General features: G+C 50.5%; 1 protein-coding gene across 3 annotated transcripts; it reads left to right on the top strand.

Annotated features, from left to right (window-relative positions):
* The first annotated feature begins 239 nt into the window (after positions 1 to 239).
* Positions 240 to 52,708, top strand: FERMT2 (FERM domain containing kindlin 2). 3 transcript variants are annotated; one of them, XM_086613109.1, is made up of 17 exons: positions 240 to 317; positions 1,056 to 1,224; positions 20,492 to 20,725; positions 31,943 to 32,077; positions 35,789 to 35,821; positions 36,270 to 36,495; positions 36,643 to 36,745; positions 37,061 to 37,168; positions 39,491 to 39,625; positions 41,559 to 41,608; positions 44,297 to 44,421; positions 46,376 to 46,482; positions 46,847 to 47,068; positions 49,077 to 49,097; positions 49,611 to 49,735; positions 50,801 to 50,942; positions 52,535 to 52,708. In XM_086613109.1, the coding sequence occupies exons 1-17, from the start codon at positions 240 to 242 to the stop codon at positions 52,706 to 52,708; spliced, it is 2,187 nt and encodes a 728-aa protein (XP_086469235.1). The 3 variants fall into 3 exon arrangements, with proteins under 3 accessions (XP_086469235.1, XP_086469237.1, XP_086469236.1); XM_086613111.1 differs by lacking the exons at positions 240 to 317; positions 35,789 to 35,821 and having other exon boundaries at positions 1,068 to 1,224; XM_086613110.1 differs by lacking the exons at positions 240 to 317; positions 35,789 to 35,821; positions 49,077 to 49,097 and having other exon boundaries at positions 1,068 to 1,224.
* Positions 52,709 to 65,336: the final 12,628 nt, after the last annotated feature.

Consider the following 65,336-nt stretch of genomic DNA (forward strand, 5'->3'; position numbering starts at 1 on the left):
CCATCGCCTGGCACAGTACGGGACACATCCTGCCCACTGCCACCAACCACCACGCCGGACCCCGAAACTCAGCTCTTTCCGCGTGACGGTTTTTCAGGAAGCTGGGTTGCCTTGGCGGGATGTATGTATCATTGGGTGGAGAGCTACAGGAAGCGGATAATATTATTTTTTTTTTTTTTCTCCATTTGTGCCGGTTCAGACTCTTATTTAAAGACAGTTCCTATTTCCCAGCTTCGCAGATGCTAAGGATGGAGGGAACCAGCACATGGCCGAGCCTGAGCGCGGGCACGGAGCGGGCTGCCGGCTGCAATGCTCAGGTAAGGGGTTTGCGTGACGGGAAATATTTCGCTTATGAATTAGGGGCTTTCAGATGACCAGCGTGTTAAAAAAAAACCAACAAAACAAACAAAAAAAAACAGACTAAAGGCAGCGGAGTGCACAGGGCTGCCACGGAACGGCGCGTTTGGGACACGGAGGCCGGTTCCCGAGCTCCCCTCTCCGCACGCCCCGGGACCGCCGCACCAGGGGGGGGGGTGGGGGGGTGGCGGGGGGTTCCCGACTCCGCCGGCTGCGCCCCGCGGTGATCCCCGCTCCGCTCCACCGGCAGCGGCCCCGCAGCGGGCCGGGCCGGGCCGAGCCGCCCCCCGGCGAGTCCCGGATGTTGGAGCGGCCCCGCTTGCTCCGTCCGTCGCTTCCATAAAAGGCCAAGGGGCCCGGCGGCGCGGGGCGCGTTTTTCCTTTAATTATTATCCCCCTCCTCCTCCTCCTCCCCCCTCTCCTCCCTCCTCCTCCTCCTCCTCCTCCTCCTCCTCCCCCTCCTCCCCCCCCTCCCCCCCCCTCCTCCCGCTTCTCCCCGCCCGCCCCTTCTTTTCCCGCGGCGGCCCCGCAGGCAGCGGCTGGGGGGCGGCGGGGCAGCGCTGCACCCCCCGATCCCGCCCCACCGCGCCCCCATCCCACCCCCCCCCCCGACCCCGGAGCGCGGAGGCGGGCTGTGCCGAGCCGAGCCGAGCCGTGCCGGCGGGCGGGCGGGCGGTGAGGCGCGGCTGGCGGTGCAGGAGGCCGGGGCCATGGCGCTGGACGGGATCCGCATGCCGGACGGCTGCTACGCCGATGGGACTTGGGAGCTGAGCGTTCATGTCACCGACCTGGGCCGCGACGTCACCCTGCGGGTCACCGGAGAGATCCACATCGGCGGCGTCATGCTGCGCCTCGTCGAGAAGCTCGGTGAGTCCCCCGGCAACCCCCACACCCAGCCCAGCGCCCTGCCCCGGCGTCCTCCCAGCGCCCAGGACGCTGCCCCGGTACTATGCTTTAGCTCCCAGCACCCAGCATCCTGCCCCAGCACTGTGCTTTAGCTCCCAGCACCCAGCATCCTGCCCCAATACGGTGCTTGAGGTCCCAGCACCCTGCTTCAGCATCCTGCCCCAGCGCTGTGCTTTAGCTCCCAGCACCCAGCATCCTGCCCCAATACGGTGCTTGAGGTCCCAGCACCCTGCTTCAGCATCCTGCCCCAGCGCTGTGCTTTAGCTCCCAGCACCCAGCATCCTGCCCCAGTACTGTGTTTGAGCTCCTAGCACCCTGCCCCAGCATCCAGCACCCTGCCCCAGCACTATGCTTTAGCTCCCAGCACCCAGCATCCTACCCCAGTACTGTGCTTGAGCTTCCAGCACCCTGCCCCAGCACTGTGCTTTAGCTCCCAGCACCCTGCATCCTGCCCCAGTACTGTGCTTGAGCTTCCAGCACCCTGCCCCAGCACTGTGCTTTAGCTCCCAGCACCCTGCATCCTGCCCCAGTACTGTGCTTGAGCTTCCAGCACCCTGCCTCAGCACTGTGCTTGAGGTCCCAGCACCCTGCACCCTACCCCAGTACTGTGCTTGAGCTCCCAGCACCCAGCATCCTACCCCAGTACTGTGCTTGAGCTCCCAGCACCCTGCCTCAGCATCCAGCACCCTGCCCCAGCACTGTGCTTTAGCTCCCAGCACCCAGCATCCTGGCTCAGAATTGTGCTTGAGCCCCCAGCGCCCTGCCCCAGCACTCTGCTTAGCAACGTGCCTGTCCCAGCACCCTGCCCTGGCACCCAGCACCCTGCCCACCCTTGCACTTCACCCCAGCACCCTGCCCATTTCAGATTCCAGCACCCAGCCTACCCAGGACCCCATCCTAGCACCCTGCCGTAGCACCCCATCCCCAGCCCGGGCTGCCTCTCTGTTCTGCACCCTTCTGCGCTGCACCCAGGAGCTCCCGCAGCCCCCCATGCTCCCAGCCTGCTGCCCTGCACTGCCGCCTCGTCACCACCTCGGGCCAAAACCAGCCAAAACTTTACACCCTGAGGGCCACAGCCACCACCCGCCGGCTACTTTGCACACAGAATTTTACACGGAGTGGGGAAACATCTTCATTTTGGGGGGACACACACACTTTTATGGGTGCTCCTCAGTTTGCAGAAAAATTTAATTCTGAAATTGTAGCTGGTTCCGCGCTGCTTCGGATGAGGAAAGCGTCTTCGAGGGCCCTTTGCGAGCGTGGGGTGATTAATGGGGTGGCATTGGGGGTGGGGTTGGATTTGGGAGCGGGGCCACCATGGTGTCCGGTGGCTTTGGGTGCGCACCTGGACAAAGAACCCGTTTGTCTGGGACGCGTGGGAACGCGCGGCCGAAGCCGCCGGGATGGCTTTGTGCCGGAGGAGCCAGCTTGGACGAGCCCCCCGAGCCACCAGGCGTGGGGAGCCCTGTCCTGCCACCCCCCCACCCCCCGCCACCACCTCGTCTTTTTATCAGCTCTCGACGGCTCGCGTGTGTTTGCTCAACGGCGCAGTCCGGCCCCGTGACCGTATTTGCTCCAATAAAATATTAATTGCGAGGTGCCCGCGCGTGCCTGCGGCGGTGGGAGTAGCGGAGCTGTCAGCCGCAGGTCCCGTTTCGACGCGGAGCCTTCGCGCGGCTTCGTCTTCCTCCGCGCTTAGCTTGTGATTTATTAATTATCTGAAGTTAAAGGAAGGAAGAGACGGATATAAATACGCTTGTTTCGAAAGGAAGCGAGCGCTCGCATCAAAGGGTCTCGTGCTGGAGATAGCCTTGACTGTCCGAAAACTTGATTTCTTTTTTTTTTTTTTTGTTGTTATTTTTATGCTGAAAGATTTGCTGAAGTTGAGCGCTCAGCAGCTGCGGGGCGGGGGGGGGCGGAAATCAAAACCAGCTTTCTAGAAATGTTAAAAACTCATCCCGTTGATGAAGAACAAACACACGGTGCTCCCTTCGGTTCTGAGCTGCGCCGGGTGTCGCGGCCGGGAGACGCCGAAGCAGAGCAAGCCCGGCGCGTGCACGGGGACGAAGCCCAGCGAGGACCTAAATTAGCGCCTGACGTAATGCATCCCCCCCCAAATGCGTTTGCCCGGATCCTCTCCACTTGTTAAGTTAGGAATTGTATTAGAGGGAAGGAATGCAGCGGCCGCAGCGCCGGCCCCGGCAGGGGGAGCAGGGATGGTGCTCCCCGGGGGGCTCAGCCCCAATGCCCCCCTCCCCGGGATGGGTGAGACCCGTGGATATCTCCGGCTGTTGCCTTCCCTTTCCCCTTGGCTTTTGTCGCCGAGCCAAGCTATACGTATTTAGTTCCTCTTAATCTTCCTGCGTGTCAGCTCTTCCAACCCTCTCATTATTTTTATGGCTCTTCTTTGAGCTCCTGCCAGTTTATCGGGGTCGGGTTTAGCAGAGCGGGGTGGGACAGGGCTTGCTCCTGGTGTGCCTCCTCAATGCCCTCCTTCTTCCAGCCTCTGCCGCTGCTTCGTCTCCCGAAATATTAATTTTACAGTTTTTCCATGTTGAAACTCTTTCCCCGCGTTTTTAACCTGTTGCTCCCTGTCCTGCCGGTGTTTGTTTCCCTTTTTTAACAACTCCCAGCGTTAAAAAAAAAATAAATAATTGCTCCTCTTTCACAAGACAGTATTTTTGCTGTGAGTTTTAAGGAAATGTCTTAGAAATAAAGTTTTCTCGCAGCTCTGGGATCCTCTATGGTCTGCTCTGTGGTGGCGGGGGGAAGGAAAGGAGAAGGGGCTCCATCCTTTGGGATGAATCTCCTGTGGGCTTCGTGCTGCTGGAGGAAAAGCAGATTTCTGTGGCTGCTTGGAGTTTCACTGAAGTTTAGGTCATCGCTGTGAATTTGCAGCAGATCAGCCTGACTCTGGTTGTAGGATGCTGGTAGAAGCTCTTCAACCAGTAGTAAACGGGGCAAAAACGCCTTCCCTCCTCCTAGCAGCAAGAGCATCTTGGAAAAGGGAAAAATCTCGATTTACAGGAGTGTTTTCTGATGTTTGTAGGAGAAAACGATTGCAGTAAATAGCTTTTTGGCTGGGGTGCAGGGGGGATACATGTTGGGGTGCTGTGCTCAGAGCGGGGACGCGGGAAAGTCTCTGCTCCCTAAATCCCGAGGCTGCGGGGTATCAGTAAATCTTGTCGACTCAGTCCTTGCCTGCGCAGAGCGGCTGCGGTCGGTCTGTTTGGGAATAGGCAATTAAAATCTGTCACTAAGGCAGGCAGGGATTTGGAAAAAACCCAAGCAGCAGATAGGGATTCTGGTTACTCCAGCGAATTGCAGTGACCTGTTGGCTCCCCCTGTTATTTATCACCCCGCTGGATTAAGCCGCTTCGTTAATTGAGCCGTGCCGCGTGCTTGGCAGAGCCAGCTTGGAAAAAAAGGCAAAAAAAAAATTAATAAATTGCTGAGGTTTTAAGAGCAGTAGTATTTAGTTGATCTGTGCGGGTTGGGGTCTGTGCTGGAAACTCCTGGTGCTCACCCGGGGGTTTTTTAGGAATTTTGCCACTATTGATTTACAAGGAAAAAAAAAAAAAAAAAAAAGAGGCTTAAAATCCCTGGGAGCAGAGGAAGGAAGGAAGTGAACGCGGGTTATTGTTGTTGTCAACTTAAGGCTGTTTTAAACACATGCAAGAAAAAAAAAAAAACCCACAACTGCTTTTTTGAAATGCACTTGAGTGAGCTTCGTGGGATGTACGTTAAACGCCGGATTGCGTTTGGGGGATGCTCTGTAGGGTAATGGGAATAAGAGAAGAGCTGACGGAAACAGGGCAAGGGGGGAACAAATGGTGGCTGGCAGAGGAATGGCTTAAGACAGATGACCTAAATGTGCGCTGAGCAGATTCGGAAAATCCATGGATAGAAGTTTTCGCATTGGAAACGCGGGTTTCTCTCTTAAATTTCTTTCCTAGGAAGTTTATGCGCGGCAGCCGGCTCCAGCTGCAGGAGGACTGAGCACCTTTAGGGGTTTGTACCTGAAGAAAATACATCAGTGAACATCAAAAAAAAACCCAAAAAACAGCTGGGTTTGGAATTCTGGGCTGAAAGATGTTAACGCTTATGGCATCGCTCGGCCGAGGCGGTGTGGGGCATCCGTGTTTTATCCAGCCAGGATGGGCATGGGAGCTGTGCTGGGGGTAAACGTCGAAGCAAGACCCCTGCCCTCCATGGGGAGCGGCCGATAGCGGCGGGCGGTGATGATGTCATGTAAGGCCTTGGGTTTTTTTGTGAATCGCATCTTTTGATAAGAGTTTGGGCAACTGGTTTAAATTCCATTGTTCCCGTTGGCAGCTCCTCCACTATCTCCTTTCCATCACTTGGGAGAGGGTGGGATGTCACCCGAGGATGGGTACAGGAGTCGTCACGTGCAAAGCATTTTGTTTTCGGTGTCGTAGCACGTCAAGGTCGGTCTTTTCCTGGTTTTAGCCTGTGAATGTGTCTGGGATTCACCTGCGGGGCTCTGCTCGCCATCGCGTGGCCTCTGCCCATGTCGTCTTGCCAACGACTTCAGCCGTACTCGTTACGAGATCGATATAAAATATCAGCGTTCTCCCTGTAAAGTCTCTTTTTCTTAATGGACCCCTTGAAGGGTTATGAATAAAACACCGAGCAAGCACAGCGCCATCGATTTCCCCAGCTTTTGCGTTTGAGGTTTTGCAGCGCTCGGAAACGCTCCGAGCTGGTGTGAGACTTGCTGGGGAAATTCTTTGCCTTGAAACCGGAATGAACACTCGGAATCAGCTTCAGGCTGTGTAAGAGAAAGGCAGAGCCCTTGGCCCAGCCCGTTTCTATTGCGAACACAAGGCAGGATGGGTCCGCAGTGCAGGTGACGTGCTCCTTTTGCTTTGGGACTTCTCCAGGGAGACTTGGGTAGGAGCTCACTAGGTGACCCCACATGTTTTGCCGATAGAAGAGGCGAGAGGAACAGCTGGAGGCTAAAGAGAAATAAAGGAAGGGGTTTATTGTAGCCATGCTTTCCAGAAATACTTGTCTGAGCATCAGTGCTTGGTGCCTGGAATACGGTCGGGGCTTTTCTCCGGTCCGTGCCACCAGGATGACAGCTGAGCATCTTCGTTTGCAAGATCTGCAGATGCTTGTCTGGCCGTCAGCTGTTGGTCCAGACCAGAAGGATGTTTTGCTTTATAATCAGCACTGGGTCACTCCTCAGTATTGCTTTTCGAGTACGTGGCGTTCACGAGGGGACCCCGAGTGCCATTTAATATGATGCGAGAGGCTGTTGGTGTTCCCTTTGAGGGGGGGTGGTGAGTGCTGGTCTCAAATAACGTGATAAATGGTGGTGGTGGTGGCTGCTGAGGGCAGCTGAGGCTGCTGCGGTTCGGGCCGGCTTTTGAACGGCAAAGCTTGCGCAGCTGGTGGGAGGTGGGATGGGGAGCTCAGATACTGGGGGGTCTGGTACGCTGTCAAGCACGAAAGTCCTCCTGCTTTGGAAACAAGTGGTGATTTTTGGGCCGTTTTGAGACGAAAATGGTACCCTGGAAGGTGCCGGATGCCGCCCAGCAGGGATGCTTAAGGCAGAGATGCTCTTGCTTCAGCAGCATCTTCAGGGAGACCAAGGGAGCTGCTGATGCACCCGGTGTCTACATCTCGCCCCTTGATTCATATCTTTGCTAATGACCTGTGCTGAATCCTTGTCCTCTCAATAACACATTTTTAATGACATTTAAGTGAGAATATGCAAGTGCCTGGTGACACAGACACCCTCCGGCCATGCGCATCCATCCCTGCGGGGCTGGTTCTTTACATCCAGCTTTTGCCTTCAGGAAGCTTCTGCGTAGGCCCACCCCAAATTACAGGATTGCGGCTCAAATAATGTCCTCTTTGTTAGCCTAAGTGGAACATTCAGCCAAACTGCCAATGACCAGAGGAATTTGGGGCGGGGGTAGGTAAAAGCCTTATGCAGGCAGCTCCAAGCTGTGGTCACGGCAATTAATATTGACTCTTTAGAAGAAAAAAAACAGGAAAAAAAAATTTTTTAAAATTTTATTTACATTTAATTTATTATTTTTCTTTTATTTTTCATTTTTTCACTACAAGCCATCCGCTTTGGCTCGAAAGAGCCTGGCTGATGACACAGAGCCCGGTCGGAGGGGGAAGAAAGTGGGGCGGGAGGCGGTGGCGGCGACGTTCCCGCGAATACCAGAGCCTGGGTTTGTCCTACCACAGACAGGAAATTGTTGGGTTTGCTGTTCCTACCCAGCCCAAATCACTAGTTTCCTCTTCCAGCTCCCTCAGGTTTCGATTTGACATAAGAGACGCGGGGAAGCCGGCGTGGGGACCTGTGTTTGCCACACTCATGTCACTCTGAAAGAGCTAAAATGATAGAAATCATCACATTCACACACTTCCCTTTTTTTTTTTTTCTTCCTCCTTTCTTTCTTTTTCCCCCCTCTGTAGCCATCCTTTCCTTTTCCCCACCCTTCTCCATCAGGGCTTGCGTTTCACCCAGGCATCTGGCTGAGTCTCTCCCAACCGTATAAAAAACCCAAACAAATTGTACTCTGAATAGTTTAATATTTCGGTAGAGAAGCCAAATGCCTCCGGGTGTTTCCTGGCAGGGGTTTCGGAACCCTTTTGCTGCGCTGTTACGTGTGCCGTGGTTGCATTCATAGCATCTTCCTCTGGCTACCGGGGTAAAATTTACCCCACCTCAGGTTTTTGGTGTAAAGAAATGACATTTGGGGGTTTTCAGGCTGCAGCTTGCGGACCGCTGCGGGTTTGTGAGCAACTTCGTGCAAATTCCACTATGGGACATTATAGAAAGCAAACCAGGAACCTGGATTTTAACCCTTGGTCTTTGATTATGGGGCAAGGGTTGGGGAGGGAGGAAAGGATTGTGGATCACCGCATGAAATTGTGGTTGTGGGGAGTGTTTACCGAGTTGGGAAAGAGAAGAGGGAGTATTTGCACGGCAAACTTCAGTCGTTTCAACATCACCAGTGACACCGCCACTGCGAGCTCCGGTTTTGGGTGTTTGGGGGCTTATTTCTTTCTTTTTTTTTTTTTTTATTGTGGTGGTTTTCCTTACAAGCAATGGGAAGGAAGGAGGTTTGCAGTGCTTGTGGAGCTCGTGGCACACCGACTTCAGCCCAGCGTCCAGCCTTGGGCATGCTTGGGGGGGGAAAAAACGTCTCATACTGTTAAAACATCTTAAAGAAGATGCATTTCTTTGTTTCCTTTCTGAAACGTGGATTAACCGATAGCTTAGGAGCAGAGAAACAAAACTGAACGAAACTTCTCAGCTGGTGGGATTTGGTTTTGAACATTCTCAGTGGCTTTCAGGGTTTTTCAGGTGTTACAGTTTGGAAAAATACTGAGAAATCCAAATTCCTGCTGAATGGAGGAATAACAAGTTTGAGCAGAATTGCAGTAACTTGGTTTTCTTGGCCACGTTTGCTTTTTGCACATTGCTCCGCTTTTGGTTGTCCAAATTGGAGCTTCCGCTGGGTAGAGCTGATGGGGCAGAGGAAGAAAAGAGCCCAGCAAAGCAGAGGAAAGCTTTTTTACTTTCCTTTTTTTCTTTTCGGAGAACTGTGCTGCTCGACTTTTCTTGCACTCGCCCCTTTTCCAGCCAGTTTGTGGCAGCTCTGGGAGCAGCTCCTGCTCCATGGCCATTCAAATACAAACCTCAGTTGGGAGCTATCCGTGTCCATGAGCAATATGTGCCCACGAGCTGACCTTGGTCGTCATAGAATCATGGAATGGTTTGGGTTGGAAGGGACCTCAAAGGTCATCCAGTTCCAACTCCCCTGCCGTGGGCAGGGACACCTTCCACTACACCAGATTGCTCAAAGCCTCATCCAGTCTGGCTTTGAACACCTCCAGGGATGGGGCATCCACAACTTCTCTGGTCTGCAGACCAGATAAGATCTTGGAGACCTCCAATTTTTGGTAAAAGGTGGCTGAATTTGGACAACAGGTTGAGGACAGCGTTGGGAAGGGATATGTGTAGGCAAATGGGCACACCAGCAGTCGCATAGACCTTCCCTGTTACAACCTCAGGTGGTTTTTAGCTTGCAAACCAACCAGACAGCAAACAGAGATTCATCTTGCCGATTATTACATTTTAAATCTCTTTACCAGCCGATTATACATGTTTATTTAGAGGCTATTTTTTCTTTTTTTCCCCCTCCTCCTCCCTGCAGGCATATGTACTTTTGGAAGGGTTAATTGCCGAAACTCCAAACTCAATTAGAAAGTCTGCGTTTTCTGAAATTGCCTGGAAAGAGCTATGTCGCTGTCTTGCTGAGCTTCCCTTCCTCGCTGATAATACACAGAGCTTTGCTCGACACGACCTCCGGCTCGAGAGCAGTCCGCAGCAGAGATTGTCCTCGTTGACCCTGGTGTGTCCTGCCCTACGGCTCTTTTGCCTGAGCTTGGTTGCATGATGGGTGAGGTGGACCCAAGCTCAAGGTTAGAGGTCTTCACGTTCTTTAAAAGCACGTTGCGTGTTTTGCCCAAGCTCACTGATGCAGAATTAAATAAGAAAAATGGTGAGGTTTCCTCCCCTTCCCGTGGCATCTCCCTGTGGCTCTGCAAAGGACCTAGGGCAGAGACCAGCTTCATCCCAAGTCTTGCTCTGCCCCAGGAGCTCATCCCAAAACACGTGCAAGGGGAGGTTGGTGGCATGAGAAACGCTTTTGGCTGCTGTCACTGCCGAGGAGGGATGAGGTTTCTTTCCCTTATGCTCTATCTGAGGGATGCACTTTGGGTGGAACCTGGAAGGTTTGGTGACCCTCTCTTGCAGTCCTGGATCCCATCTGGTTGTCAGGAGAGGGACCAGCGTTGGCTCACAGGTTTGGTGTGGGGTGAGGTGCCCCGAGGCATCGTGACGGTTGCAAACGTCACTTTCCATGGGGGGAATAAGGTTTTATCAGAGAATAACCGTCGTTAAGGTGCACGAGGGGAATTGTCTGTCGAAACTGAAGCTTCAGATGAGAAGTTGGGAATTCAAGTTGCCTCTTCGATTGTCCTTTATCTGCCAAGCGCATCCGTCCCACCAGACGTCCGCTGGCTCCGTTATCGGGGATGATGATGTCTTTTTGGCAGGGACTGGCTCCCTTATGCCTCGCATGTTCGTTGGGGATGAGTCAGGGTTGCAAACTGCTGGCACCATCCCCCTGGAGCACTTTTCCTTTTTGGTGAGGGAAGTGTGATATGCGGCTGGAGGGTGAGGGAGCACTCGGGCTGGTAGTCAAGGCAGTTGAGTGCTCCCTGGAGAAGCAGTTTTCCTTCCTTCCTTCCTCTGCTGCTGTGCTTCTGTCCGATGCTTCCTATTTTGCTCTGGATGAATCATGGAAACCGCATTCCTTAATTGAGTTTTCTACCATTTCTCGTGATTCCGCGGGAGGCAGGGAGCAGGCATGAGAGCCTCCTCTGGAGGGGTGCTTGATCAGTCGGGGGGGGAACGGTGGGCAAAATCAGGTTGTAAAGATCCTGTTTTTAAAAAAGAATATTAAAAAAAAATTATTAATCCAATCCACCCTTGCTTTCCTTTATTCCTTCACGTAGAAAAAGGAACAAGCCAAATTGCTCTGGGGTGCTGGTGCGGGGATTTTAGGCACGTCTGCACGGCGCTTGCAAAGACCTTCCCGAGCTGATCAGAGCTTGGTAGCGTGAGGGTGTCAGGGGATGGAGGTGGCCTCGGCTTTCGGCTCCTCTGGAGGGTTTCCTGATGTTTCAGCTGGGTTCAGTATTGCTGCAAAACTGCTCTCCCTGCTCAGGGGTTTAAACAGGGTTGGGTATGGCTGCATGGAATGGGAGAGAGGGTTGGAGAAACCCATAGACCTCCTGCTGCCATAGATGCTGTGAAATAAAATAGATTTTATTTTGTCATAGAATCATTGAATGGTTTGGGTTGGAAGTGACTTTCGAGATGATCCAGTTCCAACCCCCATGCCATGGGCAGGGACACCTTCCACTACACCAGGTTGCTCAAAGCCTCATCCAGCTTGGCCTTGAACACTTCCAGGGATGGGGCATCCACAACTTCTCTGGGCAACCTGGTCCAATGCCTCACCACCCTCAGTGTAAAAAATTTCTTCCTTATATCTAATCTAAATCTCCCCTCTTTCAGTTTAAAGCCATTGCCCCTTGTCCTATCACTACATACCCTTGTCCAAAGCCCATCTCCAGTTTTCTTGTAGGCCCCCTTTAGGTACTGGAAGGCTGCTGGAAGGTCTCCCTGGAGCCTTCTCTTCTGCAGGCTGAACAGCCCCAACTCTCTCAGCCTGTCTTCATAGCAGAGGTGCTCCAGCCCTTGGATCATCTTTGTGGCCTCCTCTGGACCCGCTCCAGCAGCTCCATGTCCTTCTGATGTTGGGGACCCCAGAGCTGAACACAGCTCTGCAGGGGGGTCTCAGGAGAGCAGAGCAGAGGGACAGAATCCCCTCCCTTGACTTGCTGCCCACGCTGCTTTGGATGCAGCCCAGGACACGGTTGGCTTTCTGGGCTGCCAGCGCACATTGCCGGCCCATGTTGAGCTTCTCCTCAACCAGCACCCCCAAGTCCTTCTTCTCAGAGCTGCTCTCAATCCATTCTCTGCCCAGCCTGTACTTCGGATTGCCCTGACCCATGTGCAGGACCTTGCACTTGGCCTTGTTGAACGAGGGAGTATTTGTGTTTGGGTAACAGCAGTGCAAGTAGTAGATGCTGCTGTGGCATCTTAACGAATTAAGTTTCCAAGTGGTGGTTGACTAATCCTATTAACGCTGAAAAGAGCTTCCTTCCTAGAGTCTGCTTTAGAAAAAAAAGGAACTTCCAGGCTCCTTGGGATTTGCTCTTCTTCCCGAAGCGTGCATGCGGACCTGGCTCCGGCAGAGATGCCTGAAGGCTCAGCATCCTGCGGCTCGAATGTGGGGGAGCAAAGCCCCACGCTGCCGGGAGCAATGTTTTGGGGGGCTTTGGGGTTCAGTGTACCAGCCTCGTGCTGCAGAGATGCTCGGTGGTGGTGCGGGCTCGTAAATCGTTTTTTCGTTGTAAAACGAACCCAGCGAGTTAGAAACCAAGGGGTTTTCCAGTAGGTCCTTCAGAGGACGGCGATGGTCTTGGGCAACAAAAAGATTGACTCCTGTGGTTTTTTTGTCACCTCTTCAGTGCTTCAGTTACCATCCCTGCCCCATCGAGACGTGAGCTCGCCCTTGTAAACCTCACTTACAAACCCGATAAAAGGACTCTTCTTTTTCCAGCAGCACATTCCTTCATTAGCAGAAGACGCTCCATAATTTTTCTGAGCAAGGACACGTTGGACATCGGCATTCAGCGTTGCGTCCTCAGTGTCCTCTGCAGTTTGTTGTTTTTTTTTTTTCCCCTCCTTTGTTTTTTTTCCTTGCTCTTGAATAGCTCTCTGCAACTACACGGTGTCCTTTGACGTCAGGATTTTGTGGCGATGAGCCACACGTGTGCCCCGGCACGCCGGGACCAGGGGGAGGTCTCCTGCGCTCGGTCGCACTCACGGGAATCGCAGCGTTGGGAACAAGGCTGCTCTTGTCTGGCTTTATTTATTTATTTATTTATTTATAACAAGTCAAACTATTTTTCTTGCAAGAAATGTTCTTCTTCATCCTTTGAAGATCTAAGATTCTACTTAGATCTTCTTCTTCTATGAAGATAGGCTGAGAGAGTTGGGGCTGTTCAGTCTGGAGAAAAGAAGGCTCTGGGAGACCTTCCAGCAGCCTTCCAGTACCTAAAGGGTCTACAAGAAAGCTGGAGTGGGGCTTTCTACAAGGGTATATAGTGATAAGACAAGGGGCAATGGCTTGAAACTGAAAGAGGGGAGATTTGGATTAGATAGGAAGAATTTTTTTACAATGAGGATGGTGAGGCACTGGAACAGGTTGCCCAGAGAAGTTGTGGCTGTCCCATCCCTGGAAGTGTTCAAGGCCAGGTTGGATGAGGCTTTGAGCAACTTGGTGTAGTGGAAGGTGTCCCTGCCCATGGCAGAGGGGTTGGAACTGGATGATCTTGAAGGCCCCTTCCAACCCAAACCCTTCTATGATTCTATGATTGAATTCCAGCACAGGACCACCCTGTTTTGGACACCCCCATGTAGATGTTCTCCAGAACGTTTGTTCTCCTGAAAACAAAGTAGGATCAAATAGTGTTGATAGTTGCCCGGGGTGGTAAATAGGGAAGAATTCAAGGTACCACTTTCTGTTTACCTGTGGGTAAAAGCCCTTCTGCAGGTGTACACTATATTTTTCATAGCCTGCATCGAATACATATGGGGCATAGGATGAAAACCCTCTCTTAAATCTCATTAGTACCAAGAGCATCCGTTTGTCCTAGCTACAGCTTTATTACAGTGGGCTGATAATGATTTTGTAGGATATTTATCTCTGTGTTTCAAAGGATAATTTTTCAAGCGTCGTGACCAGAAGCTGGAAGGATTTTTGTTGCGTTTTGAACTTTGCTCTGTAATTAAATCCCCCTTGGGAGGTGGAAGGGAGTCTGCTCCAGTGCACACCATACCCTAAAAGACTCAAAACTCCACTAAAAAAATAGATTGTGCCCCAAGGCAGCGACTGTGTCACCCTGCAAAACACATCAGCATTTCTGCTGGATGTGAAAACATCTTTGGTTTTAATTTTTTTTCTTCCCATAATTGTCCTGGAAGGAGTGGCTTTGGCATGTTTGAAGGAATCTGGGTTTAAAGAGGTCAGTATGAGCAGCGAGGAGGTGATGGCCCTCCCTGTAGGGAGCGGTGGGTTCAGCTATATAGATATATGTGTGTATATATGCACCCATAAAATATGGATGCAGCTCTGTGTACACCCATATTTTTATATATAGGAACATACATTGTATAGAGAGTTTCTGAAAAGTAAATATTGATGATGACGAGAGCAGGCACTGGCTGGAGCAAGACCTTCGGCAGAGCTCTCAGCTGTAGAACGCTGCTTTATTCTTGCACCTCTGTCCCGCTCCGTGTGCTGGATTAGCCATTTTTTTAGTACTTCTGAAGGTTTTAGGAGCTTTTGCAATATTCTCTGTGTTTTGGGTTTGTTTTTTTTTTTTTTCGTAACATGCTGAATACGCCTTCAGACCTCATAGACACACACCGCTTGATAGCACGCAGAAAACCTGTCAAAGCAACAGCCTGAGCTTACGTGCAGTGATTTTTGGGTGGTTTGTTGGTTTTTTTCCCTCCTTTCTTTTTTCATATTGAGTCTTAAATTACTCTCCTTTTCCAGTTTTTCAGTGTTTCTCCATTGCTCACTGTGCACGGTGCCCACACAATGGGACAGGAGGGACGAGGGAAGGGTACAGCTCATCCCGGGAGCTCGCCCGGGGCACACGAGCTGCTCGCTAGCTCGTTATTGCTAGGGAAAAAACTCCTTTATTTTTCCCTTTGAAGGAGTTTTTTCCTTCCCCGCCGGGTTCCCGAGAGGGGTGTGTAACCAGCCAACACCCACCCCCTGGCTCCGAGCCCCTGCCCACTCCTTGGCGCTGGCGAGCGCCGGATTCGAGCGTTATCAGCAGGTATTGGAGCTTAAAGGTACTTTAATGTCCCAGCTGCCTCTCAAGTTGTCTGCTCACTGCAGGTGGGGCTTCAAATGTCCTGGCCACATCTGTATTTTTTTCAATAAAATGTGTATTGCCTATTAATTTAAAAAAAAAAAAAAATGCAACCCACATTTTTTTTTTATTCCATCCTTACAAAAACTCTCGACTTCATCTGAACCAAACTCACTGAAAAGCTAGAAAATTGTTGGGGTTTGTGTTTTTTTTTTCTCTCGTTAGATTACCAAGTTTAAAAAAAAAAAAATCACTTTTTGCTGGAGGAAATGCTTGGCTTGGGAGTTGGTTTCAGTCCTTGCACTGTATCTTATCTATATAGCATTTTTATATACGTGTGTATCTATATAGAAATGTGTGTGTGTGTGAAACATATCTATGGATATATATATTTTATATGTGCATGCATTTTATGTGTGTATATGTATTATATATGCATATATAACACGTATCTATGTATATAGATTTTATATATACATATATTTTATGTGTGTATATGTATTATACATGCATATGAGACATCTACATGTATGCACATTTTATATATGCATATATTTTATGGGCATATCATATATGCATATATGACATATCTACATGTGTATATGTTTTATATATGCATATGTTTTGTGTGTATGTATATTAAATACTCATGTATGACACTTATCTGTGTATGTTATATATGTGCATATATTTTATGTGTATATATTATATATGCATATGACACGTATCTATGTGTATGTATATTTTGTATATGCATATATTTTATGTGTGTATTTATATTATATACACATATATGACACGTATCTATGTGTATGTTTTATATATGCCTATCTTTTATGCCTGTATATATTATATATGCATATATTTTATATGTGTATATATGATGTAAATGTGTATGTATGTACATTTATATACATAATATCTATATACCTATATATACCTCTATATGTCTATATATCCCTATATATTTGTGGGTCAAATTGAGGTATTGTGTGGCTAACAGAAAGGCATTTTGCTACCTCGAGGCTCTTTGCTGTCCTGTGGATTTAATTTGGGATGTGTGCGTGATCTGTGCTACCCCATGGAAGCCTTTCCAGAGGTGGAGACCACCACTGCTGGATTCCCCTGCTCTCCAAACACCAATCCAGTGGGGTTTAATGGTTTTCTTTAAAAAAGAAAAGATTTATTTGGTCGTATCAGGGCTCTGTTTTCCTGAGCACGGAAGGAGAACCCATCTGCACCAGGGGATATCCCGAAATAACAAGGCAAGCGCAGTGTTTATGTAACGCCGGAGACTTGTATACTACTGCTAGTAGGTCCTAAGCCCGCGCAGAGCGCCTGCCAAGTGACGGCAGCGCTCCTCAAGATGGGAGGTTCCATAGCTGCCGCGGAAGCGGAGCAGGAAAGGGACTTCTAAAATCCGCCGCTCGGCAGACGGAGAGCATTTGGAGCAGCCGGCTCCTGGGATAAATGGGATAAACGGGATAAACGGGCCATCAGGCAGAGCGGATGGGGCTGCCTCCGTCTTCTTGGCACTTCACTGAAATTTGACTTTTTTTTGCTTAAATCGTAGTCGGGTATGGGTGTATCTGTGCGGTGGCAAGCCCAGAACTGAAATACACTGCGTATCCTTCTCAGTTAAGGCTTATTTTCTGCTACTTGAGTTCTAGATGTGAATTTAGTGGTAGCTGTGGGAATAAAAGTCTCCGACTGTAATTGTGCTGGACAAGCTGGTGTGATGTGGCTGCGGGGAGACACGGGTATGAATTGAAAGCTGAGGGCGTTTAAGATTTAAAACACTTTATGGAGCAGCCTGTCACCTCTTCCCGTAATGTTCTGTCCTTGCAGAGGTCTCTGCAGCCGTCTGGGCCATTTCAGATGCTTCTTGCGTTTGCAGGACTGTCTGAACAGCTTTTCAAGGTGGATGCAAGCGTGTTCCCTGGTGTTCCCTGTACAAAACGTCCTCGGCGTCACCCGTACCGTGTCTCTGCCTCTTGGCATGGTTTTGGGAGGAGATTCTGCCCCTCTGCTCTGCTCTCCTGAGACCCCCCCTGCAGTGCTGAGTTCAGCTCTGGGGTCCCCAACACAAGAAGGACATGGAACTGTTGGAGTGGGTCCAGAGGAGGCCACGAAGATGCTCCGAGGGCTGGAGCACCTCTGCTATGGAGACAGGCTGAGAGAGTTGGGGCTGTTCAGCCTGGAGAAGGAGAAGGCTCCAGGGAGAACTTCCAGCAGCCTTCCAGTTCCTAAAGGGGCTACAAGAAAGCTGGAGAGGGGCTTTGGACAAAGGCATGTAGCGACAGGACAAGGGGCAGTGGCTTTAAACGGAAAGAGGGGAGATTCAGATTGGATATAAGGGAGAAATTTTTCACTCTGAGGGCAGTGAGGCACTGGTTGCCTCAGTGGAGCTGTGGATGCCCCATCCCTGGAATTGTTCAAGGCCAGGTTGGATGAGGCTTTGGGCAACCTGGTGTAGTGGAGGGTGTCCCTGCCCATGGCAGGGTTGTTGGAACTAGATGGTCTTGAAGGTCCCTTCCAACCTAAACCATTCTATGATTCTATGAACGTAAAACCAAGTTCTTCCTCAGAAAAAAAAAAAAATCCCAGCTGGGTCCCCCAACCCTCCTGGGCTCCCAGCAGCCACATGTTGCATTCAGGCTGCGTGGGGAGGTGGCGGAAGTGGGGAGCAGGGATTATTTTTGATGCCGGGAAGGAAGCACTGTGCTTCCCTTTCCCGCGGGCGCTGCTGCCAAGGCTGGGCTCCTGGAGCTCCCTGTCCCCAACCCGTGCTGCAGCTGATGCCGACAGCTCCAGCCTCCATGTCTCCACAGCCTCCCCGGAAGGTTCCTTGCCTGGAAGGGCAGTGTTGATGGCAATAGTTTGCTATGACCCCAGCAGACGTGTGCAGCTCATTTCCAGGGATCCCTCTGGGCTCTCCTTTGCCTGAGATGACCGTGATGGGACAATGCTTTTTTATTGCACTGAGGACACCTAAATCCTGGTGGCTCTGGCTTTCCTTTCCCCACGCCACGCCATAGCCTGATTTAGACTAATATGGGTGGATTTTCCCATCCCACCGAACAATTCTGCCTCTTTTGCTTTTTGCTTTGGTTGAGATGCTGACCAACGCTTGCTGGCTCCAACTGTTTCTGGCTTTTTGCCTGACAGCGTTGCCGTAAGGCTGGTTCGCTTCATGGCTGGGAACAGCAGCGCAGGGGTGTGAAAAGAGCATTTAGCAGCTCCGAGGACCTGTAGTAGCCTTTTGTATTCGAGATGTGGGATCCGTAAAATGGGTTCACAGCTCTCGGAGAACTTACCTGGGCTCTGATGAGTAAGAAATGGCCAGTCCTGCCAGCGGTGGTAGTAAATGGGGAAAGACTGAGCTGAAATAATAAGCCTTGTCATGAAGCTGCAACCCTGATGAATGAGTAACTCATGAGTTGGGACCCTGGTGAAGGTTTATAAACCTTTGATCAGATTTAACCAGGCGCTTGGCATTCCCCAGCGTGCAGGGATTGCTCCAAGCCCTGGGCCGTGCCCGCTGCCTTGCGAAGCACCGAAGGTTTCTCGTTGACGCGTTAGTGTTGAACTCGCCCCCACGAGTCAGCTGCTAAACATTTGCCAAGCTCTTTTATCTGTAACTACCCCATGGGGCAGCCGCAGACCTTTCCCTTTCCGGCCATCTCCCTGTTAATTCCAAGCCTTAATTGCTCTCAGGCCGAAAGACGATGCTGTGCATGTTCGTGTGGTGGCCTGAAAGGTTAATCCGCAGCGTAAACTCAAATCTCCTCTGTTAGGCGTAAGTGTTAGTGATTCAAAATGCCTTTTTTTTTTTTTCCCTCCCCCCATTTGTTCAGCTTTCAGTAGGGCAGAAGTTGGCCTTGGTTGCCAAAGTCCATTGTAATGATTTCTCAGATTTTTTTGAGAGTAGCCAAGGCTTGTGCAAGTTTGCATGCTTTTCTATATTTGGTTTTGTTTAATTTGATTGTACAAAGCTGTTGAAAAGTCTAGCTGAACATTTCCACTTTCTGGCTGCATGGTTATGCCATTAGACCAGGAGTTCAAAGAAAAGAACAGCTTCTGCTGGGTTTTCTCAGTAACCCTGAGCTCGAGATCCTGTTTTCAGATAGGGACAGAAAAAGTTCCTTTGCTGAGTTCTCCTCTCGATTAAAGTTCAGACGTGGCTCGTGGGCATAGTCTTTACGACGTCGATCCTGGAGCGTGTTCCTCATACCTTCAGCCTGTTCGGTGGTGTGTCTGCTGGGGCTTTGCCCTGGACTGGGCTGGGTTGGCTCCTGGCTCCATGGCTGGTGGCCTGCGATGGATGAGGATCGCTGCTGGAGGAGGGAAGAAGGAGCTGTTGCAATAAACATCAGCTGACAGTTGTAATTCGGGTTAAACCGAGGTTTTGCATTGGGAATCTGGGATCTGAGGAGGATCTGGAGCTGAAAACTGAATTATTTTATTGGCGGTGCCTTAACCTGGGAAGTGCGATGCTTTCAAGCTTTTTTTATTATGAAAATTAAAATAATCCTTGTACGAAGTCTGTAAGCTCAAAACTTCCTGGTAACTCTTATCATTTGCAACGTCGAGTGCAGAAGTGTCCTTGTGACTTGTTGTGCAGCCTCTTGAGGTTCTCTTATGCTTGCCCAGATGACATCCTGCGGAAATACTTGGTTTTTCCTTTGAAACGAGAGCTTTGGCTGTCCATGCTGCTGTCGCCATCGGTGCTGACACCTGGAGATGGCAGGTTTAGGCTAAGCAGAGCTTTGCAAAATGCGGCTACAGCGCCTGGATTGTTCCCTCCCCATCTCCATCCCTTTCTCCTGCATGGTGGGGGGCCATTGCACCATTAATGCTGTCGGTGGTTGTTGGACTGGAAGAGGTTTCACTGGAATGACTGAGGGCCGCGGGGAGAACAGGGCAGGTGTCAGTAGAGAATATTTCAGGTGTTAGGGAAAATACTGCACAGTGGCTGTTTTTTGGAGTTACCACCATGCTTTAGTTCCCCAAATGCTTCCCAACTTGGATGTGACCTTCAAAGACCCCATGGTTACATCCCTACTGGAAGGAGACCTGGCTGTTGGGTTTTGCACTGTTATTCCTTCGAGAAGTGACTTTCAGTGTCATTTAGGAATTTTTCAGTTTTGTTTGTAGAAGCTGAAAGACCTGGAGAAGACACGGTTTCTCTATTGAGTTCTTCTTGCAGACCTCCTTCTAGTTCTGCTTTCTGGGTGTGCCCAGGTGGCTGGACTCATCTTCAGCTAGCGCAGGTGTCCTACGTGGTGGGCATGGGGAAACCCAAGAATTGATAGTTGACCTAAAAAACTGTGCAAAATCCCTCCTGGGAAAGGTGTCGGGTCGTTCATGACCCCCTTGGCTTCATGCTTGGCATCGCTGCCGGGCTGAGTGATCCACAGGCACGTTTGTGTCTCATCCTTATTCCTCTTGGGTTCTTTCCTACTTTTATCTCCGAGGTGGCTTCTAGATGCTATTGAGTGCAAGCAAATATTTGTAACCAAAAAAAGGCTGTGGCTTTTTTTGTATCGATCGCTGCTTCTTGGTTAAACGCGTTTAAACTCCTGCTTTTGTCTTTTGAAGGCTAATTCTGGTCTTGGTTTTGACCGGTGAAATGGTTTCTTTGTTCTAGATGTCAAGAAAGACTGGTCGGATCACGCGCTGTGGTGGGAAAAGAAGAAAACTTGGCTCCTTAAAACGCACTGGACGTTGGACAAATACGGGATACAGGCTGACGCCAAGCTCCAGTTCACACCTCAGCACAAGCTGCTTCGCCTTCAGCTGCCCAACATGAAGTACGTCAAGGTGAAAGTCAACTTCTCGGACAGGGTCTTCAAGGCAGTTTCTGACATCTGCAAAACGTTCAGTAAGTAGCGAGCGCCGAAAGCCGCCAGCGGGGTGGTTGTCGTTCGCGTTGGCTCCTGCCTCTCCTTCGGCACCCGCGCTCGTCTCATAAACTTAATAATTAATACATTATTTCCCAGCGTCAGGCACCCAGTGGTCACCTGGGCACCAAGCAGCCTGGATGTCCACTCTTTTTCCTTTGCGAATCGTACCTTTTATGTGTAAATACTCAAATCCCGGGACCGATCGTACTGCAAACGTAAGAAGAAATGTGGATTTTGTGCTGAATTCTGTTTCGTAGCAGGGCTGCTCTCAGTTTTGTCTTAGGCGAGGCGGTAGCAGCCCTGCGTTGTGTTAGAGCTGCTGGTGTTGGGTCGTCATATTTTTTCTGCAAATTTATGTGCTAGAGGAAAAACAAACCCTGAAACAGGAAACCTGCCAGCTCCGTGGAAAATCGTGTTAGAGATGAAGTGATGATGCTTTGCTGTAAAACTATCTGGTGGAGGGAAGGAACTGAGTCACCCTTTCTCCTCTCCAGCTCTTCACGCTCCTTTCCCTTGCTGAGAAGAAGCCCCAGAAGAAAGGGTGGGTCGTTTCCCACCAGGTCCCACCAGGCGTGTCCTGTGCATCACTTTGTACCCACCTTCAGAAATTCCTCACCCCAGAAGCTTCTTTCTTCCCCTCAAAAAAAAAAAACCAACCAGGAGATGGTCACTTCACTCCGAGGAACTCAGATAAGCTCTGGGTGTGTGCTCCATACCGGTGTCCTTCCTGGTTCCTCCTCTCCGAAAGGAGCCTGCGACCGGACCTCGGCCGTAGTAAATCTATTCCTGCTCTCAAAAAGCAGCCAGGTTGCTCTTGGCTGACCCAATTTATTTGGCGAGGTCGGAAGAGCTGAGCCATCCACGCGATGTTACGGCGTGGCCCCCGGCTCAGCTGTGGCTAGGTCGGTATATATAGCTGATTACAAATCTTGGCTATTTCTTTCCTGATTTTTTTTTTTTTTGTGTGTTGTTGGGGTTTTTTTTAAATAGAAATATTGGGCAATTTCTCCTTAAAATAGAAAAGGCTTAGGCAGCATTATTTCCCAGTCGATTTGGCTTCCCCTCACTGTCTCCCATTGCCATTTTTAATGTCACGCTAGACAGGGAGGTGACAGGCGTCTGCTGGGTCGCTGGTGAATCTTCCTTAGCAGTGAGTCACGTCAGGAAATTCTGACACAGTTAATCACGTAACGAGAGGTCTTTCGCTGACGCCACCAAGCAGCCAGGACCTTACATGGGCCTGGAGCAGCTATTTATTCAGTTCCAGGGCTCCCAGGGTATTTACGAACGCACCAGCAGAATAATGCTAATATTTAAACATGTGGAAGGGGAAAAAGCCGCTCGGAGAGCTGCAGCCCAGCAGCGGGCAGGGAGGGCACATCTGTCAAGATCTGTCCCATGGCATCCAACCCATATATTGGGGATATGTTCCCCAGTTGGGGAAATAGTCCCAATCATTAGAAGGTTTAAAAGCAGGATTTTTACTGGAAACCTCACTCCACCTTTTAGTGATTCTTACCAGCCTGGGTTGCTTGAGGACAGACGGAAACTACGTGGCTGAATAGAGTGATTAAATCTTGTTTAGCCCTTGTCTTTGTGTTTACTGGGAGCCAGATGTTCAGCAGAGCGTGGGGAAGAGAACTACATCGGCTCGAGGGAGGCAGGGATCGGGATGCGGGGAGCTGCAGGGGCTGGAAAGCTCTTCCCTGGGCCGCAGAGAATAATAGACACCTGTATATTATATGGATGTCCAAATAGCACTGGTTTTATATAATATCATATCTAATATGTTTTAGTTTACATAGATTTACTATATATGGTAAGGTGCATTCTATGATTCCGTGTATAATATACAGGTGTATATCATATATGTGTTATATATAGAAAAAACACACGTCCAAATACTATTTTTTAGATATATATTTATAGGATCATAGAATCAATTAGGTTGGAAAAGACCCTTAAGATCATTGAGTCCAACCATAAACCTAACACTGCCAAGTCCACCACCAAACCATGTCCCTAAGTGCCATGTCTACGTGTCTTTTAAATACCTCAAGGGATGGCGACTCAACCTTTTCCCTGGGCAGCCTGTTTCAATGCTTGATGACCCTTTTGTATATATATTTTATATATATATATATATATATATAAAATATACGTGTTCAAATGCCTCTGTGGTCCAGGGAAGAGCTTCCCAATGGGGAGACATACATCTATATGGTTTGGTGTTTGTCCCAAGGAGGTCTTGTTTCATATATATATACATATACACAACTCTCTCCTGGGGTCTTGCAGACCATGCTGTAACATTTTACCAGCCCACTTGCTTCCCTCTTTTTCTCCCCGCCCCCAGGTTGGTGTCTATGTACCCCATTTTTCTCCATCACCTTTTCCTGCCCTCCACAGCACCTCGGCACGGGTTGGCCGCGGGGAGCACTCGTACGCTGTATTAATTACACTAATTGTCTCCCCGAGGGAAAACTGAGTAGATATTTCAAGGTAGAAGGGGGAAGAAGTAGTCTCTGCTCTAACAGCAGAGCTCTTGTCTCTGGAAATATCTCGATTTCTAAAGTTAGGGTCCGGCGTGGCCTGGACCGGTATCCGGCCAACAGAACCGTGCTTGTGAGTTGCTCGTGTTTTGACTATAACTGTTTGCTGTCTTTGCCCCCAAAGCATTTAATTACATACTTCAGTAATTTTAGCATATGGCATGATTAATGAGTAATGTAAGCAATTCCTCATGTTGCCGGGACTGTAACTGGTTGCATTTATAAAATCCTCTACACGCAAGCAGGAAGGCACTTGGGTGAGTCATTTAGAGTTGTGCCTTTTAGAATCATAGAATGGTTTGGGTTGGAAGGGACCTTCAAGATCATCGAGTTCGAACCCCCCTGCCATGGGCAGGGACACCTTCCACTACACCAGGTTGCTCAAAGCCTCATCCAACCTGGCCTTGAACACGTCCAGGGATGGGGCATCCACAACTTCTCTGGGCAACCTGTTCCAGTGCCTCACCACCCTCAGAGGGAAGAATTTCTCCCTTAGATCTCATGTAAATCTCCCCTCTTTCCGTTTAAAGCCATCACCCCTTGTCCTATCACTACACACCCTTGCCCAAAGCCCCTCTCCACCTTTCTTGTAGCCCCTTTAGGTACTGGAAGGCTGCTGAAAGGTCTCCCTGGAGCCTTCTCTTCTCCAGGCTGCTTGTCTTATATCATCATCAAACAAAAACAACATCAGGTTGCTTTTCTTATATTCCCTTGAAGTTGAACCCATCAGTGTCCCCGTTACAGCACACGGTTGCTTTTTTAAAGCAAAACCTCTTGTTCTCGCGTGGAGCAAAGTTATGGCAAAGGGCAGCTCTGGCTGCCGGCCGGGCTGCGGCTCCCCGGGGGGGGCTGTGGGAAGATGCCGGAGCCACTCGCACATCCCTCACTTCCTTGGAGGTCGTGCGAAGCCGGAAAAACCCCCGATCTCATTCCCAGTTGGATTGCAGCCCTTCGATTCCCACAGCAACCGGTCAGGAGGATTCACGGCATGGATTGACCCTGCCTGCAGCAGGAGGAGCGGAGTGGGGTGGTGGATAGGACGGGCAGCCCATCACCCCAAGGGTGGCCTGGAATCCTGCCCGGGAGCAGCTGCTGGCAGGCGGCGCCGGCTCCAAGGGCCAGCTTTGATCTGCAATTAAAGGCTAGAGAAAGAGAAAGTAAAACTTCACTTATTTTTTATTTTTGTGCTGCCTGTCCGGCAGCAGGGCACGCAGGGTGGGATGGGGTGCTGCTTGCAGGGTTCCTGCGTGCCCCTCTCCTCTCATCGTCCCCCTGGGGTGATGTTTCTACCTGGCAGACAGCCCATCAAACACACAAATACCATTTGATGTGGCTGCAATCGATGTTTTACTGGTGTGGGTGGGAATATCCTCATTGGAAAGCGGGGCTTGGGGTGATAAGGAGATGAGGCTGCTTTGCAAAGCTCCTGCAAACCCACCATCCTACGTGAAAATGAGCAGAAAAATCCTCTTTTCTTCCAAAGCTAAGGAAGAAATTCACTGTGATGGTGGAGAGGCACTGGACCAGGCTGCCCAGAGAAGCTGTGGCCGCCCCATCCCTGGAAGTGTCCAAGGCCAGGTTGGATGAGGCTTTGAGCAACCTGGTGTAGTGGAAGGTGTCCCTGCCCATGGCAGGGGTTTTGGAACTAGATGGTCTTGAAGGTCCCTTCCAGCCCAAACCGTTCTAGGATTATATGATGGGATAAGGGTGTTTCCTAATTCGGGGAGCTTGTGGGGCCGAGGGAGGAAGGATGGGATGCGGAGAGTCCTGTGAGGGTGACAGGCTGTTCCCCCTCACCTCTCCTGCCCCAAAATGCCATGCCTGAGGCAGTGTGACAGGCAGGCAGGACATCACCAGGCTTCCTTGCTTCAGCCTCCGGCCACCAAAGGCAACCCGAGCCGAGGGGACGGTGGTGTGAGCCCAGCCCAAGCAAGGCGACACCGTCCAGGGGTCCAGACGCCAAATATGACCCTACCTTTTTTATTTTATTTTTTTTTTTCTTTTTTCTTTTTCCGTTTTTCTTTTTTCTTTTTTTCCTTATAAATGGTCTCCACTCCAGTACAGAACGTCCTCTGACTTCTGAAGTATTTGTAATATTTCCACGCCCTTGGTTGCCAAAAAAACTTCTATAAAAAGCTGCTGTGTTTTTTTGTTTTGTTTTGTTTTATTTTTTTTTTTTTTCAAAACTGAAACCCTTCGATACTCCAAGATGTGCAGCATTCCCAGAACTCTGCCCGGAGCCGCAGCCCCAGCATGGATGCTTTCGAGGAGACAAAGCTGCCTGGAGTTACTCCTCACCATCGCAAACCTCTTTAAACCCTTTTTTCTTCCTTCGTGCCCTGCTGGAAAAATAAAGTAGCATTTTTCCTAAAATAACGGGGCTGAAATAGACTCCTGGTAGGTGCATTTGAGCATCTTTGGGGGATATTTGGGGGGTGACACCGGCATCTCGTGATGCAGCCTCCGGATGCTCGGTAGCACCGTGAAGATGCTCGGAGACGGCGTTCGGGTACCGGCACGGAGACAGAGGTGGTGAAATACCGAGGAAAAGGGTTTGGTGCTTTTGCTGCCACGGGCAGCGAGGTTTGGCTGGAGCGCAGCTATTTCTAAATATGTCGAGGGGATGGGTGTGGAAGGAAATCTTACCATTTAGAGAGTCGGCCAAATTGCAGTGCACTCAGCTTTTTAAATTGCGTGGCCCAAGCGCGCCGCTGCCAACTTCTTCATTTTGCTGTTTTCCTCTTTTATTGCTCGCCCGTGTTCATCTGCAGCTGCCGCGCCGGGTCCGGACGAACACCAGAAACTGGACCGTTAAGGGAAATAATGAGATTTAATTGCAAAGTGACTGAAATGGAAAAAAAAAAAATTCCCTTTTCTTCCCCCCGCCTCCCACCCCGGTCCCGGTGCTGCCTGTCGAGTAGCATCAGGTTGTATGTCAGCGCGTGAGTCAGGGAATTTTTTCATCCTTACTCTGCTGTTGACAGAGACCCTTTAAATAGACTTTCATGCTGAAGACATTAGGAGATGCTGGCGAACGCAACGCCACCGCCTTCCTTCCCATTATTCCGATTGCTCTTTATGGTCTGATGCAGAGGGCATAAGTGGATTTTTTTTTCCTCTTGTTTGTGGTGCTTAATTTAATTGAGTTGGATTTGACTTCAGCTGCTGTTCTGACACTTCAGGGGCGAGGCTGGAAGTGCTGCCTGCGCTCCGAGAGGCATCCGGATAACTGGAGACTGGGGATTTCGTCCCACTGGCGGAAAAAAACATCCAAACATTCAACGTTTGTTGACTTTGTTTCTCCGATGGCTGTTTTTATTAACCTTGCCATAATGCTTGGCTCCATCCCTGCTGGCTGCCTCCTCCTTCTCCTCCTCCTCCTCCTCTTCCTGGGTCCCTCCTGGCCAATGATGCCCGATTTCAGCTCTGGGTACCACTCGTGCAGACGACATTTGTAGGCAGCAACCGCATTGCTGCAAACCCAACTCCAGTGACCTCTGTTTTCGGGTGGTTTTTGCAGATTGCTACTGTGGTGGCGAGTCCATAAGTCAGGGGACGCTTGGATTTTCCAGGCTGAGTTTGGGAAGGCTCTGACAAAGCCCCTGCCAGGGTCAGCCCCAGTTTGGTCTGTGCCCGTGGCATTCGTTGGGTATCTCAGGAGGCTTTACGGGATGTCCTGACATAGCTGCACGGCCCCAGGGCAGCAAGTGAAGAGCTTGGCTTTTACCCAAATAAATATTTAAGCAACCAGGCAGCTGAAGAACCCATAATAAAATGTTCTGAATGTAGATGGGCGTACAAACCTAGTAAATTGTGCTAAGGGGCTGAGGACCTGCTCTACCATCAGATACTGCCTAGCGTCCAGTACAACCAAGGTCTTATCTCCAGCCACTTCAAAAATTATATAAGTATTTTTTTTCTTTCTTTTCTTTCTTTTTTTTTTTTTCCTCTGGTCTGTTTTGCAAAACTTTATCTCGAGTGAATTTTATGTTGAAGATAAGTTGGATACTTAATTCTGTAAACTTACACTGTGAAACATGATCCTTAGAATTCACTCATTCCAAACAAAAACACATTATTTTTTTTTTAAGTCTGAAATGGGAGAGAAATGGGCTTTGAGGTCTCATTTTTCTAAGAATCGTCATGGCGAATTGTGAGTCATTGCTTCGACACAGCGGTGATCCAGTGCAGAGATATCCCACTTCAGAACACGTTTCCTAACAGAGGGTAACTGGATCAGCATTAAAGAGAGGATTTCCCCTAAATGCTGTCTGTGCTACAAGTAAAATTATGGAGTTTTTGTGCTTCGGGAGCTGACTGAGCGAACCGGCCCTCTGGCCTGTTAAGGGACCCAGAAATTGGGTGGGAAAACGAATGATGAGACAGCCACTTCGGAGCACTAATTTTCCGTATATATCAAAACTGAATATTGAAACTAGTGTGATTTCCCATAATTTTAATTTTAGGGCAAGTCGATACATGCCCAGACAGCCCTTCCAGTCTTAGAATCATAGAATCCTGGAATGGTTTGGGTTGGAAGGGACCTCAAAGATCATCTAGTTCCAACCCCCCTGCTATGGGCAGGGACACCCTCCACTACACCAGGTTGCTCAAAGCCTCGTCCAACCTGGCCTTGAACACTTCCAGGGATGGGACATCTACAACTTCTCTGGGCAACCTGTTCCAGTGCCTCACCACGCTGAGAGGGAAGAATTTCCTCCTTAGCTCTAATCTGACTCTCCCCTCTTTCAGTTTAAAGCCATCGCCCCTTGTCCTGTCACTACATGCCCATGAAATGGGCTCCTCCAGATGCGGTAGGACTTAGTAAAAGGCCCAAACCTATGTGAAGGACTTGATTTTTTTTTTGCAGTACTTGGCTACTTTAAGGATCTTTCTCTTGCTTTTATGGCCAGAAGACAGGAGCTGAGGTTCTGGAACGGTTCCTTGTCCCAGTTTCCAGTTAACTGGAGTCCTGCCATCTGCAAGGCCTTACACCCTGGGATAAGCTCTGCTTTAGCTCTGGTAACTAAACACCAGGTTTGCCAAGCCCGGCTCTATTCAAAACACACTTTAAGACCCTTTGTACACTTATAAGCAGCAGCAAACATTTTTTTCACCGGCAGTTCCCTGAAAGATTGAAAGGTGCAGCCAGAAAACGTGCAAAGTTGCTACTCGCTTTTTTCCTCCAATTCTGGGGTAAGGAATAAAAAAAAAGCGTCGTGCTCTTGCTGCTTTTCTGCTCTCTGCTTGTTAGCGTGAGGGGCTTTATTTTTAATTTCCCCCACAACCCTCGGTTGACTTCAGTAAAGTCTCGGAGGCAATGGTATGGCCAGCAGACCACTGTTCGGGAGGAATTTTTTTACAGTAAGGGTGATGAGGCACTGGAATTGCCCAGAGAAGTTGTGGCTGCCCCATCCCTTGTCGCAGCCGTCTCGGGGACGGAGAGAAGAACGACACAGAATTCAGGTGCAGGAGAAAGAGCCAACGCCAACAGCAGGAGCAGCAGCAGCAGTAGCAGCAGCGGCAGCAGCAGCATCAGCCGTTTATTAATTACAAATCCGTATATATATATAATATGGTTCACAAGGATGGCCAAGGCAATTGGTCGCTTGACCATCCACCTCCCAGAGTGATTGGCTAAATGCTACAACACCCATTTCAAAACAACTTTCCCAGTGTGCCATAAACAAGACTGCATAACAAGCTACAGGTGCAAGATAAAGTCTTAGTTTACAAAAACCTCAAACTGTTTCTCAGCTAGCCTGCATGGGAAAAGGAACTTTCACAGGACGCTGCAGTAGCTGGAAAATTTCTGCTTCTAGCCTTTTTGTATCCACAATCCCTGGCAGTGTTGAAGGCCGGATTGGATGGGGCTTTGAGCAACTTGGTGTAGTGGAAGGTGTCCCTGCTCATGGCAGGGGAGTTAGAAGTAGATGATCTTTGAGGTCCCTTCCAACCCAAACCATTCTAGGATTCCATGAATTTGCAGCTTATCAATGGAAGACCTGCAGGGATGCTCTGGCATCCCAAGGATGCCGCTGCCTTGGCCATCTCAAAGCCATATCCCGTATCCTTTCTCATCCGACGATAGCATCACGAACCGCTGCGGGACTATAAAAAAAAAGTCACTTGGAAATCAGATGGTCAAGCTTTGGACCTTCTCCACCAGCTTGCTTTCCGGAGCCGAGCTTTGGCCCTGAGCCCTTCTCTTGGCCACTCTGAATGGTTTCAGCTGAGCGGCTCCATCAGTTGCTAACGCACCAGAAATAAACACCAGAGTCCAAACCTCGCTACCGAAATACCAGGGGAACTCCTCATTTTGGGCTGTGCTGCGTGTCGTCCCTTACGCGTGACCCCGGTTGTCCTCGTGGATTTTTCCTTCGTGAGATAAGCCGGCGGTGATGAAACAGGAGCGCGGGGGGCTGGCTGGGTCCATAGGTGAGGTGTTTATTGTTGGAAATGGTCAAGAAGTTGTGCGGTGAAACTAGCTGTTGGTTAGTTGGGGAGGGAGTTTGGCAGGAGGATGTGGACGTGGTAATAATAAATCAGTGTGGAATTAAAGCGTAGATAAAGCTTACATATATATAAAAATAAATATAAATATGGTATAAATAAATATATATAAACATATAACTAAAAATAAAGCTGAAATTAAAGCTGTGCCAGATGGCAGTTTGGGACGGGAGACTCATGATATGAGAGATGGTTAAGTTCAGAGGTGCTCAGCTTCTGGATTTTGGAACACCAGCGTCCATCCGTGGAAGTCACCTAAAATCAAATCCCTTAAATGTGACGGGCGTAGCGGAGTCGGTGGTGGTGCATTTGAAAAAGCAGGGGGGAGAAGAAAAGAAAAAGGAAAAGCACAGGTTGTTATTTAAAATAGCATCGCAGGGAGGTGTCGCGGTGTCCTCCCTGGGAGGGGACGGTCCCGTGATTCTCACCGTGTCTGCAAAACAAGCCCAGGGATGTCACCTGTCAGGGAAGCTGTGCTTTAGTAATTTATTTTTTTTAAAAAAAAAAAAAAGGAATTTTTTGCAATGTACTGTTTGTAACAGCAGCCGTGGGGATGTGTCCCACTCCGGTCACGTGCTGGGGACCAAATTCCAGGTGTTAATTACATTAATGATATCCTTGCGGCTGGCAGTGTACAGGGTGAGATGGGAACCCTGTAACCTCTCCTCGTTAGGATAATGACTGATTGTCTCGTTCAGCGTTCCTCTTGGTGGGAAAATACCACCTGGCTGCAACGGAGCTGGCTCCCGCTCCGCCAGATCCCAGCTCCTGCTCCTCTGGCTCCCTTGCAGCTACGGCTGCGGGAGCATTCGTGCTTTCCTTAGGGCATCCCGAAGGCAAAGCTTTGCACGTCTCCTGTGCAACCAAGTGTTTTTGGGTGATACGTGGTAAAAACAGAGCTAGAAACAACACAGGGACTCCAACATGGAAAACCAGAGCTCCGGCACTCTTCCTTCCAGGCTCTGCCATGACCTCTCATCTCCTTTTTTACCAATCCAAGCTGCGTTTCAGAGCTCTCCGACCTTTTTGCAGCCTTTCGTCGTCGCAATAGGATGGCTCCGTGCCCAGGTAGATGCTTTTCCAGGTCAGTTCCCACATTGCCCCATCCCTGGAAGTGTTCAAGGCCAGGTTGGATGAGGCTTTGGGCAACCTGGTGTAGTGGAGGGTGTCCCTGCCCATGGCAGGGGGGTTGGAACTGGATGATCTTTGAGGTCCCTTCCAACCCAAACCATTCTATGATTCTGTAGTGACTGAGGACAATTTCGAGTAAATGGAGGGTTTTTTCTCCCCCTCTTTGTTTTTGTAGCGCCGGCAAGGGGCTCCCGGTTCTCCTCTGTGGTTTTGGTGGTGCAGTGGACGGTGGGCTCCGCTTTCCCAGAAAACTCCTTCCCGCTTGGAAGCGAGTGCAGCAGGAGAACCAAAGTACCGTCTTTGTGGGAGATGGTCCTAAAATTCTCTTTTTCATTGCCCTCCCCCCCTCCCCCCAATCCCATGTCTTAAAACACACAATGATGCTTTTCATTTTAAATAACATGGTTTAAAATTACTCAGGCAGGGAAATAATTTTCCTTATTGTTGTTTCCTTATTCCCTGGGCAGGGAAATGGGAGAGATTTGCTGTGAAAATGAAACACTTTGGCCAACATCTCTTTAAAAAGTGGGTGCCTTAAATATAGGCTCTTAACATTTCCAGTCTGATGCTTAAATAAATGGCTTGACTCTGGGATTGCTCCTATGGAAGTGTTACCCAGGTGCCTAAATAGGGGGTTACATACTGAGCACTATATACAAATTTTTTAATATTTATTTGTATTTAAGATAATGGGTGGGAATGGTACGAGGCTGTCTCAGGGTCTGGCAGTGTTTATATTTGCATTACAGTGACTGTGCCTGGGAAATTCTGCATTTTAGCCAAATGCCCTGTTACCTCTCCAGCCAAGGACGGTGCTTGTTTCCGACAGGCTTGCAGGAAAAATGTTCTCAACTTGATTTTTAACCATTGCAAAGCAGGAAAATCAGCACAGGGAGATATTGCACGTTGCTGGATGTTATTCCTAAAGGAAGGATATTCTTTTTCCCCCCCCCTTTTTTTCCATTCTGCCTTTGTAAAAGTGATCCATTTTCTCCCCAGACATCAGGCATCCGGAAGAGCTCTCCCTTTTGAGGAAACCCAGAGATCCATCCAAGAAAAAAAAGAAGAAGTTGGATGATCAATGTGAAGACGACGCCTTCGAGCTGGAGGGTCCACTGATCACGCCGGGGTCCGGTGAGCCTGGGCTTGTTTCGTGAGGACAGGCTGGCAGGGAAAGGGGTCGGCGAACAGAAAATAAAATGGGGAGGGGGAATGACATTAAGGTCTGTGCAAGAAATGGATGCCAAATAAATTCCACAATTCATCCAGGGCTGCAGCACTCGGTCGCGGTGGCACAGATGCATGCCCAAAGCTGTCACGCTATAGGGGAGCGGAGCACCGCCAGGCTCTATAAAATAAACCAGGAACCAACTGTGACCACTTTAATGCTCAGATTGTGTTACTGAAATGTTTTCTTGCCCTGTTAAAAAAGGAGTTAAATGGAAAATCGTTCCTAATGTTGAATTCCAGGTGTGTTTCAGGCAAGACCGCTGTTCTACTCCGTATTTCTAGCCCAGCAAAATCAGTATTTTATTAATTGTGTTAGTGCTCCCTTATGTTAGGGCGTAGCTATAGATATTAAAGCTAAAAACAAACATCTTTTATTGCTGGGGGGGGGGTGTAGTTTGCCAGTCTGGCTTATAGAACCGGAGCAGCGTTGGGAAGAGAATTGCTAACGGAGTAACGTCGTTAACCCGAGTGACATCGCTGATGGAGTAACAGCTCTTGCCGCCGGCAGCGGATCGATGCAGGGAGGTGTTTGGAAGCGGAGGGGATTTTGGAGCTGCTGGAGGTCTGGTGTTTGGAGGCAAATGGCAGGAGCTTAAATGCTAAAGTGGGTCAAGTGGGAGCACTTTAGCCCAAATGGACTTGAGGAGGAAGCCGCAGAGATGCGGGCGAGACGCGTCTGGCTGCCAAAGCTCTTGGTTTCCAATCCAGCGACGAGAGGGGAGCAGGGCGGCTTTAATTAAAAAAAAAATCATAATCTCGGAATTCAGTAAACTTGTATTAATTTGGTCTTAAATTAACTGAAGTACAAGTGAAGGTCAGGCAGTGTGGTTGACGGCGCTGGGGGCTCCGGGCTTGCCAGCAGAAAGGTTTTGGCTGCGCAGGGCACGGACGAGGGCGACGGTGCCGCGGAGCTGCCGTGCCAAAGCGATGTGCACCGCAGGCTCCGCGGCAAACCGGCAGCACGGGTCTGTAGGGAGGGGAAAATCATCTGTCTTTTGCTCTGGTCTCACTCTTTCTCCTCTCAGTTACTTAAAAATACTGCGGGGCTAGTCTTCTCCTGCTCCTGGCTAGTCCTCTCCCGCTCCTGGCTCCGGGAGTTTGCCCTGCCTCAGGCAAGGCTCCAGGAAATTCTCATTTTCATTTGGCATTTTCATCTTGAATGTCCGTAACGAGCCTTTCTGCAGAGAAGAGCATCTCCATTAGATTAATGGGTAAGACTTGGACTGCTTTGGGGGCAATGTGCGCAAAAGAGAGGGTTTTATTTTAATTATTTATTGGTCTTTCGGCAAGTTGCTTCGAACTGGCTTGCTGGTTTTACTGTCCTTGTGAATGAAATTACTTTGGCTGCGGGTTTAATTACTGCAGCTATCTGCCATGGGTAGGTGCCATTAGTTAAAAGTCATGGTTTTGACCTGAATAAACTGGGTTTAGCGTCGTTCCGACATTAGTTTCTGGGCTGAATTTGTGTGTAAAGCAAGTTAATATTTTGGGATCTGCTTATTTCAGTGCATGTGGATGTACTGAGCGTGTTTTGTCACTGAGCACCCAGTACCTGGCAGTGACACCCTTTTAAGTCAGCGTAGGCAGAGCCGTCGGTACACCCAGAGCAAATGTTGCCCAACACCTTCCATCAGAAGACCTGCATTCACTTGTTTATAAGTTAGCCAAACTTGTAGCTATTTCAACAGGAATTTTGCATGACATCGCTTGCCTCGGGCAAATTTTTTAAGGGAAGCTTCTTCTGAGATGTTTTAGACCTTTGGAGAAGGTGGTGGGGAGAACATCTGAGGGGAAGCTTTGCTCCTCTGGAGCAGGCACTGGAATGGAGGGATGTGGGGGGATGTCTGTGGGAAAACATGCTCAATTTGGGGCAAGAAGGGGTTTTGGTTTTGTTGGTCCAGTTAACGCTCAGCCCTGTCTGCTTGAGCCACGTGAAGGGTGAGGCTGGCACGCTGTGAGAGCAGATGGGGACAGGGCAAGAGCATCTTTATGGATGATGGTGGTGATTTATTGCCAGGTCTTGCTGGGCTGCTGTGCTCCAGCGTTGTAACGGTCCATGGGGAGAGCACATTTCTGCTGCTTTTATAATCGTAGAGTCATAGAATATCTCGAGTTGGAAGGGACCCGTAAGGATCATCAAATCCAGCTTCCAGAGTTTGTGGTGTAAGTACCTGGCGAGTCACTCCTGGCCATCTCCTTGCAAGTGTGAAGCTCGAAGGTGGATATCTCCATCCCTTCACCATCTCTGCTGCTTTTTTGCTCCCACCCAGTTTACTGGGTCTTTCTCGGTGGCAGGTTCCCATGGTGCTTACCGGTTCCCAGGCTTTTTGTCGAAACGTTAATCCAGACCACGATGCTGGCAAAACTAGCAGGAGCATTAAAACCATCCAGTTTTCACTTACATTTTCCATCCTATCGAGCAGTTTAGAGTCACATTTCTGTATTATGGATGAGGCTTTGAGCAACCTGGTGTGGTGGAGGGTGTCCCTGCCCATGGCACAGCGGTTGGAACTAGATGATCTCAAAGGTCTCGTCCAACCCAAACCATTCTACGATTCCATGATTATTTAAGTTTCCTAACCAAGATATTGGGTGTCATTGATATGATGCTGCTGATTCAAACCATTTGTATTGCTCCTTGAGATACCCATCGCAAAAAAATGAGAATTTGGAAAGGCTTTTCTGTTCTTTTGGTCTTAAGACTTTCCCAGATGTCTAGCTTAGCTGTCGTTTCCTGGACATTCAGGGAGGAGGGATTGTTTGGAGCGTGGAGGCGGAGGGTGGCCCGAGGTGGTGGTTCAGGGCAGCAGCAGGAGGTGGCACAGAAGACCGTGCTTCTGGCATCTCAACCCTGCCACGCACCCCTTCAACACCCTTGATAGTGCTTTTGGAGGTGGAGTTCGGGTGCATCGGATTGCACATCTGAACAGGTTCCTTCAGCCAGTTGTTGGTCCTTCTCGGTGCTGGTGTGCAGATTTACACCCAGCAAGTGATGCAGAGCTCCTTGCCCGATGTACATACGCAGTGGAATTGCTGACATTAGGATACGGTCGTTGAGCCTCCCTTATTTTGAAAAACCCATGTTTTGTAGTCTTAATGTAAAAATCAGTGCTCCCATGAAATGAATGGGGACTGTTTAGCTCTTGGCTATTTTAAGGTACCAAGCTGGGTCCACTTTCTTCTCTTCAATTTTGTAATTTTAAAAGGGTTGGGGTTTTTCTGTCCACTTCGAGTCCGTACGAGCTGTAAAGCTCTAAAAGGGCTGGGAGTAACGTGTGCGTCGGGATCGGTTTTGCACCAAACCACACCGCTCGCTCAGCATATTAATACCAAATTTGTTTGGCCGGCTCAGCAAGCTTCTGCACCCGGGAAATGCCACGTTTCCGTGCCCACCTGTTTGTTGTAACGTGAATAAAATAACCGTGGAGTTCCTTTGGTTGCTTTGCCTGCCAAGTCCACTGGTACTGCTGCCAACGCTCCGTTTGAGTGCTTAAATCTCACCTGTGCTGTTCTACCCTCTTCCAAAAATGCCCATTTTTGGCTTCTGTCCTTCCCTACTCTCCCGGTGACTTTCTCTCGCCTTCTCACTTCCCTCCTTTCTTTCCCTCTCTATAGGCACCGATATTCTTTACATCGGCCCCGTCAAAGGTGAGCTCCACCTCAGTAGGACTTTTGCCCTCTGCCTCTGGTCTCTTTGACTGCGCCCTTAGTTTATTTTCCTGCTCCTCTAAAACTTTTGACTTCCAAAATCTTTAAGCAACAGGTAATACCGGTAAGTCGGGGGCCCATCAGGTGCCGCAGAAACGCAGCGGGGCAGGAGTTTCCCAGCATGGGAGACCTGCGCCTTTTTCCCATGGATTTGGGCTGGAATGAGTTTTCCATCAGTTTTGCTCTTGGAGAAGAGCTGAGAGAGAGAGAGAGAGGGGCAACTTTTCATGGGAAAACAAGCAGCGTAGTGTTTTCCCATTGCGGAAAAAAAAAAAAAGGGAAGGTTTTTCATCCGCTGGCTTCGGGTTTGTGTCTGAGTTGGCTTGGTTGGGAGCAGGCAGGGCCTGGCCACCAGCTAACTCCCGGCTTTTATTCCTGTCACCGGTAGGAAATATATACTCGAGCCCAGGACTGTATAGCAAAACCATGACGCCCACCTACGACGCTCACGACGGCAGTCCCCTGTCACCCACCTCAGCCTGGTTCGGCGACAGCGCCTTGTCGGAGGGGAACCCGGGCATCCTGGCCGTCAGCCAGCCCGTCACCTCCCCAGAGTCCTTAGCAAAAATGTACAAGCCGCAGGCGCTGCTGGATAAAGCCAAAATCAACCAAGGGTGAGTCGAGGATTTATTTTTTTCTGCCTTTTTTTTTTTTTTTGCCCACCCCCAATACGTCGTTTTGAATTGAATTCTTGAAAGCGTCATCGCGACTTCGCCAGAGTTTTTTTTGCGTGTGTGTTATCCTGTGTTGACAATTTACAGATGGCTGGATTCCTCCCGGTCACTTATGGAGCAGGAGGTGAAAGAAAACGAGGCTTTGCTGCTCCGGTTCAAGTACTACAGCTTTTTTGACCTGAATCCAAAGGTACAGAACTATTTATTTCACTCATATCTCGCCAGCAAAGGCTTTGAGCAAAGGATGCTTCTGTCTCTAACGTGCTTTTGTGTTGGTGGATCCTCCACCGCTTTGGAAATCGGTCTTGCAGGCTTCCTGTGCTCCCACGTAATGCTTGGGTATCGCTAGAGATGCTCGTAGGGTTGCTTAGAGCCACCTGCTTCGATGGCAGAGGCTTTTCGGCCTCGGGTTGAAGCGCTGCGTTGAAATGAAAGATGAGGTGGTTTGTCTTGAGCCGGGCTCGTAGCTTTTACAGATGGCCTGTGTTTTCGCCCTGTGCCCTAGTACGACGCGATCAGGATCAACCAGCTGTACGAGCAGTCCAAATGGGCCATTCTGCTGGAGGAGATCGAGTGCACGGAGGAAGAAATGATGATGTTTGCGGCGCTGCAGGTAGGAGGCAGCCCGAGGTGCTTACTTTTGTTGTTAAACTTGATTTTATAAGCTTTGCAGGCTTCTCTATTTATGAATATTGATTAACATGGTAATCAAGTTGAGGGAGGGGATTCTGACCCTCTGCTCTGCTCTTGTGAGACCTCCCCTGCAGTGCTGCAGTCAGCTCTGAGGTCCCCAACACAAGAAGGACATGGAGCTGTTGGAGCAGGTCCAGAGGAGGCCACAAAGGTGATCCAAGGGCTGGAGCACCTCTGCTATGGAGACAGGCTGAGAGAGTTGGGGCTGTTCAGCCTGGAGAAGAGAAGGCTCCGGGGAGACCTTCCAGCAGCTTTCCAGTGCCTAAAGTGGCTACAAGAAAGCTGGAGAGGGGCTTTGGACAAGGGCATGTAGTGATAGGACACGGGGTGATGGCTTTAAACTGGAAGAGGGGAGATTTAGATGAGATCTAAGGAAGAAATTCTTCCGTCTGTGGGTGCTCAGGCACTGGACCAGATTGCCCAGAGAAGTTTTGGCTGCCCCATCCCTGGAAGTGTTTAAGGCCAGGTTGGATGAGGCTTTGAGCAACCTGGTGTAGTGGAAGGTGTCCCTGCCCATGGCAGGGGGGTTGGAACTGGATGATCTTTGAGGTCCCTTCCAACCCAAACCATTCTAGGATTCTATGATAGGTGAAAGCTGCTATAACTGGTGGTTTAAACCTCACCTTGTCTTTGGTGGGAGCTTAGACTTCTCATGTTGGTAGAAGTCAGATCGTTTCCTGTCTCCTAATCCTCACTTGAGCTTATTAAGTCATTTAAGTATTGGCTGCTGATTAGTTCTCGTGAAGAGGAACTTGGCCTTCTTTTACCAAACATGTTTATGTCTATCTTAACATTTTAGTCCTGCCCTTCTTAAAAAAAACCCTGGTCAGTGCACTGGGTTACTGAACTGTGCGCTTCTGGCACCCTGCCCCCCAGACAGCTGGTGATAATCGGCGGGTTTCCCAGAACTGTTTATTTATCTCTTTCACGAAATGCTCGGTGTGATTTGGCATCAGTGCTACACCTGCTGTTGACCTCTGCAAGGCAGAGGGCAGGCCATTTGCTACGTGTGGCCTGGTGTGCCTCGTCGCTGTAGGACACAGAAAGAGCATCATAAAGACTCAGTTTACCTCTCCGAGCAGGTCATAGTGGATTGAGCATGGTCCTTCGTCTGAGATTTTATGGATGTCTCGCTTTTCTGGTGTCAAAGCAGATGTAATGCATCTTTCCATTGGAGGGTCCTCACATGGAGCCTTGTGCTGCCATACAGAGGGTCCTCAATGGGCTGGAGAAATGGGCCAACATGAACCTCATGAAGTTCAACAAGGAGAGCTGCAAAGTCGTGCCCCCGGGGAGGAAAAACCCCAGGCCACAGTATATTCTGAGGGCCACCCAGCTGAGAATTAGCTTGGCAGAAAAGGAGCTGGGGGTGCTGAGCCAGCGACGTGTCCTTGGGGTGAAGGATGGGAATGTTATCCTGGGCTGCACTGGGCAGAGCATTGCCAGGAGGTTGAGGGAGGTGGTCCTTCTCCTCTGCTCAGCACTGGTGGGGCAACACCAGGTGTCCAGTTCTGGGCTCCTCAGTGCAGGAGAGACATAGACATGCTGGAGAGAGTCCAACAAAGGGCCACGAGGATGCTGAAGGTCCTGGAGCATCTCTTCTTTGAGGAAAGGCTGAGGGAGCTGGGACTTCAGCCTGGAGAAGAGGAGGCTCAAGGGGATCTTATCAATGTCTATAAATACCTGGTGGGAGGCTGTAAAGGAGATGGAGCCAGGCTCTTCTCAGTGGTGCCCAATGCCAGGACCAGAGGCTATGGGCACAGACTGAAACGCAGGAGGAGACTCTGAACATCAGGAAGCACTTATTGACCGTGAGGGTGACGGAGCACTGGTACAGGTTGCCCAGGGAGGTTGTGGATTCTCCATCCTTGGAGATACTCAAAAGCCAACTGGACATGGTCCTGGGTAACAGCTGTAGGTGGCCCTGCTTGAGCAGGGAGCAGGACCACATGATGTCCAGAGGTCCCTTCCCACCTCTGAAAAGAGCAGCTCTGCCCTGCAAGCTCCAGAGTGGTCCTTCAGGGATCGTACCGCTGACTCCTTGCACTGAAAACAGCCAAGCCAGGTCATTCCAGACTCGATTGCGCTCGGGTCTCGGCATTCGCTGGGCTCTGCTCCCATCCAGTATACAGCTCCGGTTTTCCCCTCCGCTTCCCAAGCATGGCAGCTGTGTCGCAATGAGCCTGCGGCATCCGGCAGCTCGTGGGAGCATCCTGGTGAAACGCTGTGCCTTGCCTTTCAGTACCACATCAATAAACTGTCCATCATGTCCTCGGAAAACCACCTGAACAACAGCGACAAGGAGGTGGATGAGGTGGATGCCGCACTCTCGGATCTGGAAATTACTTTGGAGGGCGGCAAAACGTCGACGATCCTGGTAAGGTTGGGGGCACGCGGTGGCAGGGTGGCTCGCGCGTCCCCTCCCCACCTCGCACGAGGCAGGAATGACCAGTCCAGGCTGGGATTTTTTTCCAGGCATCCAACCTTTGTTGTTTCCTTCCTCTCCCCCCTGTTTTTTGTGGGTTTTTTTGAGCAATCCAGAGCACAGACCCCAATATTATTGTCTTAAAAAGAAGATTTTTTTAAATATCAAGAGGTAGTTGTAGTGGGAGGGGACCCTGGGTAGTGCAGCCGGCGCCGAGCTCCGCTCTGAGCCCAAAGTGGCAGAAAAAAATCTCTTGGAGCACGTATTGAACCGAAGGCTTCATTTAAGTCTTCTATTTTGGGGGTGTTTGCCGTTAATTTAGCAGGGAGAGCTCAGCCCATCCCACGTGCCCAGCTCTGCATTGCCACAACAGTCAAGTACAATATTGCTTTTTTCCTGCTGGGACCATAAGACCCCTGCACTAAGCCGCCTTCCTGGTGAAATAATGGAAAACTAAATTAAAATTAATTTGGTTTCTGTTCTCGCTACCGACTTTCCAAAATACTGAATTCTTCACACTGAGGTTTTTCTTCCACCGTTTCTAATTCATGGCAAAGTTTTACAGCACCTAAAACAGCTGCCGCGATTTTCAGAAATAACTTGACGCTTATGAAACCCTATTTTTATTGGACTGGATTTCAGCCTGGAGTGGGCTATGACTGTATTACGGAGGCTTTCATATTTTTATTTTCTCATATGCTGTTTTAACACTGGTTTTCCACCTTTAAAAACATAAAAACACTAAACTGCAGGAAAAGGACAAGGTCCAGCCAGACCTGGCTCTGTCTGTACAGCACCACTTTTCCAGGCGTTTTGCACGTTTATGCTGTCTCTAAGTTTCATTTGAAGTTCTTTCAAGCCCTAAAAGAAATTTTCCAGTCTTCCACTTCCATGCAAGTTTCTGAAGTGTTTACAAAGGGGCTTTTTGAAGTTCACGTCCCTACTTAGCCTGCTGTACTAGCAGTAGTAGCAGCGGAGATTTACGATATTAACCAGTTGCCGTGGGGAGAGCATCAGAAACGATGACAAAATTTTCTTAGCCAAGGCATCTTTTTATAATTTCTTTGCAAAACCAGATTCCCTGCCAGACAAGAGTGGAGACGACAATGATTCATCAAAAACCCTCCGTCCCTTTCCGTTGCCGTTGCTCGCGGTGGCCATTTCCAGATGCATTCGAGTAATTGAATACGGATAATGGGCAATTACTGGATTGTTTGTTTAGATTCTGCATTTTTTTCCCTCCCTGGTATCTATAAACAGCACTGCTCCTTGCAGACAGAAAGTAAACTGTCTTGCTACTGGAAGCTGCTGGAGCCGGCTTTGCTTTTTCTGTCCTTCCGAACCCCTTTAGTTGGAGCTCGTGAGAATTCCAAGTGCCACCCGGGATGTTTTGCTCATCCAAAACGCGAAGATAAACTCGATATTAAAAAAAAAAAATGGGGGGAAAAAGCTTTCTGGGCTGTTAGAAAGCCCTTCCCCAGGGTTCCATGGAGGTGCAGAGCAGCATCTTTTCCTTTTGTTCGGAGCGTAAGGAAATAACCGAGGGAGGAGAAAAATCCCTGCGCAAAGTCGAGGCGGTGCGACCGCCGGTGACCTCGCGGGTGGGAATTGGCTCCGGCAGCAGCAGGAATTCCTCAAAGGAAAATAAAACCTTGTCCTCTGGTTTCCAAACAGCACTTCCCGTGCCATAGATTTTTCTCCACTTGCTCCTCCCGTGAAGCTGCTGAGGCTTTCTCAGGAGCGTTTTCGTCACCCCCCAAGTCCCCGGCGTTGGCCGGTGAAGCTGCCACCAGCTTCCTGCCCCACACAGCATCCCTTCCCTCCCGGAGCCACCACCTGGCTCTGCTCAGACAGCCAGGTGAACGGGATAATCTTTTCTTTTCAGGGTGACATCACTTCCATCCCGGAGCTCGCCGACTACATTAAAGTCTTCAAGTAAGTGCTGATGGGAAGAGGCGCTTGTGAAACGGGTAACGTCGATGAATAATTAATGGTCCTACCACCTAATATTCCTTTTTTTTTTTTTTTTTTTAAATCTCCTGGCTTAAGATCTTGCTGCACCCCACTGTGTTATCTCGAGTGAAAAGCCGCTGTGTAATACCGCAGCTCGGAGCGTCCGCGCTCTCTTGTTGTTAAAACATTTTAACTTCTTTATCCTGTCAGTCACGAAGCATTTCACACTGTTTGAAATATTCAATACTGAAGTCCATCAGGTCTTAAATACAAAACTCAGGGTGTTTTCCCACTGGCACCACCCCGGCAGATACGCATCCCTCCGGGAGAGCTCGCTGCATCCCGCAGCCAGCAGCTCGTTGCCAGGCTATTCCTTTAATGCAATGAATGCCCGTGAGATAAATCAAGCTGTCCTAAAATTAAGAGTGAAACCTAAGAAATTTTGCTCAGATGCTTCTCCCGGTTTGCAAGAGGCTGGATGAATCATAAACAGCCGGGATCCCGGTCCGTCTGCCCTCGCTTTGCCAGAAGGAGCAGGTTAAGCTGACTGGGCTCCTCTTCCAGCTCACTCAGGGTTTAGGGGTTGTTTTAATTTCACTTTGACTTGGACAGTGGTACGTGGAAACCGGGAACGGCAGCGTCTGGACTTTGAGTAACGTTTTGGCAGCCGCGACCGTCTTTTGCAATTTATTGCCTGCTGCGGCGAGGGTTGTGGTGAAAGTTCTGGAAGCTGGAAATAACAATGAGATGTCACAGCATAGCTGTAAGATGCAGGAGAAAAGCAATAGGTAACGAAATAGCTCTGGAACAAGCCTTTATTTTACTAATTGTTTGGTTCTGGAGCCAGAACCTACCACTTCTGTTCTGAAAAACTCTTTCTCCCTCTCCGAAGGTGAATTAATAAGGTCTCCGCGTCCATCTGGGTTTGCCGTCTGTCTTAACTGGGACAAAGTCTTGGCTGCAGCCTGTGCCCTCCATCCCAGTTTTTTTTCTCTCCCTTGAACAAACAAACAGAAAACTTGCTCTTTCCTTTGATGTGCTTATTTGCCAGTAAAATTAGGCACGAGTCAGGGAGCTAATTGCTTGCAAATTGGAGTGCCAGTCGGTGGGGCTGGAGGTGGAGCTGCAAGAAGCTGCTGGTTCCTTGCCCCCGTGCAAGCCCGAATCCCGAGGCTGGGGTTTGAGGCTGTCCTGGCGTGGTGGGGAAGCACAGAATTGCTGTTTGCTCCTAAAATTGAGGGCCAGGCAGTATTTTAGTGCCAGGAACCCAATATCAATGATGTGGGGTTAGAAACTGGCCCAGCTTTGGACATGCGTCTTGTCACACTTCATAGAAGAGCTACAATATATGTCCCTAGTATGCCTTATATATATATATAAATCCTGTATGTATGTCCCAGTACTTGGTTGGTGTTGCTGCAGAAACTGGGGATGTTACTCTCGCCCCTGCCAGCCAGGTTACTGCCCGTGCCAGCCAAAACACCCTGCCTGCAATTCAAAGAGGGCCACCAAAAAAAGCTCCAGATAGTAAAAACGTATTAAAACATCTTTTGAGGGGGATGCAAAATGAAGGGATGGAAAAACCTGCCCGTGTAGGATGGCTTGGCCGGAGGTCGGTGACCTGTTCTGGAGCGGGAGGCAGCTCTCGATGGGAATTGCGGCTCTAAAGGTTGCACGGGGCAGGGCTGCGTGTGCCAGGCCTTTGGGAGGAGGGAAACCAGCAAAGGTAGAAGGAGGCAGCAGGTGCTCAGGTGTCCATCAGAGCTGTGGGAGCAGCGGGGTTCAAGCAGACACCGTGATTGTCCCCCACCACCCTGATTTCCTCCTGACCCACACACCCCGAGCAGCCCCCAGCACGTTTTTGCTTGGACATGAAAGCTCAGAATCCCGAGGACAAACAATTGGGACCATCACATGTTTGATCAATGCAGATGAGAGTTGAGCAGCTACTTCAGGGCTGGGGATGTGAGAAATGCATCGTGGTGAGAAACTGCAGACGCAGCCTTCAAATGAGGTTTAGAAATTAGGATGGGTTAAGAAAAACCACAAACTCGCAGCTCTGTGAAGGTCCTGGGCTCGTGGTGGGATGCGCAGGCTGAGGGTACCACCATGGTTGATGGTGCTTTGCTTTGCTGCAGGCTCACAGGGCCATCACTGCTTCTGCAGTCGGGCAAAATCCATGTTTTCCATGGGAAGGAAGTGAACCTTTTCTGATATGGAATATTTAAAAAGAAAACAGCGAGTGTACTCATGCATGTGCTTGAGTGACAAGTCTTTTAGAAGTACCATTTTGTTTCAGAGCTCCAGCACAGAGGTTCCAGTTCAACATGGCAGGTGAAGAGGAATATTTTGCAGCAGTTCATGGACACGTCTGCTTTTATAATACAGTTTTCCACCTTGCTCCAAATCAGTGGGACCTCCATGGGACTGAAGAGTCCAAATTCACAATGGCAGCTCAATTTCTTGACCCAACATTGTAGCGGAGGGATGGTGAGCGATGGCTGAGCAACCAGGCAGGGACCATCCCTGGAGTGGCCATAGCCCATGCTGCTGCCACCAGGTTTCCCAGCTGAAACCAGGACAGTTTTCAAGGGTGAAATGAGTTTCCCGGGGCAGCAGTGTGGTTTAGGAGCTTAAACCAAATGTAACATCCCTCAACCTGTCTGACAGGCCCAAGAAGCTGACGTTGAAAGGCTACAAGCCGTACTGGTGCACCTTCAAAGATACCTCTATCTCCTGCTATAAAAGCAAAGAGGAATCCAACGGGACTCCTGCACACCAGATGAACCTGAGAGGTAAGAGAAACGTAAGAGCCGCTGCATTTTCATAGAATCACAGAATGGTTTGGGTTGGAAGGGACGTTCAAGATCATCTAGTTCAACCCCCCCTGCCATGGGCAGGGACATCTTCCACTAGACGAAGTTGCTCAAAGCCTCATGCAACCTGGCCTTGAACACCTCCAGGGATGGGACAGCCACAAATTCTCTGGGCGACCTGTTCAGTGTTTTACTACGCTCATTGTAAGAAATTTCTTCCTTAGATCTCATCGAAATCTCCCCTCTTCCAGCTTAAAGCCATCACCCCATGTCCTATCACTACATGCCCTTGTCCAAAGCCCCTCTCCAGCTTTCTTGTAGCCCTTTTAGGTACTGGAAGCTGCTGGAAGGTCTCCCCGGAGCCTTCTCTTCTCCAGGCTGAACAGCCCCAACTCTCTCAGCCTGTCTCCATAGCAGAGGTGCTCCAGCCCTCGGATCATCTTCATGGCCTCCTCTGGACCCACTCCAACAGCTCCATGTCCCTCTCTAACGTTGGGGACCGCAGAGCTGAACACAGTACAACTTGCCGTTCTCCTTTCTGTCGCGGCTGTCCAAAAGAATTGAACTTACTCCAACGGCAGAGAATAAGTTTGAACTGGAGAGAACAGACCGTTTTCTTCCTCCTGTAATTTTTTTCTCCACCTCTCCCTGGTGCTGGTTGCGAGTGGCCTCGCTCAAGCCCTCCCTGCAAGCCTTGCACATGAGTTCTTAAATTCCTACGGTTGCTGGCTTTTCTTAGGTCAAATTAAACATTCCTGCTCTGGCAGCCTCCAAACTGCAGAGAGCTTGATTTTTTTTTCCCCGTGGAAGCAGGAGCAGATGTGATGCCGAGCGAGCTCGGGCTGCCTTCGCAGCGAAGCCCGGCCCGCAGGACCTTGTTGGGAGCTTCTGACATATCTGCTGTGACGGCACTTTTGAAAAATCTCGGAGGCGGCGTTGAAGCGGCGCCCGGGCTAACTCGGCTGGTTCGGTTCATCACTCCCCGGTGTTTATACAACTGCTTGTAGTTCTCTCCAGCCGCTGCAAGTGGGATGCTCACGCCTCGCCGCTGTCTATGGCAGCCGTGCACCCGTCCAAAATAATGTATAGGGGCTTCAGGGTGAGAGTCAGCACCCGTCCAGCCACCTTTTCCCACCCTTTCATGAAAATTTTGGGGTCACGGAGTATTGGCCAGCCATCAGGTCCATTTGTGAGGCCAGGCAGGACCTATGTGATGAATCCTGCAGGCACGCATTACCTTTGGCTGCATTGCTTTCACATCAGGTCTTACTTTTTCCCCTCTTTTTTCCTGTCCCTTGGAAAAAGAGACATCTGACACGTTTTTTGTCTCTGCTATGTAGAGTGTTTATCCCATTGGAGATGTGCTGTAAGATCTTTGCAGCACTGAGATGATAGAATCCTAGAATCCTAGACTGGTTTGGGCTGGAAGGGACATTCAAGATCTTCTAGTTCCAACCCCGCTGCCATGGGCAGGGACACCCTCCACTACACCAGGTTGCTCAAAGTCTCATCCAACCTGGCCTTGAACACTTGCAAGTATGGGGCAGCCACAACTTCTCTGGGCACCATGTTCCAGTGCCTCACCACCCTCATGGTGAAGAATTTCTTTCTTAGATCTCATCTAAATCTTCCCTCTTTCAGTTTAAAGCCATCGCCCCTTGTCCTGTCGCTACACGCCCTTGCCCAAAGCCCCTCTCCAGCTTTCTTGTAGCCCCTTTGGGTACTGGAAGGCTGCTGGAAGGTCTCCCCAGAGCCTTCTCCTTCTCCAGGCTGAACAACCCCAACTCCCTCAGCCTGTCTCCATAGGCTGTTGGACACCATTTACTTGGAGTGCTTTGCTTTTTCTTTTCCTTTCTTTCTTTGTTTTTTTTTCTCGCCCTTTTTAAAGCATACTTCTTCCCAGCCCTGTTAAACACTGGCTCCCTCATTGCAGGATGTGAAGTTACCCCTGATGTGAACATCTCTGGACAGAAGTTTAACATCAAACTTCTGATTCCCGTGGCGGAGGGAATGAATGAGATCTGGCTTCGCTGCGATAACGTAAGTTCATCGCTTGGACCGACCGTCTCTTCACCCTTTGCCCACCATCAGCTCACGCTCGGATGTGCCGTGTAGCTGGTGTTAATTAAAAAAATAAAATAGAAAGCGCACTCACATGTGTCTGCTCTCCATGTTCAGAGCATTCGTGTGAGTTCAGAGTAGAAGAGCAGCCCCTGCTCTTCCTTGGCGTTGTCCCATGGTTGTAGTCCACACCTTGGCTGGGTTTCTGCCCATCCCTGTGTGTCCTTGAGTCTCCTGGGGCCGGAAGGAAAATAAAGGCTCCCCGGAGTTTTATATGGGAGGGAAGGGGGCAGGTGGCACCCCTATGGCTCTGACGGGCACGGGTCTCTGTTTCGGGGGGCAGGAGACGCAGTACGCCAGCTGGATGGCCGCCTGCCGCCTGGCCTCCAAGGGCAAGACGATGGCCGACAGCTCCTACGGCATGGAAGTGCAGAACATTCTCTCCTTCCTGAAAATGCAGCATTTGAACCCAGACCCGCAGCTAATCCCGGAACAAATCAACACCGACATTAATCCCGAGTGTCTGGTTTCTCCTCGCTACCTGAAAAAGTACAAGAACAAGCAGGTAGGTGCTGGCCCGGCGCGGCGGTGGCGGTGGCGGTGTGGTCCGTGCTGACCTCGCACCCATCCCGGTGTTTAACACGACGTGGTTTGGATGTTGTCACTCGAGCGGATGCACGTGGTTACTAAAACGAAATGCCAACTGAAACGCGTGGTTTGGATCCAGCACCTGGGGATGGCACCCACCACCTTAATTACACCGTATATTATGCGACGGTGCACGTACACAGCCTCGGCAGCAGGGAACCCTTTGTTTTAAGTACATTTTAAATTTATTTACGTTTATTTGAAAGACATTTGGGGAAGGGTTTTTGCCTCTGCTGATACCGAGCGATGGGTCAGCTGCCCCCGCACAGACGTAGCGGCGATGGGACAAAAATCAGTCCCCGGTGCTGGGATTAAAACCCCTTCCCTTGCACAAAAGTCCGTGCAGAAATCCTCAAGATCAGTGGAGTTTGCTTTGCAGCGCTTTTATCCAGACTGGGCTGTTTGCATATTTCTCTCTTTGCTTTTCCACTGCTTCCAAACGCTGATCCTTGAAAACGGTGCTTCGGTTTGAGTTGCTGCGACTTGTGCTTCGGCTCCACGCCGCATTCGGTCCGTGCATGACAGGGCTGAACCGTTCTGCTCTGGAAATAAACGCATGACTTTCTGAAAGATGTTGTATGTCATTCCAGTGGGGGAAAAAATAAGTTAGGACGTTGCTCCGTGGCCTTTCGGTGACTTAAATCGTTCAGCCGTAGCTTCGCAGCCTGCGTGCTTCAGGCTGTCTGTGGCTAGGTGGGATTTCTCCAAACCCAGGAGAAGGCTGCGAGTCAGAGAAGCAGGAAAAATATCGCTTTTTATTGGCACAGCCCGATGATTTCCTGGCAGTGGAGTTACATTTTATATAGCCCTTATTATTCTTCTGAATAAGCCTTTATATCCACTTGGATGGAGGAGAGGCTGCATAAATATACCATTTTAACATATATAATACCTTCTAGGCTTGAACTGGGTAGAATGGAGGCACCTGGAAAAATATTAGCTCGCAGAACTTGCTTACCATGCAGGTATCCTCGACCTCCATCGATCCAGCCCTCACCCTGCTCCGAGCGGAGCCGGCGGCCGTGCCGCAAACGCCGGATCCCCTATAGGCATCGGCTGAACAGCGGATTTAGGCTTTTCCTTCATGGCTGGAGGCAGAGCTTGCAGCGCGTGCCGGCATGGCTGGGAGGAACCGAGGGCTGGAGGCTGTGGGAATGCAAGGAATTCGACCGCGAGGGTCCCTCCGCACCCGGCGCGGGGTGAGGAGGAGGAGGAGGAGGTCACGCAGCCCACAAAGGGTGCTGAAGTGGGAATTGGCAGTGGGCCTTGCTGGAGGATTTATAGAGGCACTTGGTCTCGCACCAGCCCCAGACCCGCTCGGGCGGTGTTTGTTGCAGCAGCGTAGGGTTGGTAGGTTGGGGTTTGGGGAGTGCCACAAAAAAAAAAAAACACAAACACAACAAAAAACAACCCAAAACAAGTCGCTTGTTACCCTGAGCATCATTCCCATCATTTCCCTGCGTATCCCAAATAAAAGGAGCTGTTGAGGGAACAACCCGTAGTGAGCTGCAGAGCTTCCGTCGAGCATCTGGGCTTGATTTTGTGCAGAGGCACAGGGAGGAGTGTCAGGACCCAAATTCTTCCTCTGAGGCGGCAGCTTCACCCTCCCCCTCATCCAGCAGCAGGGCCAAACCCATCCCTGCCCAACGTTGGCCAGCTGGGACCACACCAGTGCTGGGGCAGGGCCGGCATGAGGGGCAGATCTCCGCTCGCTTGTCCCCTCTCCGTCCTTAGGTTCACTTTGGCTGCTTTTCTGCTTAAGAAATTGTGCATGTGTTTGGTTTGGTTTTTTTTTTTTTTTGCTTGAACTTTGGTTTGCAGTTTGATTTACACTTTTCCTTTGCTTTGTTGCCATATTTCTGATTGCTTTTTTTTTCTTTCTGCCTCCTTTTCTTTTTTTTTTTTTTTCGCCTTGCCATCTACAGCCAGGCTATGTAAGAGACTTGGTAAGTGACAGCAACAATCAAATTAAGATCAATGTAAGATAAAACTTAAAATTAGTCTAGAACCCCTTTGGTTTAGAGACGAGCAATGAAAAAACTAACAAAACCCAAACCCACCCCCGGAGAAACCTGGGCCCAGTTTGGTTTTTATAATGGTCCCCAGTGATTTATGCTGCGAAATTAGAAACCCTACACGAGAAATTTTCCCCGCCGTTTGCTCACATCCTGCGTCTTAAACCAAACGAGCCCGAGCGGCTCTTTCTTTGCCTCCAGATCTATATTTCCTTGTATACGTCTGGAGATAGGAAGCAAAAGCAGCTCCGTGTTTCCCAGCCATGGTCGCAGGCTTTGAGCAGTCGTGGCTGAAATAAGACCTCAGGGTAGAAACTAAATCATCTGCATCGTTGTCCGTAACCGCGCTGGCTCCCAAAAAACACCTCCCGAGTTGTCACCCGTTCGCGTGACGGTCGTGACGCTGCGACGGAGCCTAAAGCCGGTGTGTCTCGCCGCCCGCAGATCACGGCACGCATCCTGGAAGCCCACCAGAACGTCGCTCAGATGAGTCTCATCGAGGCGAAGATGCGGTTTATCCAAGCCTGGCAGTCGCTGCCGGAGTTCGGCATCACGCATTTCATCGCAAGGTGGGTGGGTCTGCTGGGTGGAAGAGGAGGAATGTCACGAATAGATGAAGGATGGTGAATCCCCGGCACGTGCTTAGCTGTGGAAGTTGCACTGGAACTGGAATTAAAAGGCTGTGTCGATCTGCTCGAGGGTAGGGAGGCCCTTCAGAGGGATTTGAACAGACTGGATCGTTGGGCTGAGGCCAATGGCATGAGCTTTAATAAGGCCAAGTGCAGAGTCCTTCACTTGGGGTATAAAAACCTCAAGCATCGCTACAGGCTCGGGGAAGAGTGGCTGGAGAGCTGCCTGGCGGAGAAGGACCTGGGGGTGTTGGTTGACTACCAGCTTGATATGAGCCAGCAGTGTGCCCAGGTGGCCAAAAAGGCCAATGGGATACTGGTGTCTATCAAGAATAGTGTGACCAGCAGGAGCAGGGAAGTGATCCTGCCCCTGTACTCGGCACTGGTGAGGCCGCACCTGGAATATTGTGTCCAGTTTTGGGCCCCTCGCTTTAAGAGAGATATTGAGCTCCTGGAGCGAGTCCAAAGAAGGGCGACTAAACTGGTCAAGGGGCTGGAAAATAAAACTTATGGGGAGCGGCTGAGGGAGTTGGGGCTGTTTAGCCTGGAGAAGAGGAGGCTGAGGGGAGACCTGATTACAGCCTACAAATACTTGAGAAGGGATGGTGGGGAGGTGGGGGAAGGGCTCTTTACATTAGTGATGGGCGATAGAACAAGAGGAAATGGGTATAAGCTTAGTCAGGGGAGATTCAGGTTGGATGTTAGGAAGTATTTCTTCTCTGAAAGGGTTGTCAGCCAGTGGAATAGGCTGCCCAGGGAGGTGGTTGAGTCCCCATCCCTGGATGTGTTTAAGAATAGGGTGGATGATCTACTTAGGGATATGGTTTAATGGGGATTAGGGACGGTTGGACTGGATGATCTCTAAGGTCTTTTCCAACCTAGAAATCTATGAAAAGCATTAATTGCAACGACTCAGAAAACCGATTTTATGTTAACTCAGCTGCTGAATTTAACCTGCCTTGCTGCGTATTAATTAATATTTATTAATCCCTCGCCGTGTCTCAGGTTCCAGGGGGGCAAGAAGGAGGAGCTGATCGGCATCGCCTACAACCGGCTGATACGGATGGACGCGAGCACGGGTGACGCCGTCAAAACCTGGCGGTTCAGCAACATGAAGCAGTGGAACGTGAACTGGGAGATTAAAATGGTGAGTTGGTGTTTTACACCTTGGCCACCTCCGTTCCGTGGGATGGACGCTGCTCTCAGGGGGTTTTTTAAGCGGATGTTTTAAGTTGGCTCTTAGCAAGTCAGGTTTTCCCATCGCTGTTTTCTAAAGCATGTCCCATCTGGCTGCGTTAATGTAATAGTTTTTCCTTTCCCCACTTCCACTCTCCTTGAGATCTGGCACAGCTTGTCCCAGCTGCTGGCAGAGTTGAGTATGACCCTTGAAAAGAAGAGGCAAAAAATGGAATTTTTCTTTAATGCAGCCAGTTACACACTTAATTTCTCCGGTCTCTGAACACCCGCTCAAAGGCAGCTAAATAAAATCAAAAAACTTCAGGCCCCATGCTCGGTCTTGATCCTGACCAGTAACATAAATGTACTGGGCCTTATTCGTACTAAAATTCATTTTATTTGCAGTTCAGCTCTGACGTTCGTGTAACTAATGACAAACAACAGCAGACCCTTCCCTGGGCTCCCAGATGGGCTTTTACCCAACCGTTACCTCTGGATGCACAAACTTTTTGTGCTCCTTTTCAGCATCACAACACCCCATGAAAATTGCCAGGGATACCCAAGGGCTCTTCTCCTGCAGTTTGTGGCTCATTAGGAGCTGCTGGAGAAATTATTCAGCTTCCCCTCTGCCTCAGAGTCTTTGTTTTGACACAGTTGCAAGCCCCTGATATCCCAATTATTTGGCTCCGATGCTCTGCTGGGAATCCCCCTCCCTCCAGTGATGGGGGGGGTGAAAAAATAACAGACATCAATAAAGAGACAGTCGATTCAGTCACTCCAAAAGGAGCTCCACCAGCTCCCATAAAGCATTTCCATGGCCAAACTTCGACTCACAAAACCAGAATACGCTCACAGGGAAAACTGGAAAGAAATTCCAGCCCTTGCTAGGTCCGTGCCCGGTCTCTGTTTCTCTTGAAGCAAAAGGGGATGTCGCTGTGTGCTCATGGGCGAGAGCTGCGAACACGCTGGGTAATTATCTCTGAGTCAGGGGAGAATAAAAGGTATAATGATAATTAAGATAAATAATTAAATAGACAGATGGATGGATAGATAGGTAGGTAGATAGATAGGTAGGTAGATAGATAGATAGATAGATAGATAGATAGATAGATAGATAGATAGATAGATAGATAGATAAACAACCTGGTGTTTGAGCAACCTGGTCTAGTGGAGGGTGTCCCTGCCCATGGCAGGGGGGTTGGAACTGGATGATCTTTGAGGTCCCTTCCAACCCAAACCATTCTGTGATTCTATGAAATAGATAAAATGGAAAATTAAATGAGAATAAAATAATAAAAAAGCAATATGAGGTATTTCGGTATCTAAACATTTGAACAGTAACCATTGCATCATAGAATCCCAGAATACCTCAAGTTGGAAGGGACCCATAAGGACCATCGAGTCCAAATCGTTATTTTTGTCGCTTTTTTTTTTTTTTCCTTAGTCAACAGGAAAAGGCATCTGGTTTAACAGAAAAGAAAAATAAGGAAGGACGAGCCTGTGTCGGTGCAGCTCCTTTGGGAAGGCGCCGGCGAGGCTGACCCCTGTGTTTGTGCTCTCTAGGTGACGGTGGAGTTTGCAGACGACGTCCGGGTCTCCTTCATCTGCACGGAGGTGGATTGCAAAGTGGTCCACGAGTTCATCGGCGGCTACATCTTCTTGTCGACGCGAGCGAAAGACCAGAACGAGAGTTTAGATGAAGAGATGTTCTACAAACTGACCAGCGGTTGGGTGTGAGTCCCATGTACTGTACACCGAGAGGAAACCCCCATGGCCATATTAATATTTAACTTCAAAAAGCTGTCCTTTGAAATATGCTGCTTAATAAAGTAAGCTTGAAATGTTATCTTTTTTTTTTTTTTTTTAATCATGAAAATTTTTGCATTGCCAGACCAGTTAATCTGTGTGCACTAATGAGCACTTCTGTTAATTAGCTATAACGAGACCGTATCTGGGCCAGGCGATGCCACTGGCCTTAGATACAGACTCCGATGGGCAGATCAGGATAAGATTTGACTGACATAAAATCGCCAAGTTTCTAAAGAACTCTAAGCCATCTTCTTCTAAAGCCATCCAGGGCTGAACCTATATGAAGTCTATTTATCATGTTTAATGCATGAGTGTTTTCTTTCTTTTTTTTGTGTGTTTTTGTTTTGTTTTTTTATTATTATTCTGTACATTTGAGCTGTTTTGAAGTCGTCCTACCCAGAAGTAGAATTGCCATCTCTCCTTTCACACTACATGCACCAGGGACTGCTCCAGGTGCCTGACATGACTTTGAAGATACGTGCGTGTGGCCTCGAAGAAGATCTTCTGTTAGTCTGTTATAGCTTGGTTTTGTTTGTTAACTTGCCTTTTGATAATCATTTATATTGTCTTTTTTTTTTTTATTTTATTTTATTTTTACACCGTATTGTATTATGACACTTTTAGTATTCACCAGCATAGTCACTGTTCTGCCTACGATATGCAAACTTTTTCATTACGATATGAAGTAAAGGTCTATGAAGTATAGGTTTTTGTGTAACTAATGTAAAAAAACCACAAATTTTATAAAATTGTACAGTTTTTTTAACTAGTCTCACAAGTCAGCTAGAATATTGCATAGATCCGGCGTATCAGCATTAACTATAATATGCCTGTAAGGGGTACGGGGAATAACCAAGAAACAAAAAAACAACCAAAAACCAACGAATTTCAGCCCAGTGAATTTTTATCTAAGTTAAACGGGATTTCAGAGCTGTGCCACAACACCCACAATAACTGATACCGGGGGCCAGGACCCGCCCGTTCGTTAAGCCAGCGCAGCCTTAACGCTAACGGGGAAGCCATCTCCTGCCCCACCTTCCACCGAAGAGTAACCAGTGTTGCGTTCCTGTAGTCTGTGGTTTCAAGACTATGTATAAATGCATTTTATTTTAAATAAAAGTCAAATCTTTTATTTAATATTCAGCTGCCGCTTCTGGTTTTTGTGGCTCAACTGCGCTGCGGCCGTGCCGTAAGCAATTCCCATGATAAAGCCACCCCCATGCCAGCCCCGTGTTCCCTCCCGCTGCTTTATCCCGAGCTCACGGATATGAAATACCACCGAAATGCAAAGTAAAATACGGGGCTGGGGCAGGAGGGTGCAGGGTGGCACCCCACTGTTGCCTCGTTTGAAGGCTGCCGATGGAAGGCTGGGATGTAAAAAAGTCTTGGAACACCGGGCTCAGTGACATTGGAGAGAAGGAAAATCAGATTTGGCTTAAAATGTCTTATTTCAGCCTTTGGGTTGGCGGGGAAATGAAATTGGGTTCGTCACCAGCGAGGCCCCTCAACCCGCTACCCGCGGAGCAGGGACTGGGCAAGCGGCGGAGATGCTGCGGCTGCGTGGGAATAGGGATGCTGCCCTGGCAGAGGTACGGCGAGGGATTCACCCACCCGCTGGGCACCATCCTGCAGCCTACTAGGAGAGCTCTGTGCCCAAAGCCACCCTGAGAGAGGGGCCAGGGATGCTGCTCAGCCAACGTCTGGTCCAGCTCCCAGTTTCAGATTATCCCGAGCCACAGCAGAACCAGAGGGAGGCACGGAGGGATGGGAACGGGGTGCCAGTGGCGGGCGAGGACGGCCGCTCACCTGCACGTCCGGCTCCTGGGGAGAAGCGAGGGGCAGACGGCTGCCACGATGCAACACCTGCAGCATCTTCCCTGGCCACAAGCTGAATTTGCTCCCTTGCAGGCAGGTGCTCGGAGGAAATAAGGCATTTTCCCATCGCTGCTGTGTTTCTGCACCGATCCTCTATTTTTTGCGCCACGTGCTCTTGGGCAGGTTGCACCCTTGCTCTGTAAAAGCAAAAGGGAAAGGGCGGGCGGACGATGCCGGGTGATTCCTCCCGTTCCTTGGTCCCACTGCCAATGGGACCGTGGCCAGGGGTGTGCTCGGGACGTGCCAGGGATGCTCCCAACCCTGCCCCACGCCCGCGGGCTTGTTCTTTTTGGTGCTGGCAGCTCCCGGCTGCCCGACAAGTCCAGGCGGCCGCGGGAAGCACGCGAACGGAGGAACGGCGTGCACGCTCCTGGCAGGCGTGCCGGGATTTTGGCTGGCTGCCGGAACGGGAGAGGCACGGCGATAAAAATGTGCCTGGCCTGGAACAGCACCCGAAGCCGGGTATTGGGATGGGAATGGCTCCGTGAAAAGTATTTACCTCCTATTTCACATCCTGAGGTTATGCGGGACAGGGAGGTAAAATGTGGAGAGGAAACGTGGGGGGAGAAGATGTGTCCTCCCCCACCACCCGTCCATCCCCAGCCGCCTCCGCAGGACTCTGCTACGCTGAATGGGGGCCCGGTTTTGCAGCTGGGGGAGGCGATAAGGCAGGAAATGCGGAGCAGAAAAGCAGAGGAGGTCGGGGTAGGGGCATGGGAAGCCCTTCCCCGCACAGCTGCCCGAGGATGGGAGCTGGGAGAAGCTGGGTGGGAAGTGGGGAGCGGTGCGGGCGCTTGCAGGAGGCTGGGAAGCAGCGAGGGGGTCGCAGGGGGCTTCGAGGTGATCCAAAGGAGGCTGCCGAGTCTTCTCAGACATCCTTCCTTTCTCCCTGGGATGAAAAGATGCAAAGGAAAATGAGCTGTTGGAGTGGAGGGAGCAGGGGGCTAAAAAAAAAAATCAAAATCTGTGGTTTACCTAAATTCTGGAGAAACCCCAGAAAAAACACAGCACGGAGCTGATCTCAAGCACTGGGCTGGCCGGCACGGATGGGAGCTGCCGGACTCTGAGGACGGACAAGGGGATGAGGAGGGAGCATGAGGAGCATGTTGTAACATGGTTTGCGGAGGGAGGTGGTGAGAGCTGGACGGAATGGAGGATCCACCCCAGGGATCAGGTGGCAGCAGCCCCAAGCTGGCGCGAGGAGGACAAGGAGGACCGTAGGTGGCTGCTCTGCTTCTCCTCCCATAGTCATCGGACATCGCCGGTGGGGAGATGCTGAGCCAAAGGGAAACCAGCTGCCGAGGATGTGGTGGGTGCAGAGGGTTTCCAGCGATGTGCTGGGGAGAGGTGTTGGAGGCCGGGTGGGTTTGGGGGTGTTTGGGTATTAAAGCCAACAAGAGAGGATGAGGAGGGTCTTGGCAAGCCAAGGCGATGCAAAGCCCAGCTCCCACAGCACCAGCGCCGAAGGGCGATGAGGAGGTTTCTTCTGCTGATGCAGCGAAATCTGCCTGTGGTTGACTCTTCTGGGTAAAGGAAAAAGTAAACTGAATTGAAAACAAAAACAAAAGCAAAACCAAAGAGAAACCAGCCCGTGGGTGTCCGCAGCCCCCCAGGGTGACTCAGCCCCGGGGAGGAAGAGCAGTAACAGTCTGGCATCTTGGTGGCTGCCCTGGGGAAAAAAATATTTCCAACTATTTTGATAAGCTCATGATGGGGAGGAAGTTTTCAGAGCCAACGGGGCTGCTTAAACCTCAGTTTAACCAAAACAAGCGGCAGAGGTGCCTGAAAATGGGATCACTGCAGCCCTACAACAGCGGGCAGCGCCCCGGGGGACGGATGCTCCTCCTCCGCTGCCCCTCCTGAAGGACCTTGGCTTGGAAAGGGAAAAAAAAAAAATAAAATAAATCACTTCACCGAAAGGTACTGATGCAAACCGGCTGCCAGGGTGAAAAAAAAAACTTAAGGCAGGCGGGGATTCGCATGTCTGGCTGAGCACGGCATGGGCCGGGTGGTTGCCTGGCATTCCGATTCCGACGGCTTTTTAAGCCCCAAGTAATTTAATACCGTGCAGGCGGGTAAGTCACATAGTGGTTTTCCAAGCAGGAACGGCAGAGTTTTGTGCGGGGGAGAGATTCGCAGACCCATGGAGATTTTAAAAACAAAGCCAAAAAAAAATTAAAAAAAACCCCACCAAACTCCAAAACAGGGCTTGTTGCCTGCAGCGAGCGGGGTGGGACTGCACAGCCTGGGTACGGGGGCACGTCCCGCTGCCGGGCATCGACGAAAGAGGACATTTGGGGAAGCCGTTGGGTTTTGGAAGGGCAATAAGACAAAATGAGCCCAAACAGGGTCGTTGCCTGTGGCGGGGACACGCGGGAGCACAGGGCCAGTTTCCGGGGGCGCGGGGGCAAAGCTGGTGCCCATGGGACGGGCACCCCGACTAGCGGGGCTCTGCTGCTGCAGGCAGGGGCTGAAGAAAACTCATCAAATTAATCGGTAGTAAAACCAAGCGGGATGAGTCATTTTGGCGTCGCAGCCCTGTAGGAAGCACGTTGGGGACTTCCCAGCCTTTGGGCTGGGAAGGGACTCCCGGGTGGCCAGCAACAGCTCCCCGGGGCCAGCTGGGCGCAAAGGCATCTCCCAAATTCCTGGTGCTCACATCATGGGGGACCACGAGCACCTTCTCCTGCCTCCAATGCAGGAATCATAGAATCATAGAATGGTTAGGGCTGGAAGGGACCCTCAAAGGTCATCTAGTCCAACCCCCCTGCAAGGAACAGGGACATCTCCAACTAGATCAGGTTGCTCAGGGCCTCGTCCAACCTGGCCTTGAACGTCTCCAGGGATGGAGCATCCACCACCTCTCTGGGCAACCTGTTCCAGTGTTCTACAACTCAACGATGAGTTGAGTTGAGGAGGAAAGGACGATGAAGTGCCAAAGATCTCAGTGACGGCACCAACTCGGACGGCGGGAGCGGTTTCATCAGGCTAATGAAATTCTGACTGATTGGTGACCACGCTCGCACGGCTCAAAACCTTTCTGGAAACCAGCAGGGTTTTTATTTGTTTGCTTTAAGTATCATAAAAGCACTGTACGCTTTTATTTGTGGCACCAAGGCACTAAAGAGATAAAAGATCTATAAATATCTGCTGAACATTATAGATTTAAAAAAAAAAAAGTGCCTCCTCGCTTGCATCTTTTCCCGTAAGCACCAGTGCGATGCCTCCCGCCTGCTCTCATTTCCAGTGGCATCCCAGCCTTCCCTTTGAAATCCCCTGCATCCCTCCAGCTGTTCGACATATTTCAGGCTTGAGTCTCCCCTCAGAAACTGCTCCTTTGGTTTCTCTTAAGCCTCCTTCGTCTGGTTTTCACAACTGCAGGATGCAAACAGGGACTTTTCCCAGGGCATTACAGAGGCCGCGGGTGCACGACGCCCCGGAGATGCCAACCCGGAACTTCGCCATGCGGGGAGCCAAAACCAGCCGTGCCAACGTGCAAGTGTGGGCTGGGGAGGGAGAGGATGGGAAACACCAGTTTAAGAAGAATTAAAAACCTCCTAATGTGCTAAATTCCCCCCAAAAAAGCTGGCAGGGAGGTTATATCCGTCTGATCGGCATTTTATCTGATCCATGTCAGAGGCTGCAGCATTTGCACTTTGGGGGGAAGTTCTTTTTTTAGGTTGACACAGGAGCATCAAAATATTTTCCTAGAGCCCAAGCGTCTCGGAAAGGCCAACCCCATATGTTACAGTGACTCAAATATGCAAGAACCTGTCAGATACCAAAATCATATGGAAAGTTTTCCCTTTGATCCATAGTTAAGACAAAGATCTGGAAACGGAGCTGCCCTTCACTGCCGGCTCCCGGCAAAGCCACGGATCCCCAGCTGGTGGGAAGCCTCCGGCTGGAGGGCTCCCACTCCCCCTCCTCTGAGAAAGCAGCAGTTTGAGCAAATAAAGCATTTGCTCTGGGTTTCTGGTGGGTTTTGGGGTTTTTTCTTGGCTTTTGGTCAGCAGCTGGTCAGCCCCTAATGAGCAAACTGGGCTTTGATTTCCTGCCTGGGAAAGGGGGGTGGAAAAAAAAAATGGGAGAAGATCTGAGTATGAAATTTGACTCACGCCAGCGATTCCGGCTGGGAATTGCTCCCCTTTGTCCCTTGCCTGGGGTCACACCCCAGGGGAAGGAAGTGGCTGGGCTCGGGGGCAAGCGTAAGGGACCACGGAGGAATTGTGGTGGTGCCTGGAGAAAGCAAAGCCCGTTGGCCCCAACCTGGCTGGGGACAGGCACCACGTGCCCCCACACTGCCCTCCAAACTGGGCTCGCACCCTGGGACAAGGGCAGCTCTGTATTCCTCTTGTGTAATTCCCTAATCCCGGGGCACAGCACCGCCGTGAGCTCAGGTGTTGGCTCTAACCCCCTGGCACGCCAGTGGGATGGAGGGGTGCTGGTCCCCCACAGAATAAGCCCCTCTAAGTCCTGCTCCCAGCCTTCACCGCCGCATTCCCAGCTGGCTCTGCCACCTGTTCGCCCACGGCAGGAAGCAGAGGGGTGAGCCCAGCAGTGGGGAGCCCACGGACAGTTCCCAGACATCTACATCTGCCCCCAGCCACCTCCCTACAGGGTCTCTCTCCATGGATGCTCCTCTCAAGGGACTTTCTGGCTGTGTTTAGGGATGGTGAAGCCATTCCCCACAGTAATGGTGTGTATTGTCTCTTCCAGGTGGCAGGGTCGGCCAGACCCCACCTGAGACATTTGGGAAAAACTGGGTTCCTGGTTTCCCTAACAGCTGTCAGAGATTTAGGCAGGAGAGTGAACAAAGAGCTGCTGTTCGCTATTGGTGACCTTGAGGAAAGAGTTTTGGGGGGTTTGCTTTTGCCCTGACAGGGTGGCAAGGGTGAGGACAGCTATTTGGAATGGTAAACCTGGAAAGAAGCAGCTGAGAACATCTTGGAAAGGTTCTAGGTGTTGATGTTGGGAGCCTGGGACGTGCCAGGCTCAAGCAAAGCAGGATGAGGGAGGACACTACAACAGCTCTGAGACCAAACACAAACCAAACACATGTCCCTACCTAGAGCCTGGGTCCTGGCCCAGACCAGCCCATCATCTCCACCTGGCTCCCACCACAATAAGAAACACCCCGAGATGTCCCCCCAGAGCAAACACCCAGTAAAAACACCCTCGGCCAGCCCAGACCCCAAGGTGCCCCCATCCCTGCTGGTCCTGCCAGAGGGACAGAGCTGTCCCCAGGCCACCTCCAGCCCCTCTCCGCACTGTGCACCGTGCTGGGCGGACGTCTGGAGGGACCACATCTGATTCACATCGTCCCACAGCTGAAAATCATGTGTCAGGCGCTTCAAAGGACACAGCTTTATAGCCGAGGGGCTCCCCTTGAACTCGATGGCAAGCCGCCCCGCCGCAGGGTCCCGGTGACGGCTGGTTTATCTGCTGAATGTTTTTCCCCTTCCCATAAACAGAGGGAGCAGATGGGAACATGTCTGAGGCCGATGGGGAACTGACGGCGGGAGGGACAGGGGTGTTAAATCTTCAAAAGCCCCGAAGTGCTGGATCCTGGAAGAGATGCTGAGAGCAGGGAACGTCGCTGGTGGGGGAACGAGCTGAGCGCGAGGCGAGCACTTCTAATGTCTTCTTTTCCTGCAGAGTTACAAAAAGAGGAAAAGAAAATACTTCCTATGACCTAAAAGATGAGCGGACCGACCCTCCCAGCCCCGCAGCAGCAGCACGTGGAGGAGACGCTGTCCCAAGGGTGGACCTGTCCCTGGGCACAGCATGGAGTGCGGTGCAGAATCCGGCCCCGACTGCTCCCCCGGCACCCGCAGCCAAACCCCACGCTATCTCAGATGTCCACGCAGCCTGGGAATGAGCACATCTGGAACGGACGCCTCCCAAATTGTCCTGCAAGCCCTCTGCGGCCAAGCCAATCCCGGCCCCTTAACGACACTGTTAATTAATCCAGAGTACAAAAATAGCCCTGCAGGATTTCCTGCCTCCCCTCCCTCCCCTCCAGCCGCAACTCAAGGTAAGAGGAAGGAGGAGAAGCTCGTCAAGCAGAATTACGGGAAGACGCTCCACGGACCCTGTGGTACATCCCTGCATTATCGCTCTCATTTCACTTGGAGCCACCCCCGTCGTTCTCCTGCCCGCGCACACCCAAAGCACAGCTCATCCTTCCCGTCCCACGCACGCAACCCGCAGGCAGAAGCCCTCTAAGATATGATGGGCTTCGTTAAATTCAGGTCATTAAATTCCTGGGAAGTGCCCAGGCGATGAGGATGCAGGCAGGGTGGCAGCTGCTCTGCAGGAGTGGTCCGGACCAGGAGCGAGCCGAAATCTGATGTGTAATAACTCCACCTAGAGGGAAAAGGCCGGGTGAGATGGGCCATGGGTGACCGTGGCACGGCTGAGCATGTTCCTTGTCACCTGCCAGCTGGGACCAAGGAGGAATCACTGCCTGGATGCGGAGGTGGCCTCACTGCACTGGAACGGGCATGGCTTGCTGCAGCAATGGCGTGATGCTCAGTCCGTCAGCCACCGTCAGTGCCCAGGAAGCCCACAGCCAGCTCAGATCCGAAAGCCCAGCTGTCCCCTTCCACCTCCAGACCCCATTGCCACTCACTGGTTTCACACATGGATTCGTGGCCATCCCACGGGCGATTCTCCGAGCCCTTCACTCAGGATGTTGCTCTCTGTTGTTATTTCCTTGCTGACACTTGGAGTTCCGCTCCTCCCTGGCACTTCCTAGGGCACGCACATCTCTGTGGACAGGCCACACGATGAGTTCAAAACTGGTGGGGAACTCAGAGGAAACACACTTCTTGTCACGGTCCCCCTCCCGGTGCTCCGATACACCCAGTGCTGAAACACCTCCCAAACCTGAGAGGTTCTTCTCCGCACCCACATGCTCCGTCTTTCTTTCATTTCTCTTTTTCAATAGAAGATCCATCCGCAGTTTGGTCAGGGATAGTAAGTGCTGGGAAGTGTCTCCTGTCTCAGCCAGACCCTCTGCCCATCTCCAGCCAGGACCGACTCCACCAGCACTGAGGGTGGGTTGGCCAGTCTCCCCACCATGTGCAATGGGATGGGGGTTCCTTCAGAGGGAAATTTGGGACTGCCCTCACCACTCCGGGCTGCATCTGTTCGAATCTCAGCACTGGGGGGGTCAAGGATAGAGGACGCAACTATATCCAGGCATGGAGGGACAGATAACAGAAGGGAAGGGAGGAAGGAAGGAAGGAAGGAAGGAAGGAAGGAAGGAAGGAAGGAAGGAAGGAAGGAAGGAAGGAAGGAAGGAAGGAAGGAAGGAAGGAAGGAAGGAAGGAAGGAAGGAAGGAAGGAAGGAAGGGAGGGAGGGAGGGAGGGAGGGAGGGAGGGAGGGAGGGAGGGAGGGAGGGGAGGGATGGTCAGGGTGAAGCCACTGGCACAAGCTGTGGTACCTTTTCCAGTGCTCACCAGCTGCCACCAGGTCTGGTCGGTGTCCAGCCAGCCCAGAGCCCAGGAAGAGCTGGAGGAGGCCCATCACCCCGGGCAGGAGAGGTGGGAGCACCGCGCAGGAGCAGCCCCCCTCGGCAAACTATTGACATTTTCACAGCGTTGCCGAACCTCTCCAGGTACGATCCGCTGGCCAGCCATCATCACCATGCCATTCCAAGAAACCTCCCGCGTTTTCTCCTCCCACCCTTCCCAAGCTCCCACCTTGGCTAACTGGCTGCTCAGCCTCTTTCAGGACCAGCTCACTTCAGCCCCACCATTCTTCCCGTGGGACTCCTGCCCGCACCATGCTGGCTCGGGGCATGGGAATTGGCAGCCTTTTTTTTTTTTCTTTCCTTGTAACCTTGGAAATCGGAGACCAAGGGAACATCAGCTTCAGCTTCTGTTTAACAACCGCCTCTTGTCACTGCTCGCGCAGTGCAGCCCCGGCGGGAGATACAGCATTCCCACCGCAGCGGATAAACAGAGACGAAGCCTGCCAAGCTGTTTGCCTGCCCATATTGTCCTCTGCCTGCTCAGATGCCCAAATTCAGGGTGTCCTCCTTCCCAGTCCCCGCGTTCCCCAGCATGGTGCAGGGTCCGGCACAGCGCAGGATCCGGCCAGCCGGGCAGAGCCTCCCCTTGGTCCCGGCCCAGCCGGTTGTTAACCACTTACTTCCAAACTGCTGCACGCTTTGTCCCGGCTGCCGAGGGATGTGCCAAGGCTTTTCTGCTGGAGCCACTGCCGAGCCTTCGGCCAGGGCGGCCATGGGCAGAGCTGCCGTGCTGGGACTCACGTACAACCAGTGTGAGAGCTCCCTCCTCTCCAAAGCCCTTCCCGCTGCTCGTCCCACCGGGGCTGTCATTTTGTCTTCAGGTTTCAGATGACCTGATGGTTCAGGCTGGACACTCACCTGCGCCCAAGCCCCAGCTGCCCCCCCACAGCAGAGAGGCCAGATTTATCCCTTAAATGTATCCCTCAGCATCCACGGAAGGTGAGGACAAGAGATCAGGGCTGTGTTGCCTTTGAGGAAGCTTCGATCCTGAATTTAATCAAGCTCATAGAAATAAGACCTTTGGGAAATACAGGAACTAGCCCACCGATGGGACTTCGGGTGAGTGCAGGCAGTCACTAGATAAATGCCATCCTGGTGCCACCAGCTGGTATATGGTGGAAGGGAAAGAGGTAAAAGCTGTTATTTACTCACTAATCCATCCTCAGGGAGTTTATTTTGTACGGGGCGGCTGGGGGGATCTGTCACCCAGAGTGCTCTGCCTGCAGACGGGATATTTGAGCATTAACAAGGCACGATGCTGTTAGGCTCAAGTGGGGATTTTATTTATATGGGAAAAAAAAGTGTTTCTGGGGCGTGGGGAGGAGAGAGGAGAACATCTGAAGACACAAACACACATCTTTTCGAGCCTCTGTGGATGGCAGGCTGGGGCTGCCTCTGCTTCCCTCTGAAAGCCATGGCTGGGGCAGGGGGATGCGACACACCTGCAGTTCCTCACACCTCCCCTTCCCCTGCGGTTAAATTACGTTTGGCTTCTTGGCTAAAGATGGGATAATTATTTCCAGCGAGGTCGACGCGGTCCAGATCCACTTCTCCTTTCATAACTGTACTAACACTATCATAAACTCCAAAGAAATATCACTTCCCAGGTCCCAGGCAGCCATCTGGATGGTGGCAGAGCTTTGCTGAAGACTGCCAGGTTTCCCCCATGACTTTATTTTCAAGCAGGTGTTTAGTTTCTCATTATCCATCTGCAGGCAACGTTTGGGGAACCAGGGCAGCATCCTTCTTTCCTCTGGTGGACAGATGGGGGTTAAGAGGGCGCTGGGTCCTCTGCAAAAACAAGGTGGCCAGAGCTGGTTTATGCAGCATTTCTGCAGACATTTCCACCGCTCCGGATTTCTCAGTGGCAGGATATAGCCCCATCTACAAGAGGTTAAAAAGAATCAGAGCGGCTGGTCCCTAGGTATACCGAGCCCGAGCATCCGTTTCCAAAACAGAACATAAACAATTTTATTGTGGCAAGGATTTATTCGTTCTTACTGCCTTGTGTCATACAGCCGAAGGAAAGGAGCGTGCTTTTTCCCCTCCTCATAAAGCAGGGTGTGTTTCAGACTTAGACATCCACATCAATCATGGCTCCTTTCCCATCTCTCTGACTGGCCCATGGTCACGAATTTGCAGTTTCCCTGCCTTGTGACCACCTTGTTCCAGCGCTGGCAAATACGGAGCAGTCAGAGGACAGCACTTTGCTGTTTCTTTTTTTCTCTCTGCAACAAAATATGCCGTGGTGGAACCGGGGGAGAGGAGATGAACACATCCATGACACAAGTGGAAACGTGTTATTCCAACTTTCCCCTTGCTCTCCAGCAACCAAATCCTGGCCTCAGAGGTACCGGGGAGATTTATCTGTTGGCTGCTGTGAATCCTCACTGGCCATCATCACTTGACCTTTAAAAAGGCACTGGGTGAGACTCAGAGACATCTCAAGGAGATCATAGAATGGTTTGGGTTGGAAGGGTCCTCCAAGATCATCCAGTTCCAAGCCCCCTGCCATGGGCAGGGACACCTTCCACTACACCAGGTTGCTCAAAGCCTCATCCGACCTGGCCCTGAACACTTCCAGGGATGGGGCATCTACAACTTCTCTGGGCAACCTGTGAGAGCTGATCATTAGCCACATGCCTTTCACCAAGCTGTCGGTAAGAAGCGAAGCCCGTTTCATGCGTGGACTCTGAAGAGCCTTCACAAAGTGGCTGAGCCCTGATCCTGGCTACACTAATCCAGTCCTTCCTTGCAGGCCACCTCTTCTTCTACCAAACCTGTCAGGGCACCGCCATATCCTCCCAATGTGGTTAAAATCTGAGAAAAAGCTTAAATCCCATGGCACGGGGAGAGAGGTGGCTGAATACCAACCGGCCTCGCTCTGCCCTGCCTTTGCACTTGCCTCAGGTTTTGCCGGAGAGTTTTGGATGGGCCCTGGGAGGGTGTAAGAGTAAACCTTTGTGAGAGGTTAATCCCCTTGAACAGTGGCTCTTCTCCAAACTGTCTCGGGGTTCCTGAAATGGAAGAGGGTTTCGGAGGGGCTGACAGAGGCAGTGGCCAGTTTAAGCCCCTCTATCAGGACAGGTTCCTTGGCTCTCAGGTTGTAAACCCAGTTGAAGATGGTCTGTTCTTCCCTC

Source organism: Tauraco erythrolophus, chromosome 6, assembly GCF_009769465.1.
Source record: "Tauraco erythrolophus isolate bTauEry1 chromosome 6, bTauEry1.pri, whole genome shotgun sequence".
Lineage (NCBI taxonomy): Eukaryota > Metazoa > Chordata > Aves > Musophagiformes > Musophagidae > Tauraco > Tauraco erythrolophus.

What these genes read in the sequence shown, in the direction of transcription:
- FERMT2 (XM_086613109.1), top strand. Translation starts at nt 240, where the DNA reads ATGCTAAGGATGGAGGGAACCAGCACATGGCCGAGCCTGAGCGCGGGC. An exon ending in TGACATCTGCAAAACGTTCA is followed by an intron (nt 20,726 to 31,942) that starts GTAAGTAGCGAG and finishes TTTTCTCCCCAG; the next exon opens with ACATCAGGCATCCGGAAGAG. An exon ending in CAGGCTATGTAAGAGACTTG is followed by an intron (nt 49,098 to 49,610) that starts GTAAGTGACAGC and finishes CGCCGCCCGCAG; the next exon opens with ATCACGGCACGCATCCTGGA.